General features: G+C 43.2%; 8 protein-coding genes across 20 annotated transcripts; 6 read left to right on the top strand and 2 right to left on the bottom strand.

Annotated features, from left to right (window-relative positions):
* Positions 1–16,731: 16,731 nt before the first annotated feature.
* Positions 16,732–18,371, bottom strand: LOC9645977 (phosphatase IMPL1, chloroplastic). The gene is made up of 10 exons (XM_024680865.1): positions 18,085–18,371; positions 17,958–18,025; positions 17,770–17,903; positions 17,630–17,718; positions 17,506–17,563; positions 17,404–17,456; positions 17,252–17,350; positions 17,089–17,202; positions 16,934–17,035; positions 16,732–16,885 (listed from the first exon to the last, which is right to left on the bottom strand). The coding sequence occupies exons 1-10, from the start codon at positions 18,328–18,330 to the stop codon at positions 16,790–16,792; spliced, it is 1,059 nt and encodes a 352-aa protein (XP_024536633.1). The 5' UTR covers positions 18,331–18,371; the 3' UTR covers positions 16,732–16,789.
* A 56-nt stretch (positions 18,372–18,427) lies between these two features.
* On the top strand, positions 18,428–20,608 carry LOC9645976. 2 transcript variants are annotated; one of them, XM_002975967.2, is made up of 3 exons: positions 18,428–18,721; positions 18,777–20,425; positions 20,527–20,608. In XM_002975967.2, exon 2 carries the CDS (start codon positions 18,823–18,825, stop codon positions 20,398–20,400), a length of 1,578 nt encoding a protein of 525 aa, XP_002976013.2. In that variant the 5' UTR covers positions 18,428–18,721; positions 18,777–18,822; the 3' UTR covers positions 20,401–20,425; positions 20,527–20,608. The 2 variants fall into 2 exon arrangements, with proteins under 2 accessions (XP_002976013.2, XP_024536630.1); XM_024680862.1 differs by lacking the exon at positions 20,527–20,608 and having other exon boundaries at positions 18,777–20,509.
* A 17-nt stretch (positions 20,609–20,625) lies between these two features.
* LOC9645975 (putative dynamin-related protein 4A) lies at positions 20,626–22,762 on the top strand. Its single transcript, XM_002975966.2, has 2 exons — positions 20,626–20,735; positions 20,781–22,762. Exons 1-2 carry the CDS (start codon positions 20,691–20,693, stop codon positions 22,443–22,445), a joined length of 1,710 nt encoding a protein of 569 aa, XP_002976012.2. The 5' UTR covers positions 20,626–20,690; the 3' UTR covers positions 22,446–22,762.
* Positions 22,763–23,246: 484 nt separating this feature from the next.
* LOC9645974 (light-mediated development protein DET1) lies at positions 23,247–28,385 on the top strand. Of its 11 annotated transcripts, none has more exons than XM_024680856.1 (22): positions 23,247–23,359; positions 23,424–23,490; positions 23,581–23,644; positions 23,705–23,834; positions 24,145–24,180; positions 24,245–24,348; positions 24,402–24,491; positions 24,546–24,602; positions 24,660–24,719; positions 24,781–24,828; positions 24,920–25,103; positions 25,234–25,471; positions 25,524–25,948; positions 26,012–26,240; positions 26,298–27,107; positions 27,149–27,226; positions 27,274–27,330; positions 27,393–27,479; positions 27,536–27,727; positions 27,772–27,867; positions 27,932–28,031; positions 28,101–28,385. In XM_024680856.1, exons 12-22 carry the CDS (start codon positions 25,397–25,399, stop codon positions 28,235–28,237), a joined length of 2,286 nt encoding a protein of 761 aa, XP_024536624.1. In that variant the 5' UTR covers positions 23,247–23,359; positions 23,424–23,490; positions 23,581–23,644; positions 23,705–23,834; positions 24,145–24,180; positions 24,245–24,348; positions 24,402–24,491; positions 24,546–24,602; positions 24,660–24,719; positions 24,781–24,828; positions 24,920–25,103; positions 25,234–25,396; the 3' UTR covers positions 28,238–28,385. The 11 variants fall into 11 exon arrangements, with proteins under 11 accessions (XP_024536624.1, XP_024536625.1, XP_024536623.1 ...); XM_024680857.1 differs by having other exon boundaries at positions 23,562–23,633; positions 24,402–24,488; positions 24,549–24,602; XM_024680855.1 differs by having other exon boundaries at positions 23,562–23,633; positions 24,549–24,602.
* An 87-nt stretch (positions 28,386–28,472) lies between these two features.
* Positions 28,473–30,918, top strand: LOC9645973 (uncharacterized protein At4g17910). Of its 2 annotated transcripts, none has more exons than XM_024680863.1 (14): positions 28,473–28,540; positions 28,599–28,662; positions 28,728–28,835; positions 28,890–29,039; positions 29,089–29,178; positions 29,224–29,297; positions 29,366–29,459; positions 29,511–29,637; positions 29,692–29,796; positions 29,843–29,993; positions 30,045–30,096; positions 30,147–30,191; positions 30,257–30,352; positions 30,440–30,918. In XM_024680863.1, the coding sequence occupies exons 1-14, from the start codon at positions 28,503–28,505 to the stop codon at positions 30,590–30,592; spliced, it is 1,347 nt and encodes a 448-aa protein (XP_024536631.1). In that variant the 5' UTR covers positions 28,473–28,502; the 3' UTR covers positions 30,593–30,918. The 2 variants fall into 2 exon arrangements, with proteins under 2 accessions (XP_024536631.1, XP_024536632.1); XM_024680864.1 differs by having other exon boundaries at positions 28,522–28,540; positions 28,717–28,835.
* An 8,342-nt stretch (positions 30,919–39,260) lies between these two features.
* Positions 39,261–40,827, bottom strand: LOC9645972 (probable membrane metalloprotease ARASP2, chloroplastic). The gene has a single exon (XM_024681109.1). It carries the CDS (start codon positions 40,721–40,723, stop codon positions 39,392–39,394), a length of 1,332 nt encoding a protein of 443 aa, XP_024536877.1. The 5' UTR covers positions 40,724–40,827; the 3' UTR covers positions 39,261–39,391.
* A 351-nt stretch (positions 40,828–41,178) lies between these two features.
* Positions 41,179–43,845, top strand: LOC9645971 (pentatricopeptide repeat-containing protein At2g13600). Its single transcript, XM_024681112.1, has 2 exons — positions 41,179–41,280; positions 41,369–43,845. Exon 2 carries the CDS (start codon positions 41,390–41,392, stop codon positions 43,772–43,774), a length of 2,385 nt encoding a protein of 794 aa, XP_024536880.1. The 5' UTR covers positions 41,179–41,280; positions 41,369–41,389; the 3' UTR covers positions 43,775–43,845.
* A 962-nt stretch (positions 43,846–44,807) lies between these two features.
* Positions 44,808–48,109, top strand: LOC112348380 (receptor-like protein kinase BRI1-like 3). Its single transcript, XM_024680758.1, has 2 exons — positions 44,808–44,988; positions 45,936–48,109. Exons 1-2 carry the CDS (start codon positions 44,808–44,810, stop codon positions 48,107–48,109), a joined length of 2,355 nt encoding a protein of 784 aa, XP_024536526.1.
* The last annotated feature ends 9,259 nt before the right edge of the window (positions 48,110–57,368 follow it).

Genomic DNA, 57,368 nt, shown 5'->3' with positions numbered 1-57,368 from the left:
ATGGAGGCTATATAATGATGAAAAAGCCTCATATTTAGGAGATTTCAGAAGGGAATTCTATAATATGGTGGCTAGTGAGGAATTCTAAAAGAGAGTCCTACTAAGATGGCAAATAAGGGATTCAGCACTAATGTTGTTGCAATCAGGTCTTCAAGGCACTTGTGAGGGAGATCTGCAATATGTGGCCAAGTCTAAAATAGTGACTATCAAGACAGTATCAGATCAAGTTAGAGACTGATATGACTAGCAAGGTTCCTCTTGTTGCAAGAAAATTGAAAGTGTGCAATCAGAAGGGAATCCACTTGTTTTCAAGTTTGTGCAGTTGCCCTCAAACTAGGATGCAAATTTAACTTGCATCCTCACAACTTGTGACATAACCCCACTGCGCCTGCAATAAAACTGCATGAGGTAGGTAGGGCAGTGGTGGAGCTAGAGTGCATTCTAAGATCCTGAGAATCTTGGAGCTGGAAAATAAAAGTGGGAAGTAATAAAGAGTATGGGTTAGGCTCCCCTTGGGGATTTTGTGAGTGTGAATTAGAATAAGGATTGTTTAATGCATTTTGAGTGTGGTTTAGATTAGAGTGTGCTTGTGCATATGGATATGGGTTTTTTTCTTTGATTAGCAAGTGTTTTTCCATCAGTGTCCAAAATAACTTGGAGTGAGTGGGAGATCTTGTGTTGGCATTTGTAGTGTGCTGAGAGATTAGGTCACAGGTACATATTTGTTTTGCCTCATGAAGCTCCCACTAGCAAGTAGAGAGCAACTAAGTTGCATCAGCAAGGATAAAAAAAGCATAATTATGCTGACATTTTAAATATTTCATGCCATCTAGCTTGAGTGATAAGTTTGTTCAATGTACCTTCTAGGATGGTATATGCCATCTAAACTGGTACAACAGACATGACATAAAGGGATTAAATCTGCGAGGTGGGGGAGGCTAGCATGCTGGCAAGGACGTGGAGAACCAGCCTAAACAATGTTGTGGAAGATCAAATTCAGGATGGTTGCAGATCTCCAGAATGGGTAAATACATGCGGTAATGCAATCGAGAGGAGATCCAGAAGGATCAGGAGTAGATACCATGTACCACTAACAGGCTGTGAGATCCTCTCCAGAGGACACTCCATGATTTAAGTCCTAGGAATCACTAGTAAATGCCTTTAAACACAAGATTCTCTAGAGGGGATGGGATGGAGGCTTGGCTTCTACCTTCTTCACCTCTTCTCCTTGCCTTTTATACCTGGTTTATAATGTAGCCTTGAGCTTGTGTGAGAGCATCCCATGGGTTGCCAATAGTAACACACTGGCCCTGCAAACACTGCATTTGCTGCTCTTGTTTGTTACACGTTTTCTAACCATGTTCTTTTCTGTTAGGGCTCTTGAGCGGAGTGACACGATGCTGAAGAGAGATGCTGGGAGACAAACTGATATGGAGAAGGATTGGGCATTGGCAGAGGATCTGAAAATGCTCAATATTCATGGATTTAAGCATTGCCATGGAGGTTCTTCATGGAAATATTAAACATTTTTTTAGGGTTTTCTTATTTTGTTACTGACAATGACCGCATTTGAACGTTTTCATGTTTGCTCAATCAGTATATCCTGCCACTCTACACGTGGAGAGTGGCTGGACGGAAAGATCTCTCACAGGCCTGCAAATGCCTGTGAGGGGGAATTTGTGGGAGCTGGTGCATTGGGAGCCTACCAAACAGGCGGCCCAAGAGCAGTGAAGTAGAGGATCTTGGGCGAGAGCTTGGAGGAAGTTGCCCTTGGGGATTCCTGGCCTAGTCTATAGGGATGTGGATGGTACAGGCAATAGCTGCTAGCTTTACTAGCAATATGAAACTAGAAAACATTAAATTAACTGCTATATGAATCGCTCAGATTTCTCGCAATGGCGTCAAAAACATCATCTACCACAGCAGCCATATCATGGTTGATGTTCTTCACGCAATAGCCATGGATGGTTTCTCGGCCCTTCAGAGGCTTTCACCACTTCGGCTGGCTGTTCCTAGAGTCACTATATATGAATGGTTGATCTACTCAGAAGAGCCAGATGGTATTGTGAAGCACACCTAGAGAGCCTTCTTCCAAAACTTGGATATCTTACTTGGTTACACGTAAATTACAAAGCATGTCAAACGTTTGTGACAAACATAAACCTCAGCTGAAATGGTTGACAAGATCAACTTAGTATTGCTAAATTCAATATTTTATAGTTCACTTTATATTTGAAAAGTTGTTTTAACTCTTAAATATACAGCTATGTAACAATTAACATAAAGGTACTATACATGTGAATTTTATTTTTTATAATTTTTATAATTTTTTAATTCATCTGCGATTGTTATTTTGTATTTTATAAAGTAAATAAAATAATTTAATTCAGCAGTTTTAATGATATTTTAAATTTAAAATATTTCTACTAAATTCATCACCAAAACAATATGCAACAATGCTTTGTTTGGTGTTATTCCTATTTATCATTATGTAATGATGAATTGATCACTACATAATCTGAGTTTATAATGTGTATTGAAAGCAGATTTAACACATGAAGTATATAACTATAAACATGTTTGTAAACACAAGATCGATCTCATTGCATAATAAATTATAATATATTAGAAAGTGTTTAGGAAATTTTATGATTTAAATCTAAATGAATAACAACAGTTAGATAGTAGAATATCCCAGAATATTTATGCATATTTTACGCATATTCATTACCCCTAGAAAGCATAATTTTGTTTAGTATAGCTTTGTTGTTGTTTGTTATGTTAGAAAGTGAATTAATAAAAAGATAAATAATTATAAGTGATTTTAAAATATATATATATATATGATAAAAGTATTATTAAAAATATTTTATAACATTCTGAAAATATATAGTACAATTAATGAAGAGATTATATATATAGATAGATAGATAGAACATATTTTATATCTCTTTTCCGACTTCCTTCAATTCTTGAGTTGACTAGCGTGGACTCCTGCTAATATAATTTCTCCAGCCCATCTCCATCCACCCAGGGTGTCTGTACCCGACTAATGCCAGTTGTGTGGAAATTTGTAATGGCTTTTCACTTCAACTTACAAGAGGGTTACAAGTAAGCTGCAGAGCGAGTCCAACGTCTGTGATGTGGCAGGAAAGCTGGTTAATCGTTTGTCACTGAAATTTGCTATCAAACTTCGCTAAACATAGTGATTATGGCAACGAGAAGTGCCATGTAGCCAACCACGATAAACCTGGAAGAACAATATCGTGTCCATGGACAGGTTGACCAGACCAGTGGGTACGTTTGCCTGTACCAAACAGTGAGAGAAGTGTATGAATGCCTTGCTGCTCATGGCCACAAGGAACGGTTTGAGATGCATTAGTTCGTTTCTCTACGATTGAGTCTCACAAGAACAAAAGTTAATAGCGACTTTACGACGGAGCCCCACAAGAAGCCAAAGCTCTGTAAGGACGTCTTCTTTCCGGACAGGATGAGTATGGAAGGATTGGCGTCCAGCCCTCGCCAAACATCCAGGGTGAAGACCAGAGATCTGGCGGACGCCACCGTGCAAGCCAGCCGCGAGTTTTGGAAGCTGGGCAGCAAAGTCGTGGAGGGATTGGCGCAGGCGGTGATGAAAACCGCAGACAAACTCTCAGGCCCGGTTGCCATCGTTGCCGTGGGAGCTGAGGTTGTGAGGTTGGATGTTGCGGGGCTGTTCCAGTTCACGGCGCTGCACAACTTGAATCTAGCAGTAGTGAATATCTTGCCGCTGCTGGCGCTAGACGGAGGCTATCTGTTTGATCGCGCTCAAGGCTGCCCGACAAGACAGAATCGGAGATCATGTCGTCGGGACCTCACACTGGGGATTGTTCTTATGGTCTGGCAGACACCTCGTCCACTTGTGAGTTCTGCTTTCTAACGAAGTCGATATATATATGTATATAAATATATTAATAAGTAGTTTCTTTAAGTAAAGAGATCAACCATGCAGGTACTGGCACAAGTTTGCGCTCTACTCCACAGTCAGTGACGAAAGCTGCTGAAGATCACCTTGCTGCCATGGCTGTTGGGTGACGAACGCTCTCGTAGATGATGTTTACCATGATATAGTAGTTAAGTTTGCTAATCGTCTTTGGACCTCCCCACGAGCTCCTCAGTGAGGATCTCAGCTCCTTGTCCGATGAAATTTTTTCATGGTGGAAAATTTTGAGAACCTTGAGCTGCGCTCTCTTCTCCGTCATGGCACGGCTCACCGGACAACCTCCACGGACACCTTCCCTGTGCCATAAAATTCCCCAAGTTGTTTGTAACAGTCGTCCTTATGATCGTAAAAGAGGTGTACTGGTCCATCCTCCCGAGATGGAAGCCCGCAAGTTGCTCTGTCCACTTTTCTTCTTCTACCACCAAACCATGTTGCAAGACGGCCAAGAAGATCCGCTTGCTCGGCAGCCGGAGGAAAGGATCCACTCGTCTTCTCAACTCCATCACGATCGTCCTCCCCACTTAAAAACAATGGCACTTCTTCCTGCACAGCTATGACAACGTCGAGATTCCCCTGTTCGTTGTGTCGGGAAGGAACTGGTGCTTGATCATGGTTCGCTACTTCTTCCACAGCGGAAGCTGGAGCTTGATCACGCACAGCTATGACAACGTCCAGCTCGTTGATTCTGGAAGAAGCTGCTTCCTCCACAGCTGTTCCCTTCAAGCTCGACTCAGTAACCTCCAGATCTGCCACTTCTTTGATCATTTCTGAGTCACTACTTGTCACGGGCTTTTCATCCTGCTCCTCCCAGTTTTCCAGAGCATTCCCCGTGTTGCCAGCCGAGTCTTCTTTCTCGAGAAGCTTGAAATGGATGTCGAGGGAGCGAGCACACCAATCCATCCATTGCCTCCTACGAGCGAGTGTTTCTTCTAAACCAGCGATAAACTCAGCTCCGAGTACATCACCACCATTCTTGCTAGCGGGCTGAATCTCATGCCCAGGCTTGAATTTCGTGGCATCTGCAAAACAATTGAATGGTTACTGAATCAAATTCAGAATCAAGTTACCTTCTTTGATAGTAGAGGCATGACTAGAAAAGCTGTTACAGTCATGTCTCATTCCTTTGAGATCTCCATCTCTCCAATCTTGCTTGTCCGGCTCGATCCACTCCCACAATGACGCAGGAACATGCTCGAAATCAAGCACCATCTTGGTTTCGCTATTAATCGCACCTGCAGAACAATCGTAGCTAAGCTTTCTATCATGGAAAACTTTAGATCGTCTTACCTTTGTAATAATTCTCGAGCTCAGCGGTGTAGCCGTTGAAGAAGTCAATATGAGACTCCCTTCTCCTTCTCATCTTATCCTCGTCCATGATCGCAGGCTCGTGAACAAGCCAAGAAAAGTCTGATCTCCAAGCCTGGATCGAGTTTTCCTTGAGCTGCGCGTCGTAGTAGTCGATGTGATAAGCGTGGTACTTCACTCTCTTGCGGAGTCGAGACACTTCCATAGCAGATTCCCAGTCAAGATGGTCTCTCTTTTGGCGGCGTGGAAGGCCGAGGATTTGGCTGCGAGGAACTTGGTCACTCTCCACCATCTCGACTTCCAGAGGCTGAGATTTCCTCTCCTTTGCATCTGAAAGAACCACCATCCTATTGTCACTATCAAGATTCTTGGGAGTCCTGACAAGTTGATCCCCCTCAATCTGGTCACCTGTAAACGAATGACGTGTGAGTTCTACATATCCCTGCAGAGAGTGATCATACCTTCGATAAAGATGATGCATTCTTCACTTGTCTTCTCAACTTCCTCCACAGCTGTTGCCTTCAAGCTAATCTCAGCAACGCCCAGATCTGCCAATGAGTCTCTGTGTGAACTTGTCACAAGCGTTTCTTCTTCTTCATGATCCGACTCATCCTGCTCCTCGCACTTTTCCAGGGCATTATTTGTGTTGCCAGAGTCTCCTTCCTCAAGAAGCTTGAAATGGATGTTGAGGGAGCGAGCGCACCGATCAATCCATTGCCTCCGACGAGCGAGTTTTTCTTCTAAACCGGCGACAAACTCAGCTCCCAGCACGTCATCACCAATCTTGCTGGCGGCCTGAATCTCGTGGCCATGCTTAAATCTCATGGCATCTGCAAAACAATTGAATGGTTACTGAGTCAAATTCAAAATCACATTACCTTGTTCGATAGTAGAAGCCTGACCAAGAAAGCTTTTACTTCCCTTGAGATCTCCATCGCTCCCATCTTGATTATCCGCCTTGCACTCCCACAATGACGCAGGAACATGTTTGAAATCAAGCTCCATACAAGCCAAAGACATGTGCTCCACCATCTTGGTTTCTCTGTTAATCGCACCTGCAAAAACATTCGTAGATAAGCTTTTTATCATCGAAGAATTTAGATCCTCGAACCTTTGTCCCTCATTTTCTGGAGATCTCTGTCACTCCAGTCTTGAATATTTGCCTTGATCCATTCAGAAGGAGCGTGCTTGCACTCAAGCTTCATGCAGTTAGTCGCACCTGCAAAACAATCGTAGATAAGCTTTCTGTCATCGAAGAATTTTGGATACTCAAACCTTTGTTGTTGTCGAGTATATCGCTGTAGGAGTCAATATCCCTTCTCCTTCTCATTTCATCTTCATCCGCGATCTCATGCTCGTGAACAGACGCGTGGTACATCGCTCTCTTGTGGACTTCGATAGCCCGTTCAAATCCCCGCGGTGGAAGGCCGACGATTTGGCTGCAAGGAACTTGGCCACTCTCCACCATCTCGACTTCCAGAGGCTGAGAGTTCCTCTCCTCTGCATCGTCCCTGTATGAAAGGCCCACCATACTATCGAGATTCCTGGGAGTCCTGACAAGTTGATCCCCCTCGATCTGTTCACCTGTAAACGAATGACATTAGTTTCTAATGACCCCTTGCATTGATCATACCTTCGATAAAGATGATGCATTCAGCTCCACTTGTCTTCCCACTTCCATTATGATCCTTCTTCAAGCTCAACTCAGTAACGTCTAGATCTGTCACGAGCTTTTCTTCTTCTTCATGATCCGACTCATCCTGCTTCTCGCACTTTTCCAGAGCACTATTTGTGTTGCCAGAGTCTCCTTCCTCAAGAAGCTTGAAATGGATGTTGAGGGAGCGAGCGCACCGATCAATCCATTGCCTCCGACGAGCGAGTGTTTCTTCTAAACCAGCGATAAACTCAGCTCCGAGTACGTCACCACCAATCTTGCTAGCGGCCTGAACCTCATGGCCATGCTTGACTCTCATGGCATCTGCAAAACAATTGAATGTTTACTGAATCAAACTCATTCAACTCAGAATAAAATGACCTTGTTCGAAAGTAGAAGCCTGACCAAAGAAGCTGTTTACATCCACCTCGCGCTCAACCTCGGCAACACCAGATACATGTCCGATCCTCTCGTCCTCCTCGCGCACAAGCAAGATGACGGCTCCCTGGTCTGTGCCCGTGTTTACGGGCATAATCGCACGGGATTTGCGGCCGTGGCTCCACAAAAGACCCCACCACAGTGCCATACCCAAGACAAGTAGTCCGATGATCAAAATCGTTGTCTCCACGCTTACCATAGCGGCGCCCACCATTCTTACTTCCATCAGCCCTTATTTTTTAGTTAGCCCTATTTCGTTTAACATTTTTTATGTGATATTTTTAGATCCTTTCTTGATATTAGGTCATCTGGTTCACAAAAAGGTGGCGGCAAGTTGAAACTAACTAATGGTTGGAAAGAGCGGGCGACCCTAGCATCTTCAATGTGGCAAGTGCCTTTTTGAAGCATGCTTTGAGACTGGCAGAGGGTGGGAGTTTTAATCCACATGGAGTAGCAAGATTGAACCATGTGTCTATTCTTTTTCTTCTCACTGCTCTTGAGCTTGTCTGGCTCGCCAATTAGGGGCCTTCTTGCAGTTGGATTGCTACCGACCAGCTCACAATAGCAAGGGAGTTGCCATGCACAGATTCTTTCCTATTTTGAACTTCTTTGCCATGGCTTCTTCTTTCTTTCTATTCCCACGTAAAACCAAGAACCCTAACCCTTAGGTAGAAGAATATGCTTAAGGAGTACCATAGAATACTTTTAGAATATTCCTATAGTTTCTCATGTTAGTTAGGTTAACTACAATAAACCTGGAAGGTGCTCTAATAAATTTGTTTGCGCCATCCAGCAACAAGACAAGCTTCATCAGAGGCTTAATCTGATCACCTAAATCACCATGAGTCTGGCATCATCAAGGTCAGTTGCTACATTGTGCATTTGTTTAGCTGCTATTCACCATTTATTTTCTAGCTTGGACATTAGGAGTATGTCAAAGGAGGAGATTGCTGGTCCCTCTCACAATCTCTTTAGCATTGATGAAGTTCCCAGTGCTAAGAAGCAGAAATGGCATGTGTTTAGCATCATGAATCTTCTCTTGTTTCCACCCAGCCTGTACCGATCAGGATGTTCTACTGATCAATCAGCCATTTTTCACCTTTGTTTCGAACTCCCCTTTGGCTGACAAGGTGAGACAAGGTTTCACTTCTTATTTTGACGCTTGCTTTCTTGTTTGCTCATGATTTCAGGTGATGGACATGATCATGAATCCACAAACATTAACACATGCTATCACCAAGATGCTGGTATTACACAGAATAAGTTTATTCTTAAGTTTTGTGGCAGTGTTTCCAAATTCAGGAGAAATGAGATGGCACTCAAGTTGTGGCACCAAACCTTTTTGACTGGATGCTGGCATCTAACCAGACCTTCTCCAGACTTTACCGAGATGCTGAAGAGGAAGTAGAAGGCGTCCATGAAGAGGAAGACGTGGAAGAGGAAGAGGAGCCGTTCAACCTACTGTCTGGTAAAGTGAACCAAGACTTGGACATCGCAGGCTTGTTTGTGGATCAAGTTGATATGGTATTCCAATATCTTCATTTGCAAACGTCATACAATACATTTCAGCAGTCTGCAGAAGAAGCTCAAAGACGAACAAGCAGAAAATGAAGCGCAAGAACAATTATATGAAGAAGCAGAAAATGAAGAAGGCATTGAATCTGATGCCTATTCCAGTACCCCGGAACTCTCTAGGAATGACTTCTCCATAAATGTATGGATCACGAAGCTCGTTGTGGAAGGGACTTTGCTTGCTTTGGGTTTTGGTATTTCTCTTTAGCCTTTAAGTGAGGAGTATGCATGTAGGGAAGATCTGAGCAACATCAGCAAAGATTGTGTAGAACCCATTCACGTCATGCAGTGGTCTGGTGACCACTGGAAATATGGGGTGCTTGACGTTTTTGGCTCTGTTTTTGTGGAAAACGGGACAACCTCTGACGCTGCCATGGTTTGCAACTGAACAAGATCACTCTGGTGAGCGTCATTGATGCTTGCACGTGGATGCAATCCATCTCCCTGGGCCAGATCGTCCACGAGATGGTCGCTGGCAGGGATTGGAGTCAGACAATGCCGTGGCGAATGCACTCGTCAACCTGTATGGAAAGTGTGTGAAGTTCCGAGCTGTGGGGCATGCTCTGGAAGAGATCGCAACGAGAGACAAGATCTCTTGAATGACTTTGCTAGCAGTGTATGCACACACGGCCATGGCAGGAGAATGGACTATGAAGGCCTCAAGCTCGACAGCTTCACCTTCGTCAACCTCCTTGAGTGGTAGCGGCCTTCTCCACCAAGGACGAAGCCCGGGCTAGCTCGAAAGCTCTAGCCCTCATCAAGGAGATCAACGGCCGTGGGATAGAGTTCGACCCGGTGCTCCAGACCACATTGGTGGACATGTATGGCAAGTGCAACAATCCAGACCGAGCCTTCGATTGGTGCGAGACATGACAGTGTGGAACGCGCTCTACGTTCCTCGTGACGAAGGCAAGGAGACGCTGGACCTGTTCGCAAGGATGAACTTGCAAGGTGTGTTAACGTTCCTCTCGATTCTGGTGAAGTGGTGTTGATTTTTTTGTTAATTCCGGCTATAAACCTGTTTATAGCTTACACTAGATAACTTAAAATGAGGAAAACTTTCTTCCCATCAGGCTGAGCCAGTGACAACCACTTTGGCGATGTTGTCAACGCGTTCCTTTCATTCTGCCAGTGCAGTATTATCGTCCAATTAGCCACCCGGGACTCAACTATGATCTTCAGAAGTGCCTCATAGAACCTCCTGTGATCCAGTTGTGCCGCACCACCGCTGGCCGAGATGTCTTTGCTGACATACAACACAGATATTATAATATTTCGATATACCTGATTGTTGGGTGACCATGTAGTACCCTTGGTCGGGATAACAAACGTTTCTGTCGGAACTACACTTCCTCTGCACCCATTCTGGAACTTCTCCCCGAGCTTGATCTTGGAAAAGAGCGATTTGAAGCGTTCCCGATTTCGTCCCAAAGCCCCCCATCTCCTACGCTCGAGTACAGGGAAAGCTACGCAACTTTAAAAACTGGTGAATAGAAGAGGCATGGATCATCTCCGTGTACAACTTAAGGGTTTATTTATCATATATATTCTTAGAATCATTATTTTCGTTGAATAAAGTAAGGAAAATTTTAAATAAATGTACCAAATTATCATAAAGAGGAATAAAAAGAACTAGCAATAGTAACAAAGAATCTTCACAATTTTTATAATTTATGTAAAAATTAAGATTCCTAGGCAACTTCTGCAACTTTTTAATTGGAGCAATTTAATATCCATTTATATAAAACCAAATGGTGCCACCTAAGCAAAACCATTTGGCCACTAAATGCAAAGCAGGACTCCCAGGCTGACAAAAAAGATATTATTGACCCAACCCTGATGTCCAAAAATGATTAAATTCAAAATGGCACTAGTTTTTTAAAAGTGTCCTAAACGCTATTCAGACCGAATGGTCACCTATTGGGCAACACTGAAAAGCATCATTTAATACCAAATGGTGTTTTTGGGTTGTAATTGGGAGCAAGCAATTTGAAAACCATTTATAGGCACAATCACTAAGTTATTGTTTTTGTGATGGAATGCACAAAGTCATAGAAGGCCATATTTAGTGTTAATTTGGCATTAGCCATTGCCACATTTTTATCATTCAAGCGTGTTGTAAGTGATTACATTGTTTATAAATCTTAAAAAGCTGAATTTGCTTGTGGTGATCTCCATATTTTTGCAGAAGAGAGCTTTATAAATCTTAGTCTTATTATTTCATGGCCAACTTTGGAGAGACTTGAGTACTCAAGCTTGAATAACTCATTTAATGAAATTACATGATCTAGTTAGAATTTAATAACATGTCCTCCAAAAGTATAATGACAATGAGGATGCGGATTTAGAATGTTCATATGGTAAATGTTCTTCTGAATAAGGGATTTCTAGAAAATAGACTCCACAAACATCATGATCATGCAAAATGAGCAACATTTCATGTTTAAGGAATTCTTATTAATGATGATTAATAATATACATCTTTAAACCCTTTACTATATATTTAAAGTATATGTTCTAAATATACTGCTGTAAAACTGACAAACACACCGCAGTCATTTTGTTCCAAGTCACAGTACACCTTCCCTATAAGATCACGTGTTGACGATTGTGTTGCCAAGGATCACATCAAGGAGCCCTCGTGGGTCGATGCGATCACCTCCAAGCTCATGACTCAGGGGACAGAGGATGCTCGGTGCCACCACAGTCTTCATCCCTTGAATCTTCCTGAGTGCCACCTCCTGGAATCCGACCACAACATGTACCTCTGATCCAGAGACGACACACTGTGTTGGTCAACTGCTCGACAGGATCCTCCAAGAGGGCCGCGTGAAATCCAGCATTGACAATGGCCTCACAGATAGTCTCTACCTGGGAATCTACTAGTGTTTAATAGAGTGTATGATGAGATGGTTGTCACTCCAGTCTCTCTCGCAGCAGTGCTCGCCCTCTCACTTCTAAAGAATAAAGAAAGAACTTACATCAACCAACCTAGGCCACTGCTACCCTGGGAGTCTTTTGAGAGCCTTTTAGCAGTGCATTCCATGCCAGTTACCTTGGAGGAGACGTTCTAGGGATCGTCCCTGCCGTTCGTCCCTGCCATTCGTGCATGGCAATGTTGAATTACAGCATTGACATGGTAATCGTCAATGGATTGCCGTTGCCTGATCCAGTGGCAGTGCTCCTGCCCGCAAGCTGTCCATCCCCTCCCTCGCCACCCTTGCTCAGACCTGGTCATTAAAAAGGCATTGAAGCAGCTCTATGCGATAAACTGGTACAAGATTGATCGATGAGAAAACAGCCAACATTGTTGAGGAGACTTTGAGTTCCGGTAGGGTACCACCGATCACACCATTCTCAAAGATATGTGGTTGTCGGCCCATCTCATATGACATCAACAGGTGATTGCTTACAACAAAAGATGGTCAGTCAAAATCATTTTTCACAAAGCTTACTTCTGTGCTAGAAAGCACTCCATCTGCTTGATAATTGCTCCGAAACAGAACCATCATTAGTATTGATATAGCATTTAAAAAAAGAAAGAAGGAAAAACAAAAGCTTTAAGCTTGTCTCAATTAATCCACCTCCCTATCTATTCCTATATTATAAGCACTCATGGTGTCCAGGAACAAGGAACATTGCAAATTGTCCTTGAAGGGCAAAGTTTTTTGTAATGTATTGCTTTAGTGTTTGGGATTATGATTTTATTTCTTGATTCTCTTGTTCTTTAGATTTAGATTTCTTGTATGTGTTGCCATGTATCTATTAAATTTGCTTTTCCTTTAACCTTCTTTACATTATCCTTCTTTCACTATGCTATGCATTGTTGATCAAGGAGTGTATCATTGCAGGTTGCATATATTACTTTGTTGTCTTCATTTGGCATTAATGAGCTTTTGGTGCTGTGAGACATGAAGTTAAAAGATGATTTTTTATATTTATTATTTATTTATTTTATTATCTAAAAGAAAATTAAAGTAAATTAGGTTAATAGTATGACATAAAATGCTAATAAAATGATTATTATCAGAAATAGATAGAAAAGGAAATGATTATCCTTCTAAAAATGAGAATCTATTTGTTATTCAGTTTGATAGATTTCAAGTTCAATTAACTTTTCAATGAATGGAAGGTAATCCACCTTTATGTTCATGAGGATATAATTCAAACTTATTAGTTAAAGGAGAATGGTTAAGTTTAGAATTAAGAAATATATATAATTCATACCAAGAAGTTATGTTAAATTCACGTCTACTAGTTGTAGAATTACAACATGTATATACCAGTTTGAATATATTATTATTATTCTAAGACAGTATAATAGAGATTTAGCTTGTAATTATGAAACATTTTTCAAAAGGACAAAAATCTATATATACTCTAGCTACTATGAATCTTCTTTTAAATTTTTTTATATTTTATTTCTTATCAAAAGAAAAAAATTAAGATAATTAGAATATTAAAATTATAGTTAATTTTTATTAGAATATATAAAAGAGAATAAACTTTTTGTAAACGACAGAATATATTGTCGTATTTAAAGCTTCATTTAAATTTGTAATTATGAATACTTATACCAAAATTATGAAAATAGTTTATGTTTTGATTATGTGGAATTTTCTTATAACATTCATTGACTGCTTTATTCAAACTGATAATGTAAGCTAATTTCTGAAGTTTTTCTTTGTTAATTCCTTCTTAACCGTTTAGTGCTATGGATTACTATATCATTGTCCAGATGTTCAATTGCTTGGAGATAGTGTTTTACAAGCAAATTGTCCAAATGATGTGGAACTAGATTTAGAATACTATTTAACAAATGTAAATGGAAACATTCAAGCTATTACTGTGGGATCACATGATAATGGTTATTTTACACATTCATGTCAAGGTACAACACTTGAAGGATCCATTTTAAAAACACAATGTGCTTCAGTAACTTCTTATCTTCATTACACAACTATTGACTTGAACTTATGGATTTCTTATCAAAATAACAAGTTAGTGTTTTGTAATCAAAATAGAGATCAGTAAAAATTCAACTTTATCTTATTTTCCTGAGGAGTAAAAAGTATTTATATTAATAAACACAACTGATTGCATGCTCCTTTTATCACACTTTTATGACACCCATGTTGTTCCGATGCACACCACAAAAATGTACTATATATCTTCAGTGGCCATTCAAAATCCTCTTTATCTTGAGGATCACTTTCTTAAGTTCTTGTTGTTTCAATGAAGATCTATGTCACTTCCAGAATAATTGGCTAATGCATTGCTTCATTTTCAAAGACGAGAATAGAAAACATTGCCCAAGATGCTAAAAGAACCAAAACTCTTGTCATAAAGCCACCTTTTATTAAACGATGTTGCTGCAATCCAAACAACTATGATTATCAAATAAAACAAACTTTAGAAATTATTCTTTCCGCCAGCTTCAAACTTGAATGCTTATTTTATGCCTTCGCATCAAATGGCGTTCATAGCAATGCTACTGCTGCTCCTCCTTTCACAAGTTCATCAAACCATATGTTAAGGAACACAAGTTTAAAGAGTTCTTTGTTTGCCATTCAATCAGTTATGCTGCGGTGCCTTTTTTAACAGCTACAAGGACCATAGATACTTTCCCGATACTGACATACTCGAAGCCGACTTCTCTGGCACAGCACGACACTGCTCGCTCACAAATATGTAAGGAAACACTTATAACTTTGCTCGAAAATGTGATTGTTCTTTGTTTGCCATTCAAGGATCCCAAATACCATCTTAATACCGACGTACTCGAAGCCAACTGCTCTGGAGAGTATTCAGCACGGACACTGCTCGATAACACATTCACAAATCTTAATGGCAGCCTGGCTTATGGCAGAGAAGGTGGTTTTTGGGCCACTTGCAGCGACATTGCTCTTGTTGGTTCGAATCTGGAGGCTACCTGAGGCGCAGATGGTAACTGGCCAGCATAGAACAAGCATTGACCTCAACTCGCACATAAGCAACGACCATGGAAACTTCGTCATTTGCAGTCGCTACGGCCTCTAGTGAATTGAGAGAAGCACCAAAATCAGAAAGAATAAAATCAAAAAGGATTTATACATTTCAAGCTTAAAGATAACGATCTGCTGCTAAAGTTTGACGAGTTTACTCTTGTAAGTCGTCCATATGGTCCTTGAATCCAATAACTAAAAACAAGCTTAAGCCACTGTCCAGAGAGATGGAAAAAGAAAACTGACGAGTACCTTTTTAGCTTTTGCCAAGATAGCTCCAGAGCATGACATTTCGTGAGATTTTACTAGCAATGCAGCATTCCAGCATGCTCTAGAGATCTTTCGTCAAGCAAAACCATTCTTACCTACTACTGCCAGAGTTTTCTATGACTTGGTGTTTTGTTGAAAGTGGCTATATACCACAACAGCCAATCAAAAAGACCAAACATTGAAGTCTAAAGCGCACTACTCAAGCCACGATTAAGCTTTCACTGGTGAGTTTGGGATCTAGTTTTCTTTTGAGTGGCTTTCGGAGCAGGAAACACGGCTGACTTGTTTCAAGCCGTGCATCTGCCATTAAGTCGAGAGATTAACTGTCTGGTTATTGCATGTTTTTAGTTATCTTACATACTTCCGTACTTTCCAGATCGAAACTCACTGTTTTTAAGTGTATTTACATCTCCAATACCTAGTTTCACTCTACTAAGTCCCTGGGAGTCATCTTGTTGAACATACTCCACACATATGTGAGTGCTATATGTGGATATCAGAATATGCAGTGTCTAAACCCCTATTTATATACCAAAATAGATTTGCTAACAACAATGATAGAAATAAAAACCTAAAGCTATAGCACAAGCATTAGTCAACTATAGAACTAATAAATTAACTACCACTCAATATGTGATTGTAAAATACTCAAACCAATCTCAATTTTGAACCAAAATAAAGGATTTTAAGAACTATTTCAATTCACAAAACACCATTGTAACAAATGATATATCCCATTTTTAAATTTGTCTATTAGTCGTCTTCTAATACCATCATTAACTTGGGACTCACTACTATCAACAACATTTATTATTGCATCTTCCCTTTAGTTAACCTTTAAAGCCTATGTTAACTCATATTTATGACTATCATCTTTATCTAGCATTGCACATGGGAAATCAAACTTAAATCATTTATTTTTATATTTTCTTTATCCCCTCCTTAAAGAAAAAAAGTAGAAAGAATTGGGATAAAGAAGAGAAACCAAGAAAAATTAAGGAAGAAACATTGTGAAAAAAGAAAATATGGATAAATAAGCATTGAAAGAAGAATTTTTAAGGCAAAAATGAGAAAATAAAAAGAAATAAATATGCTCAAAACTTGAATAATAAAGGACCTTTTATTATAAGAGACTCTTTCCCAAGTAAAAAGGTTAGATAACAAGGATTATCCTAGTGATTGTATTTCTTAACGTTTCTTACTATATAAAATGATTTTAACTTAGTTTCTTAAAGGACCAAATTTCCAAATATTGCATGGTGGTAAACATAAACCTCAAATCAGATTGGTTTTTCAAGATGATAATTTGAAAATCAGAAGTTAAATAAGCCATGATTTCTAAATAAATCTGATAATTTGCAGCGATTATATCTTTTATTAGAAACCGGGTTTAGAATGACAGTCTCTGGCTGGGAAACAATCATCCTCTCAAGCTAGTTCTCCTGTCAGATGGCAAGAAATCTACTGTAGTGTATGGTGATTAAGAGTTTTAAACAGAAAAAATAACATAAGAAATTGACAATGTCTATAATCAATTTTTGAATGTCTTTGATCATTTATTAGAAAGAAAGGGAATACAACGTTTCAGTTGCAACTGTAACCCTCTGGTTTGTACCACTGTGAAAAATCTAAGCCTTGGTTGACCAAAGTTTTTGTTGCAGGAGATATTCTGTCCAATAGCTGCAACCAAAAATTAATCAATAAACTAGAATATTTGCAACTACTCACTTTGGGATGTATTACACCATTTGAAACTAACACTGAGCGATCAAAAACCGAAAACTCCCCACCATCCATTTTAGTTACTTTCCCTCCTGCTTCCTCAACCATCTACAAACAATAAAGTTAAGCTATGGAGTTAATGCAAGTCTAGAACAACTCACCAGGACCCCAGCTGCCATATCCCAAGGTTTCAGTCGGTATTCCCAATACGCTTCTACAATGCCGAGGGAAACATGGCACATATCAACTGCGGCAGCTCCCAGGCGACGAACACCCTGTGTACAGTATTAGTAAGACCAAAAAGAAAATTAGAAAAAGCATTACCCTGCTAACATCCGTGAAATCTTTGAAAAGCGAGATGTTTGTAGCCCATGCTTCGTCATGGTCGTATCCAAACCCGGTAACTAATAGCGACCTTTCCACCTGGTTCGAGAAGCTCTTGTAAGACACAAGAAAGGTGTCGCAGACACACTCACTTGATCAGTGTTACTGACGGATATAGGATTGCCTTCGCAAAAGGCTCCTCCCCCTGTAAGTTTAGTGTGACTTCAGCAAATGAAATGATATCGCAGCTTTGCCTGAAGATGAGGTGAAAGTGCGTGTGACCCAGCAGAACGGTCCTCCCGCGAATTCCACCTACAGTCGGTCCAAATCACGCGAGTAAACATGGGAGAAACAAAGAAAGTCGTAAGTGTTACATACCACTGTTGCAGCTGCTGGTCTTCCTTTGTAAAGGACTGCAACCGAAACAGCAAAACTGGGATATCCGTGAGCAAAATTCGTCGTTCCATCTACAGAAATTCAAGCTTTCAAGGAAAATCGAAGCGAACCATCCAACTTACCAAGAGGATCGACACACCAGAGGTAATCAGAGGATGAGTTTCCAATCACACCACCCTCTTCACCCAATATCAAGTGGTCAGGAAACCTTCGCTGGATTTCTTGAAGCACAGCAAGCTCGCATTTTTTGTCCGTGCTGGAACGAGCGTCAATCAAGGAAGAGAGAAAGAAAGAAATCGAGTCGACATACTCGGTCACGAGATCCGTTGCTCCTTTGTAATCGATTCTGCGCGGCTTGTCCAATGCATCGAGCACAACCTGGCCTCAAAAAGACAATCCATGGCTGAGAATGAGGACAATTCCCTACCGATCGACACCTGAGAGCCAAGCTTCGCTGCCGCCTCGGCACCGGCTAGAAGCTCCTCGAACGGCAGGGACCCCGATCTGGCAGCTCCAATGCGCGAATTCAAGACGCCAGTGCTGCGGCTGGCAGTGATGGCGCTGCAATGGCGCCGCGTTCCAGATCTCCCGGCGCCGCTCCTCTGCGCTGGGAGGCGCGAGGAGTGCTGCCTCGCGAAGCATTCGCCAATGGCGCTAGCCCTAAATCGCAGAGGAGTGGCCATTGGACGATAGTAAAGAGCTCCTTCCCGCTGTCAAGAGAACACGCGTTATTTGCGCTAATGGAGCAATTAGGTAGAGGGAGTGTTCAAACAATATTCCCAGGGTTTTGAGGTTTTCATTCGTCTAGATCTGGCCGGAGCAGCGAAGAGATCTCCCTAGATCTATGGGAATCGTCCGGCATTGAGTGAATCGTCGATCGCGAGCGGCTGAGGAGCTGATCTATCCGCCCGGCGATTCCTTCCAGGTTTTTGTCTGATCGTGTTTACGCTACATTTCGCGAGAGAGCGCTCGCTCGACATGTTAGCGCGAATCGAAGGCATCAATTCTTCTGCTCGATGAGAAAACTTCCCGGGATTTCAAATCGGCTTGCGCGGCATAGCACTGATTCTCCAGGTTTGTGAGCTACTTCTAGAATTTCCCTCTCCTGACTAACTAGTGCCATGGCCAGACCGTAAGGAAACTCTTACCGTGTGAGAGGAAAATCAACGATAGCAATGAAGCACATCCACGTTTTTTCTCTGGAGATGATCCAGAGGATTGCCAGTAGCACCATTTCCATGGCGGCGGTGGTCACTTTAGCGCTGCTCCTCACGCTTCTCGCCATTGGGTATCAACCTCCGGATCCAGTGTTCCAGGCCTCGAAGGTGATGGACCAAGTTGTCTCCACGCTGAGAAACGCTACGTTTGAGAAGGAGGACACGGTTGTCGTCACGGGCGAAGACATTCTAGCTCCAGTTCCTTCTCAAGCACCGGCAGAAATCCTTGGGCCAGCGCTGGAGAAGAACTTGAGCGTCAGCGTTGGAGTTTGTGATCCCGGGACGACGTTTATCAATTGCTCCGACCCAGATGTTTTGGTCGCCATCGAGTTGGCTAACGAGAAGAAGTTCCCCGACATGGGAGTGTTCCAGTATGGAGTTCCTGTTCGAGGCTCGAAGGATTCGACGTGCGACATAGCCTGGAGGTTCAAACCCAGGCATGAGAAGTCTTTGCGGATGTATAGGGATTACAGGGAGTACAAGCTGCTCGTCAACACATCGTGCGACTACGTTGTCGAGAAGATTGGCGGATGGCACTCGGGAAAAAATGCTTTCTTCCAGAGGGATTTCGTCAATGACTCGATATATAACAGGTCATTCAACACATTCTGGAGCGGCAAGTATTTATACTACTCTCGGGGTGGCGACTACTGCAAGAGCATGAACCAGTATATGTGGAGCTTTTTGTGTGCTCTAGGCGAGGCTCGGTATCTCAACAGGACACTCGTGGTGGATCTAGAGATGTGCCTCGAGGGCAGCTACAGTCCCGATCTCAAGCCGCAGGAAGGAAAAGATTTTCGGCTTTACTTCGACTACGAGCACTTGCAGAAGAAAGCTGCTGTAGTCGAGCAGAAGCAGTTCCTAAAAAGGTGGCTGAACTGGAACAAGAAGCATCCGCAGCACCCCCTGAGCTACAGGGTGGTGGAGGATTTTAACGTCACTCCGATGCACTTACGCAGCTTTGAGAACACTATACTCTGGAGAAAATTCGAGCAGCCCGAGCCAAACAACTACTGGTATCGAGTTTGTGAAGGGGAGCCAGAGAAAGTTATCCACAGGCCGTGGGATCTCCTGTGGAAATCCAAGCGGCTGATGAACATGGTCAACTCAATCTGCGGGGAAATGGAATGGGACTTCGATGCTGTTCACGTTGTCAGAGGAAAAAAAGCCGAGGACAAGGAGCGGTGGCCGAACTTGGACAGGGATACAATGCCGGAGGCGATAATGGAGAAGCTAGAAAAGGAAGTAGAGGAGGGCCGGACTTTGTATATAGCCACCAACGAGAGGCTCGAAGGTTACTTCGATAAGCTGCGGGCCAAGTACCGAGTACACTTACTCAGCGATTTTAAGAGCCTCTGGGGTCCGCACAGCCTTTGGTACAACCAAACAATGCCTCTCACAAGGAACAAGCGAGTGGAGTTCGATGGCTACATGAGAGCGGAGGTGGACTCGGAGGTTTTTCTACGTGCAAAGAAGCGCATTGAGACGTTTGGGCATTTGACGAGCGACTGCAAAGATGGTGTCAACACTTGTTAGGCTCCGCTACTAAGACTACTGCGAGGTACATACTTCCCTTCTGTATTTGCGAGTGTGCTTGCAGCGTGTCTTCACGTTCTTCTGTAATGCATGTCATTTCAAGCAGTCACATCTTGTTTATGCTAGAAAATCGGTTCGGCGGTTTTAATTCTGGACGGATGTATCTATTAATATCTTGACATCCTTCGAGGATCACTGATATTGTTTTGAGGAGGATAAAGAGTTCGGAGATTCGGTGATAGTCAACGTTCACTTCTGCTGAGGTTCTGTCTCGACTTTCTTTGTTACCGATGAGGCGACTTGGAAGTGCAGTGAGCTCTGCGTTGTCAAACTGGGTAAGTGATATATCCAAGTTTTCGTTTTCGAAGTTTGTATTGCAGGAAAGCATCTCGTCGCCAATCGATCCCGACAGAATGGCTATCATGGAAAGGTATAGAAGCAGGCGGACACCAGAGGAATGCGCATTGCAGACACCGTTCAACGAGAATGTTCGTTCTTTGCTGGATGCTGTCGACACGCTGAGGCAGCTGTCCGTCGCGGAGGAAGGTATCAAGCTTCCAACTATAGTTGTTGTCGGGGACCAGTCGAGTGGCAAAAGCAGCGTCCTGGAGTCACTCGCTCAGGTGGACTTACCCCGCGGCCAAGGCGTCGTGACACGAGTGCCTCTAGTCCTGCGGCTTCAAAATACCTCCGTCACTGATCAGTCTCACCAGGTAGTTATTCAGTACGGTGGCAAGAAGCGGGTTATCGAGGAAGCTGAGATCTCTGCGGCAGTTGTGGAAGCTACTATCGAGCTTGCCGGAGACAAGCACATTGTCAACAAGCCGATATCGCTGCACATAACCAAGCCGGGTGCTCCTGACTTGACAATGATCGATCTTCCTGGCATTACTAGAGTTCCCGTCCATGGCCAACCCGAGGACATCGAGGAGCAGATAAAGAAGATCATACAGGAATACATTTCTCCGAAGGAAACAATTATCCTCAACGTCATCTGCTCGACGGTGGATTTCCCAACTTGCGAATCGATTCTCATGTCAAGGCAGGTTGACAGGGAGGGTGAAAGGACTATGGCCGTCGTCACCAAAGTGGATATGTCGCCGAAGGATTTGAAGGAGAAGGTGATGGCGGACGTGGTCGGCATCGGCTTGGGATACATATGTGTCCGAAACAGGATAGGTGATGAAACTCATGAGGAAGGCAGAGACAGGGAAGCCGAGCTCTTTCGAACTGATCCCCATCTCAGAGACTTACCCGAGAGCATGCTGGGCATCCGTCAACTTGCGAAGCGGTTGACAGAGTTTCAAGCCGATAGCTTGCGGAAGAACTTACCGAAACTCGTGGGGAACATCCGGAGTGCACTGACCGCCGTGAGGAGAGACCTGGATGCTCTCCCTCAGCGCGTAGCAGACTCCGAGTCGGCGCTGCCTCTGGCCATGGACTGCTACCAGAGCATCCGGAGGTCACTCGAGAGGCTTCTCGCTGGTGATTCTCTACCCGAGTTTCCCGACGACAAGCAGATGAACTACGCTGCTCGGCTCCACGAGTATTTCGTCAAGCTCTCCAGCCAGATCCGTTCTAATGGAGACGAAGGCTCTTCAAGCTCCGGGTCACAGAGAAAGCTGGAGGAGCTCCTTCACGAGGCCAAAGGCGTGACGCTGCCAAACATTCTCCAGTCATCGGTGCTCAAGCAAATGGTGGCCTACAACGTGAAGGAGTTCCATGAGCCGAGCATTGCCACGGTTGACGAGGTTCACAACTACGCAGCCCAGGTGGTGATGCCAGTGATCAGCAAGAAAACCGAGGGGTACCCGAAGCACTGCTCAAGAAGAACATGCAAGGCGTGCTCGAAAAATCCCAGTCGGCGTGCAAGGAGTTCGTCCAGGACAAGCTCGAGAAGGAGACCACCATCACCTTCACTCTCAATCCAAAGTACATGGAGCTGGTCGAGAAGAAGCAGCTCTTGGCGGTATCGGAGATGGATTCTTGCGAGTTGTCCAAGAACAGGATGTACTCCAAATCCTCCAGCTCCAGCTCCACGATGAGGGAGATGAAGAACAGCTTGGATTCGTACATGGAGGTGATCAAGAACAGGCTTTGCGACGAGGTTCCAATGCATCTGCGGTACTCGCTGGACAAGTCGCTGATCGGGGAGTTTGAGACGGTGGTGATGAAGAGCTTTGCGTCGCGGGACAAGTTGATGGAGCTCATGGCCGAGGACACGCAGCTCCAGTACAAGCGAGAGAGGCTCCAGAAGAAGCTGGAAGTTCTCGAGGTGTCGAATCGCACAATCCTAGCAGCGACCACGATCTGATTCGATCGCCACAGAGAAAGGAAACACGAATCTATGTGCTTTACTAAAGGGTTTTAAAACGTAAGGGTTTAAAGAAGAAGGTCTAGGGTAAGCGTCTTGCGCCTTCGATCTCTAGGCGCTGCCGCGATGGACTCCGCTTGATCACCAGCACGTGTCTGCAAGCGTAGCGATCAAAGCGAGCGCATCGATCGAAGGAATCGCAGGAGAATTCGGGCAGAGCTTGGGGTAAGCGGCATTGTCTTGCTTGGCGTGTAATCGTAGCCGTGATTCCCAGCACTTCTAGACATCTAGGTCCTTAAGTGATTCTCAGTGTGACCGAGTTCTTCGTTTCTAGATCAAACGATCGTCAGCTTCTCGTTATCGACGAAAACACTCATGTTTTCCTTGTTTGAGGTGTTCTTGTGCTTCATTTCGCGGTGGATCGGCCTATCATGTTTCGTCTTTGCTCTCTTCAGGAAAGCCGGGGCAAATCAAAAGGCAAGAAGCTCTTGTTTTTATGCTCTCGCTAACGTTTCGCTCACAGGTACCTTTGACTTTCTCTAGTGGCATGCCTTTCCAATAGCGAAGGTTGTTTCCACAGGGGTAGCGTTTTAAATCTTCTTAGAGCCGCCGTCATCTCGGTCTTTACCTTGGAGCGCTATGCCGGTCTTAAACAAATCTGTCTTTTTCAACTTCTTGCTCAAGAGGTTTGCTTTTGTTTTGATCTCAGGTGGCAGCGATTCTCGGGGCATTGGAGACCATGGAATCGCATTCTAGCAAATGAAACAGCCAAGCTTGTAAGACATCTGTTTTTTTATGACAGTTTGTTTCTCTCTTTTGGCTTACTTAACCGATAATGTTCCGAAAGCACTTCTTTTTCTGTCCAGTGCGCGCGATGACGTTCGAGTGCAGGGCCACCAATTCACTGGCCTTTGCAACAGTGAGACTTCTGTAGTCACTCGTTTTTGTTTTTTTTTTCGTGGAGCTAACGTTTGTTGTGCTTGTGAACAGTGCCAGTCAGGAGCGCTTGGTGGTAATGGTACCATGTCACCTTATCTATTCAAGGGCGCTCAAGCTTTTGGTGGTTTGGTGGGCGCTACACGTCTCGATTAAAGGCGAGAGCGGTGGTCATATATTCCAGGTGGATATCTTTTTCACTTAGCCCGTAGAGTCTACTGCTGGTCGGTGTACAGGATGGTCGGACTCCATTGGATTGGATTGGATCGGTTGGGTGTGGCTTTTGGCAGAGAGTGTCAAATGAGTTTCTCATGGATGGTAGCTGAACACGTAGATGGTTATGAATCTTTTGTTCAACGTGTGGCTGTCCAGTGGCTTAGATTCTGTTGCTTGTTTTCTCGGCAAAGAGAGTAGTCCCTTTTACGGCGAGAGATTGTAACGTGCTTTTATGAGCTTTTTCTTTCCATTTCTCATCGTCTTCCTACCTTTTGCAGGGCCGATTGAGACCGCCATCTGTTACTAAGCAAGCAGTAAGCCGCTCCTCCCTGTTGAGACGCAAAGCGGGGAGGAGAGGCTAATTGTGTTTTCTCGCAGAGACGCGGACGTTGTTCCATCGGTTGCGGAGTTATGTACAAGGGCCAGTCCCCATGACAGCTGCAGGCAAGCTGCAGGCAAGCTGCAGGCACGTATATTTCTTGGTTTGTAAGCTTGCGGTTTTTTGCGAAACGTGCTTTCTGTGCTGTGGGGGCAGGATGGTCAAGGGTGTAAATGCAATGTCTCCGTCGCTGTCCACGGGAGTACCAAATGCATATTCCAGCTTTGTGTAAAGCTAGCTTTCGTGGTGAGATTTCACAGCTTCTGGTTGGTTTTCTTCTCATCTTTGCCCGTAATGTAGCAGCACGCAGACTGTTCCTTCTGTATTCCAGGAAAAGACAAAGACAAGCTGGTTTGGGTAAGTTGTGCCTTCGTTCGTTGAAAGCTGGCATTTGTGATCACTGAAAATTCGCAGCGCTTGATACGTAACATCTGATATGATACAACTTGGCGAAGATAAGTCAAAAAACGAACGGTGGGTTTCCTCGTCTATGTTTAGAAAGAAAGCGGTGGCTTAACCTTTCCGTCACATACAGATGGATGGCTCATTGCAGCCAGTGAACTTGAGACGACATCTTTGCAAGGTGATCTTAGGAAAACAAAAAAAATTCGTACACTCCTCTTTCCTTTTTTTCGGTCCACGCGGCTTTTATTTACGGGGTTTTTGTGCTGTAGATTGCTTTGTAGATCTAAAAGGCAGGAGTGAGGAGGAAAAGAGCTCTTTTCCGGTAGCCTTCTATCCCCTCCGCCCAAAAGATGCCATTCTAGAGGCTATCAATTCAAGGGTCTACATCCACCACAGAGAAGAGAGAGAGGACTGGAAGAAAGAGAGATATCAAGGCCAGCAGCGTGGAATCAGGTGGGCAACAGCATTCTCCTCTTTTCGCCTCCACCGTATTCTCATGTGCCTGTGATCCGTGCCTCTTCTCCGGTTGTGCCGTGGTTCCTGGGTTTTCTGCATTGCTGATTGTTTTTCCGTCTTGTGGCAGGAAAGCATTGCTATCGCTATGAGTAGCTTGTTATGAACGGCGAGTTGAGGCTCCAGCGGCGAGATCTTCTCTTTTATGGGTATGGCAGCCGCTCTTCATTTTCCCTCCCGCCTCGTTCTTCTCAGCAGAAGTCCTTGTAAAGAGGCTTCTCTTTCCGGCTCGAATGGTGAAACGGAGTGAGAATATCACTCACAGGCTGTTCAATCGACAACTAAGTTGCAAACCTTCTGGCTCTCAGGTATGATGCAAGGAAACAGGGATACTGTATTTCCTTCTATTCTTCTTCGCAGTTGCACACGGTGAGGACTTTGTACGAGAATATTGTACCAAGTCATACTGTCTACGATGTGGAGTGTCCCGATCATACATTCCGCAAATTCACCAACGACGGCCAGTACTTGATAGCTTTCACTCGAAGCTTCCAGCACCTGGTGGTTTATCGTTTCAACTGGTTGAATTTTTGCGTCAAAGGTGAAGCTGAAGATGCCGAGCTCCCTCCGAAAGCAGCAAAGTTCGAGAGCTTCTTCACGGAGCTTTATTGTGTTGCTTTGGCCACGGGAACTGAGACTATTTGTAAGGATTTTTTCTTGACGACGGAGAATGGAGTCTATGGACTGTTCGCAACATCTACGGGCCCTGACGCTGATGCAGCTTCGGTTCAAGGAGCCGTTCCAGGCGTGCCATCGATTGAGAAAATAAGAATTCTGGCTGTGAGGTGAGCTTGCAAATGGAAACGTAAACGATGCAATTAATAACTTTTGTGTTGGTTTCTTTCCAGATTAGCGGATGGTATTATCACGGATGATCGTATCTATCATGACGATTTCATCCACTTATCTCACAACATGGGGGTGTTCATGTATGAGGATCTTTTGGCGATTCTTTCGGTTCGATTCCAATGCGTTCACATCCTGCAGATAAGAGATTCTGGCACTTTTGTAGATGTGCGAAGTGTTGGCGACTTTTGCCAGGAAGATGACGAGCTTCTCGTCAGTTCTCAAACTCAAGTAAGTTAGCTAGGAGTCATCTGCTTTGTAAATCTTAAAACAAACAATGTGTTGCAGAAAGAAGCATGGTATCAGAGCACACAAGCTGTCCTACATAAAGAGAACGAGACTACGGAGTCGAGAACCAGCTTGGAGAAGGATTCCAAGATCCTTCGCGACGACAGGAACTCAAGGAACTATAATGATCATGACTCCAGCCACATTCCCGTCGGATCCGATTTCGAGTGCTATTTCAGAGGGCTGCTTGGTGCCTCTTCTTCTGGGGCTGGCACATCTTCTCAAGGCGTCACCGAGTTGCCAATGACTTATACAGCTTATACACCTTTGATATTATCCTATGACATGACGGGTGCTCGTCACGGCGACCAGAACCAGCAGAGCAGCGTCAACAATGCAAACGCGCAGAGACGGACGGATTTCGTCCTGAGTAGCAGGACACCACACCAGCAAGATTTTGAAGCTAGAAGTGAGCTTGGTCATGTTGACGACTCATCTGGATTAACTTTGGGAACAACGGGAGAAGCTGGCCAAAATGTGACTCCTGTCTCCTCGAGTGGAAGCAGGCACGTAAGTGGAGGTAGAAATATTTGGGAGCCGGCGTATGCTCACTCACGGGATCATCATAGCAGCAGCATTGAAGCTACGACTACAAATGTTTCCACGCCTGTCACCAGCAGCAGGAATGACGTCGTTCACAGTTTGCCGAGAGCTTTTCCTAGAAGTCTAAGTGAAAGTAACGCAAGGTCTGGTCGAGAGCAATCCAATTCATCATCCGAAACAGGACCGCCGGTGCTGGGCGGTATTAAACAGCGGCTCCTTTCTTTTATATTCCGAAGTATTCTTGAGCATGACGACGATCATGTCCAGGTATTTTTGCTTGCTGAGATTTGGCTGAGTTTGAGTTGAAGGTGACTTTGCAGCGAGCGCAACGCTTGAAACGTTTTTACTACCACTTTCAGCATTACACGGAGCTGGTGATGTGGAAGGTAAAACACTGGCTGCCATTATTTCCATTTTTTATCCCGTTTAGCAGGTGCAATTCTTGGACCGCTACCATTTGCTGATTAAGTTTGGCAGTGCGGATGGAGTGGTCCGTATCTTTTGCTCGTGTCATTAGCAGGAATGTGATGTGTTAGCTTGTTTCTTGTGCAGATTTCTCGGAGCTGTGATGTTTCTCAGCAGCTTGCATTTTTCGTGGTATACAACTTTGAGACTACGGAGATTTTGGAGTTCCAACAGGTAGCTTGGATCGAGAGACCATTTTGTGCTGTTGATCTGAGGTCTTTTTCTTGCAGAACTCTTCCCTAGAATTGCTCCAGCTGTTTGAGAACTTCGCGGATCACTTTCGCTCCGCACAACGCTACCCCGTGTACATGAACTACGTGACATCGTTTTCAAACAACGTGTTTGTGCGAGAGCAAAGCCGTGAGCAAAAAGTAGCCTGCATCAATACCAAAGCCAGCAACAAAGCGAACAGCTTCGCACCCGTAAGCTACGTCTTTTTCTGTAAACCACTGCCTTTTTCTCTCAGATTGCTAGGCGTACACTTGCATCGTTGCCAGTAAACTCTCAGTCCCAAAGCCCTTCTGTGTATTTCGACCATTCACTCTTCCATTTTGATGAGAAGGTAAAGGCTATTTTTCTTTTTTCGTGCTGCTTCTCCACTACACTCACACAGCCTTCATGGACAGCTTATCTCTGCTACTGATCGACACAAGCCTTCCATGGAGCATCCTATCAAGTTCCTATCTCGAAGGAGACCACACATTTTGAAGTTCAAGATCAATCCAGGTACGCTATTTGCTCCAAGCAACGCAAGAAGTGAGTCATTCTAACACTCGCAATAAAAAAAAATTGCAGGTCCAGAGAATGGTGCCAACGAGACTCGGATCAAGCGAGTTGCTGCGTTCGTGTTCCATCCAATTTTTCCGTTTGCTATATCGATTCAGCAATCCTTCCTCCAAGCGTCGGTTGTTAACTTCCACTTCAGGAAATGACCCTCGCTCTTGACTGTAAACATTCTCTAGCGTATAGTTCTCAGCTCTGGATTTTTCTGTTTTCTATGAGATCGTGATTTTTGGCTTTCACAAATATAACGTGTTAGCAATGCATCAAATCAAATAGTAATTTACTAGCGTTGTAATAGTTTTTTTGCTATAATTCACTGCTTGATTTCGATTTAAGCGAAGTCAATCTAAGTCAAGCGTCTTAAAATTAGGTTATAATTCGGCGATGTGAGAGCGTGAATTCGTGGATTCGACGATGGGGCAGCTCAATCCAAACAAGCATTTGAAAGAAGAGTAAGCGCGCCTCGGTTTCCCTCGCCTTTGATCATTCCAAGCGTGATATCTTCCTCAGGTTTGTGAGCAACTTGCAAGGCTCTTCCAAGATCGAGATTGCGGCACTCTCGGCGCTCATACCGGTACCTACATCTTTGTTTCTTCTGTTTCCTTGTGAGATGAAGCTCTGGTGGAAGAATGATTGCAGGCCCTTGTTATTCTCCGGAGCTTTGCAATCTTGCCACAAAAGGGTTTTTGGACATGCCTCGCTTTGGATTTTACTTTCATTGTTCTTCCTACCGTCTTGAGCCTCACGGTAAGATCCGTGGTTTTAGTGATCGTTTTCTCACGAGATCTTCTTTCTTAACAGGTGTTTGCGGACAAAGTTTATGGAATCGCGCTTCTCGTTTCCATTCTCTTGGGAATGAGTAGTTTCCTGCCATTTCTGGAGCGAGAAAAGCTAAAGTCCTCTTCTATTCCATTCAAAAGGCCGTTCCTGACATACTATAGATTTATTATGGTACGTGTTTTGGCTCGTTTGTCCGCAACTTATGCTCCTAAACTTGCAGATACTGGTTACTTGCGTTACAATCCTAGCTGTGGACTTCACTGCTTTTCCTCGCAGATATGCCAAGACCGAGACTTATGGCACTGGCTTGGTGAGTCGATGGATCTTCGTTTGATGGATAGTGAAAGTTTCCCAGATGGATCTAGGCGTTGGATCGTTTGTTGCTGCGAATGCTATAGTCTCCAGACAAGCAAGAAGTCGAGATCTTCTGTACGTAACCTTTCTCGTTGTAGATGTCATGTAAAAGCCTCCTTTTCTTTCTTTGTTTCCTGTTTCAGAAGGACTAGAACCGTGGACATTCTTAAAAGCGTGAGTCCATTGCTGGCTCTGGGTTTTGCGAGACTTATAGCGACGAAAGGAGCAGATTATCAGGTTTTTCTTTGTGACTCAATTGCAAATGGTGAAACTTATTGGTTTGTTCAGGTTCACGTAGGGGAATATGGCGTCCACTGGAACTTTTTCTTCACTTTGGCGGCTGTTTCTCTTCTTACTTCAGTAATTCGCATGCCTGTTTCGTATTGTGGATATCTTGGGCTTGGCATACTGTCAGGTTGGTCGCTCGTTTTGGTGGAATGTGTCGTTTGTTTTGACACTCTTATGTCAGTGCATCAGTTCACCCTTCGCTGCGGTTTAAAAGATTACATTCTTTCCCCGCACAGGAGTTCCGGACTTGTTGATTTGAACAAAGAAGGCATTTTCAGCATCTTTGGTAAAGAACTCGCTTTCTGGAACTCTTCTGATGCTGCTGATATCAGGATACTGGAGCTTGTACCTCCTGTCTGTCCATCTTGGACAACACATATTTTTCAATCCGGGAGGCTTCTTGAAATGGATAGCTTCGTCCTCAAATGAAAACAGCCGCTGGCTAAGCATAGCGGAGCTTTGGCTTCTTGATGGGGCTCTGTGGTGAAGTCTATCTTTGCTAATACCTCGCTATTAACTCTTGTTTTTGTGCAGGCTTTTGGTTGTGGTGCTTGACTCAATCGTAGAGAACGTTTCACGCCGCACGGTATACTCCGTGATTTGCTAATGCATCTCAAAATCCTTCTTTGTGGCCAGTGTAACATGGCGTACGTGATGTTTGTCCTCGCCCAAAACTTAGAGGTATCTTACCATTTCACCAATATATTTTTGCACCATATAGGCTCTAACGCATACATTGTTGACAGGTTATGGCCATCTTTGCCTCGGCGGAAGCGTTTCTCTCATCAAAACTCGTCCTTGTAGAGGCCGTCGACGACAATATGTTATTGACATTCTTAGTGGTGAGCAGCAAGCAATACTTTCATACCTCTCTCTCTCTCTCTCTCTCTCTCTCTCTCTCTCTCTCTCTCTCTCACTGTTCCTTACAGGCAAACGTACTCACTGGTCTGGTGAACCTGTCCATGGACACGATATTTGTTCTTCCAGGCCTTTCGGTTGTCATCGTGGTTGGCTACATGGCACTTCTTGTTGCCATAGTCGCTATGTTCAAAGTCTACAAAATTCGAGCGAAGTTTTGGTAGTACCAGCAAATTTCAAACGATTATCCGGTGGAGCAAGCAGGTTTCCTGCCGCACCACAGACTTTTGACACGCTCTGCAGCTTACATGTAACCAAGTAAAGACATCCAGGTTTCGGAAGAAGGCTCTCCAGGCGTGCTTCACAGCGCCATCCGGCTCTTCCGAGCAGATCAACCATTTGCGTGAAGAACATCAACCACGACATGGCCGCTCTGGTTTGTGATGCCATTGCGAGAGATCTGAGTGATTCATATAGCAGTTAAATTAATGTTTTCTAGTTAACAGCGATCGCTTGTACCATCCAACAGAGTAGAACAGTCGAACTCGTCCCCATAGCCTCCTCTGCTCTTGGGCCGCCTGTCTGGCAGGCGCCCAACTCGCATGAATTCCCTTCGCGGGTATCTGCGGCCCTCTGCGCCCAGCCACTCTCCACGCACTGGAAGAGCTCCAGAACAACTGTAGATCATAACGAATCTCATGGGGTTGATCCCCACGCACCCAGAAGCCACTGCCATAAAACTCTCCAAGCCCATGTTTAAAGGCATTTACCATGATTCTTGAGACTTAGATCATGGAATGTCCTCTAGAGAGAATCTCATGGCAACACAGTGGCCCTGAGCTTGTGTAAAGAACCAATATCCACAGAACAAATACAAACACACTCTTGGGCATCTTTTCCCTTGACATTGGCTAGAGATGCTACCAATAGTGCCTTTTCTTATGGCACTCTCCTTCTCTTTTACAATGTCAGTCCAACTTTGCTTCTTGGGCTTTATAGAAGATTCACTCTATCTTAAATCACCAGCCATCTTTTTATAAGAAGATGTCACAACAATATGAGGTTAGAGATCAACAAAGAAAACTTACACTCCAATTCTCTCCCCACATGCAAGAATCATTACACAATCCCTTTGATACCAAGAAGGCATATTGAACAAACTCATCACTCAAGCCATAATAGTCACTCCAAGGTACTTGGGACACTAATGGAAACATTTGTTGTTCAAAGAAAAAAACCAATATCTATAGAATAGACATAAGCACACTCCAATCCAAACCACACTCAAAATGCTCAGAATGTGCCACTCCAGGAAATAAGATGTTACTCCCATTACTTCCCACTTATTCTCTAACTCTGAGAAGATCTAGGAATCCCTTACATGTGTTATAGCTCCACCACCTCTAATTTATATCACTGCCCTATCTGCTTCTTTGATCACGAGTTTGTGTATGTACTAGAGAAAGGGAAGTGCCATTTAATCCATATGGCAGATGGTAGTATCAAGAGATTTAAGGAATCTTTGGGATTGCAATAGGAGAATCATGAGCGAGGCAATTTGGGGAGCTTGGATAAGTTCAGAAAGATTACTAATGAAACAAAGAAGTTTGAAACAATAATCCAAAATTCTAGGAGATGGCAGGCATCATAAACATTGCGAAAATCTTATCTATGAAGGATAAAAGGATGAGAATGTAGCTGGAACTCACCTTTATGACAACCACAACCCTTTAGTCATAAGAATAAGTTTATATCTTCTTTAGAAAGAAAAAAGTGTTATTTGAGAAGAATACCTTTGTAGCTTGTGAACAGCTGCAATCTAGTGGTGTTCATAACCTTGAAAGAAGTTATAATGGTGTGTTTAGAGAGAATTCTAACCTTGTCCTATTTTGGTGAGGTTGTAAAGAGGGAAGCTTGGAGTTGTTTGCGATTGGTTGTGAAAGCACAATGATCTTCAGTGTTTAGAAGTTATGAGAGAGTTCTCTAAGTTAGGGTAGCCATAAGCAAGTCCTAGTGCAAGGAAGAGCTCGTTACTTTCTTGGGGAAACTGAGTTAGAGAATCTTGGTGTGTATTGAAAACAGCTGCAAACCAGTCCAAGCACGTTTGGGAATAGAGAAGCCACAGTTGAGAAGTTAAAAGTAGGAAAGATTCACTGAAAAATTTGTGCATGGCCTTTCTTTGGTGTTATGAGTTGGTGGGCATAAATTTGACTGCAGGAAGGCCCCTAATTGGCAAGCTGGATGAGCTCAAGAGCAGCAAAAGTGAGAGGAAGGAGAATAGCCTAAGTTGGACATGTGAATCAATTTTGTTGCACCAACTTGCTAGGTTGTACATGCTGTATAGACATAGCAATCTCTACTAATCGCAAAGCATGCTTCGAAAAGACATTGGCTAAATTGAAGATGATATGCAGCCACTTTTTTGCCAACCAAAATGACCTAGTATCAGAAAAGTATTTACAAATATCACATAAAAAATGCTAAACGAAATAGGGCTAACTAAAAAATAATAGGGCTGATGGAATTAAGAATGGTGGGCGCCGCTATGGTGAGCGTGGAGACAACGATTTTGATCATCGGACTGCTTGTCTTGGGTATGGCGCTGTGGTGGGGTCTTTTGTGGAGGCACGGCCGCAAATCCCGTGCGATTATGCCCCTAAACACGGGCACAGACAAGGGAGCCGTCATCTTGCTTGTGCGCGAGGAAGACGAGAGGATCGGACATGTTGCCGAGGTTGAGCGCGAGGTGGATGTAAACAGCTTCTTTGGTCAGGCTTCTACTTTCGAACAAGGTCATTTGATTCTGAGTTGAGTGAGTTTGATTCAGTAAACATTCAATTGTTTTGCAGATGCCATGAGAGTCAAGCATGGCCATGAGGTTCAGGCCGCTAGCAAGATTGGTGGTGACGTACTCGGAGCTGAGTTTATTGCTGGTTTAGAAGAAACACTTGCTCGTCGGAGGCAATGGATTGATCGGTGCGCTTGCTCCCTCAACATCCATTTCAAGCTTCTTGAGGAAGGAGACTCTGGCAACACTCTGGAAAAGTGCGAGGAGCAGGATGAGTCGGATCAAGAAGAAGAAGAAACGCTCGTGACAAGTTCACACAGAGACTCATTGGCAGATCTGGACGTTGCTGAGGTTAGCTTGAAGGCAACAGCCGTGGAGGAAGTTGAGAAGTCAAGTGAAGAATGCATCATCTTTATCGAAGGTATGATCACTCTCTGCAGGGATATGTTAGAACTCACATGTCATTCGTTTACAGGTGACCAGATTGAGGGGGATCAACTTGTCAGGACTCCCAGGAATCTTGATAGTGACGATAGGATGGTTGTTCTTTCAGATGCAAAGGAGAGGAAATCTCAGCCTCCGGAAGTCGAGATGGTGGAGAGTGACCAAGCTCCTCGCAGCCAAACCCTCGGCCTTCCACGCCGCCAAAAGAGAGACCATCTTGACTGGGAATCTGCTATGGAAGTGTCTCGACTCCGCAAGAGAGTGAAGTACCACGCTTATCACATCGACTACTACGACGCGCAGCTCAAGGAAAACTCGATCCAGGCTTGGAGATCAGACTTTTCTTGGCTTGTTCACGAGCCTGCGATCATGAACGAGGATAAGATGAGAAGGAGAAGGGAGTCTCATATTGACTTCTTCAACGGCTACACCGCTGAGCTCGAGAATTATTACAAAGGTACGACGATCTAAACTTTTCCATGATAGAAAGCTTAGCTACGATTGTTCTGCAGGTGCGATTAATAGCGAAACCAAGATGGTGCTTGATTTCGAGCATGTTCCTGCGTCATTATGGGAGTGGATCGAGCCGGACAAGCAAGATTGGAGAGATGGAGATCTCAAAGGAATGAGACATGGCTGTAACAGCTTTTCTGGTCACGCCTCTACTATCAAAGAAGGTAACGTGATTCTGAATTTGATTCAGTAACCATTCAATTGTTTTGCAGATGCCACGAGATTCAAGCCTGGGCATGAGATTCAGCCCGCTAGCAAGAATGGTGGTGACGTACTCGGAGCTGAGTTTATCGCTGGTTTAGAAGAAACACTCGCTCGTAGGAGGCAATGGATGGATTGGTGTGCTCGCTCCCTCGACATCCATTTCAAGCTTCTCGAGAAAGAAGACTCGGCTGGCAACACGGGGAATGCTCTGGAAAGGCAGGAGGAAAAGCCCGTGAGAAGTGGTGACTCAGAAATGATCAAAGTGGCAGATCTGGAGGTTACTGAGTCGAGCTTGAAGGTAGCAGCTGTGGAGGAAGCAGCTTCTTCCAGAATCAACGAGCTGGACGTTGTCATAGCTGTGGGTGACCAAGCTCCAGCTTCCGCTGTGGAAGAAGTAGCGAACCATGATCAAGCGCCAGCTCCTTCCCGACAAAACGGACAGGGGAATCTCGACGTTGTCATAGCTGTGCAGGAAGAAGTGCCATTGTTTTTAAGTGGGGAGGAGGATCGTGATGGAGTTGAGAAAACGAGTGGAGCCTTTCCTCGGGCTGCCGAGCACGCGGATCTTCTTGGCCGTCTTGCAACATGGTTTGGTGGTAGAAGAAGAAAAGTGGACAGAGCAACTTGCGGGCTTCCATCTCGGGAGGATGGACCAGTACAGCTCTTTTACGATCATAAGGACGACAGTTACAAACAACTTGGGGAATTTTATGGCACAGGGAAGGTGTGTGTGGAGATCGTTCGGTGAGCGTTGCCATGACGGAGAAGAGAGCGCAGCTCAAGGTTCTCAAAAGTTTCCACCACGAAAAAATTTCATCTCGACGAGGAGCCGAGATCCTCACTGAGGAGCTCGCGGGGAGGTCCAACGACGATTAGCAAACTTAGCTACTATATCATGACAAACATCATCTACGAGAGCGTTCGTCACGCAACAGCCATAGATGGTTTCTGCAGCAAGGTGATCTTCACCTGGTCACTGACTGTGGAGTAGAGCGCAAACTTGTGCCAGTACCTGAATGGTTGATCTCTTTACTTTAAGAAACTACTTATTAATATATATATTAACTTCGTTAGAAAGAGGAACTCACATGTGCCAGACCATAAGAACAATCCCCAGTGCGAGATCCCGACGACATGATCTCCGGTTCTATCTTGTCGGGCGGCCTCGAGCGCGATCAAACAGGTAGCCTCCATCCAGCGGGAAGATATTCATCACTGCTAGATTCAACTTGTAACAGCGTTAACAGCCCGGCAACATTCGACCTTGCAACCAAAGCTCCCACCGCAACGATGGCAACCAGGCCCGAGACTTTGTTCGCGGTTTTCATCACCATCTGCGCCAATCCCTCCACGACTTTGCTGCCCATCTTCCAAAACTCGCGGCTGGCTTGCACGGTGGCGTCCGCCGGTGGATGTTTGGCAAGAGCTGGACGCCAATCCTTCCATACTCATCCTGTCCAGTTCCAGAGCTTTGGCTTCTTGATGGGGCTCCGTGGTAAAGTCTATTAACTTTTGTTCTTGTGAAAGTGCTCGACTCAATCGTAGAAAAATGGGTCACGTTGCACGAACTAATGCATCCCAAAATCGTTCCTTGTGGCCATGAGCAGCAAGGCATTCATACACTTCTCTCACTGTTTGCTACAGTCAAACATACCCACTGGTCTGATCAAGCTGCCCATGAACACGATATTTGTTCTTCCAGGTTTATCGTGTTGGCTACATGGCACTTCTCATTGCCATAATCGCTATGTTCAAAGCCTACAAAATTCAAGCGAAGTTTGATAGAAAATTTCATTGACAAACGATTAACCAGCTTTCCTGCCACATAGCCATTACAAGACTGGCATTAGTCTGGCACAGACTGAGAGGCCAAGGCTGGAGAACTTATTGTAGCAGGAGTCCACTCCATTCGTGTTCTGGTTTGGTCGACATGGTTTATACCACTCATCAATATCAATGAAAAGCGATATAAAATAGCTTTTATATATACTATTTCTTCATTAACTCTATAATTTGAAGTTTCTAAAAAATAGTTTTAATATTTTTTTAATTTTCCCTAAAATTCATTTTATGTATTAATTAATTCACTTTTAGGTAATGGATATACCTAAAATATGCTTAAATATTCTGGGATATTCTGCCATTATTCATTTAGATTAATCTTGTATTTATAATATATATATAATTTATAAATATGTTTTGTGAGTGCTCGCGATATAGGAATAGGTATATTAATTGGGGTTTAGACCCTTGTTTATATACAAGAATGGATGGACCAAACTCTGTCATAAATGGACAGTCCATATGCTATAGTATTATATATAGTATATTACCTAGCTAAAGTAATATGTATATATATATATATATATATATATATATATATATATATATATATATATATATATATATATATATATATATATATAATATAGACACACATGTATTTACAAATTTTACACCATCCTCCCTTCCAAAAGATGAAAAGGTGATGATAATAAATTAGGTGGAATATCTAGAGCTTCTGTTAGGCAATTATAAATTCCACAAGAATCTAAAGCTCCTATAAAACCACCAATAAAGTTGTTGATAGCCATAACTGAAATAAAACCTAAAGCCATGGAATAAGCATTAACTGATTATGGAATCTTGATGAATCAATTGCAACTTTATATATAACTCCCAAATGCTCAAACTAACCATGCAACCATAACTTTAAATTAGGGAAGTTAGACTCACTTTGTTTGTCTTCCATATCTCCTTATCCCTTCTTCGAAAGAAAAAAAGTTTTGAAGCACTAATTCTATTTGGACTTGCTGTGCTTATCTTTACTTTGCCTTCTATGTATAACTTTACTCCATTATTGCATCCGTTTGGCCTCATTACGTCGGGGCCAAATGTTCCATTTGGACTTGCTATGCTCATCCTCACTCCATAATCCATGTTATTTATCCTTACTCCACTATTACATTCATTCATCCTCACTCTATCGTCGGGGTTGGACTCTCATCCATCCCCTTTACCCCCTCCTCCAAAAAAATAAAAGTTTAAAGTGTTAGGGCAAAAAGGGGAAAACAAGAAAAATTAAAGAAAAACAATTATGAAAGAAGAAAAAGTGGATAAAGAAGCATTTGAAGAGGAATTTGCAACAATTAACAATGCAGAAATGGGGAAATCAAAAGAACATGTGTTTAAAACTTGGAAAATAAAAGACTTCTTATCATAAAATATTTTGGCCATCACAATATAAGCAAAAGATTCACATTGCTCAAACTTTTCAACACATAACTTAACACTTAAGATGGGAAAATCAATAACAATATCCACACTCTCAAGGGAATATATAAATTCCTAAATAGTAACAGTAAAACAAAGGCTCTCAATTGCACTCACAAGTGGGGGCATGCATTCAACCCAAAACTTTGGCCAAAGTAACTCAACTCTTGGAACAAGGGAATACTCAACACCAGAACTAATCAAAGACTTTGCCAATGAAACAAAAGCAAGATTCTCAACTTCATAGACACATTCAACATCTAGATTAGTATGAGGAGGATAGAAAACACTCAACTTAACACTAGACTGAGAATGTGAATCATGAGAGTCACAAATGATTGACATGCCAAGAGAAGCAAATATTGTAGATGAGGAAGAAATATTAGGAACATGAGAAAGTGGCCCAAGCCGAAAAATAAGAAAATGTTGGGAAAGAGCAAAAAAAAGAGAGAAAGGATCAAATGGTAAATTGAAATATTGACACGTACCCCACAAAATCTCCACTTCATCTCCAAAGTTATCTCTATAATAATCAAGCTCATCATACACTCTAGAATCCATTCGAGCTCATATACATGGTTTTCCCATAAACTTGATCTTCGAACATTCTCCAAGAATTGGATTACATCATCCATAGCTTGCCAATCAATATCACAATCACACTCCACATCAACAAAAGATAGTAGAATACCAAGAATAGAACAAGCCATGTAATTACATTCCACAAAAGCTAAAGACAGCAACACACCAAGGATAGGTATAACACTAATATGATCACACCCACAGCACCAAAAGTTCGATCTAATGGAGCAGCATTAGCAACCTCAAGTGATATACTCCTTGATCAATGACAGCATGGCATAGTAAAAGAAAAGAATGCAATAAAGATTAGAAGAAAGAGCAGATCTAAACAATAACTAAAATTCTAAATCTTGCGAAAAACTAATAGAAATTTAGATCTAGAAGAGAATGAAGAAATAAGAATAAAAAAGCACAATCCCAAATATTAAAATAAAGCACTGCTAAAAAACTTTGCCCTTCAGGGGCAAATTGCAATGCCCTTTAACTCTACCAATGTGAGAGCTCGAGATATAAGAATAAGTATATTAATTAGGGTTTAAACCCTTGTTTATATATAAAAATAGATGGATTAAATTCAATCCTAAATAGATAGTTCATATGCTATACTATTATAATTAGTGTATTACCTAGCTAGGGTAATATATATATATATATATATATATATATATATATATATATATATATATATATATATATATATATATATATATATATATATCTATATATATCTATCTTTCAATGTCTCACATTCACTGACTATACATATAGAGATACACAGATATAGACATAGCTTATAATTATAAACTTTATTTGATCAATTGGATTAATAAGTAAGAATAACACTTATTATTAAGCAAACCAAGAATTTCTACATGCAACACATAGCAATTTATTTAGATTTAGAGGCATTTTTATAGGTGATGAGATTAATAGAAATCTTTTAAATTTAAAAATATCACTTAAACTGTTGAATTAAAAAATTACATATTGTGAGGGTTCCAAGCACCCACAATATCTAACTGATAAAAATTAAATTATGTACCAAAAATAATTAAATAATTTATTTAATATATTAAAATAATTTAATTTTTATTTATTTTAGGTAAAATGTATTATATATGTTAATTCTTACAGCATTTTAGAACATGGGTGGACTCACTTGAACTACTACGACTGCACTGGCCTTATATATATATATCAACTTTGTTGGGAAGTGTACTCACAAGCCTTGGACGAAGCCGAGGTTGAGCGTGTCACGGACCATAAGAACAATCCCCAGCGCGAGTATAAGCAAGATCCCTGACGACATGATCCCCTGTTCTATCTTGTCGGGCAGCTTCTTCCCACCCCTCAGCGCCTCAAGCGCGATCAAAGCCAGATAGCCTCCGTCCAGCGCCGGGAGCGGCAAGATATTCACCACTGCCAGATTCAAGTTGAGCAGCGCTGCGAACTGGAACAGCCCCGCAACGTCCGATCTCGCAACCTCGGCCCCCACCGCAACAATGGCCACCGGGCCTGAGACTTTGTCCGCGGTTTGAGCAAAGTTCACCACCACCTGCGCCAATCCCTCCACGACTTTGCTGCCCAGCTTCCAAAACTCGCGGCTAGCTTGCACGGTGGCGTCCGCCAGATCTCGGGCCTTCACCCGGAAGGTCTGGATGTTTGGCGAGAGCTGGACGCCGATCCTTCCATACCCATCCTTGCTCCTGTCCGGGAAGATGTCCACGGTCACTGCCTCTCCTCTGCGCTGGAGCAGCATCTGGATCTTCTTTCCCGGCCGCTGCTTGATCACGTCCACGATCTGCATTACCGAGCGCTCGTCACTGCGGACTTCCTGGCCGTCGAGCGCGAGGATCACGTCGGCTGGCCGGACCCCGGCTCTAGCTGCGGCCGAGCTCGCGTAAACCTCCGGGACGACGACCCCCGGCAGGATCTTTTGCTGGAGGAGCCCCACCGTGAGCGTCTGGGTGAAGAGGAGCGTGTAGGCGAAGACGATGTTTGCGAAAACGCCCGCGGACATGACGAGAACTCTGTCCAGGATGGGCCTGTTCTTGAGCAAGTCGGGATCCTCGGGCGAGAACTCGCTGTCTGGATTGTCGTCCGGGAAGCCCACGTAGCCGCCCAGCGGAATCGCCCGGACCGAGTACTCCACCTCTTTTCTCTGGAAGGTGGCCAGCTTCGGCCCAAATCCAATAGAGAACTGGCTAACATGGATGTTTTGGAGCCTGGCCGCGAGGAAATGCCCGGCCTCGTGAACGAGGATGATCACTGTGAGAACTCCCACCGCCTGGAGGACCGATTCCGGGCCTTCTAGTCCCCCTAGCGCCGAGAAGGCTGGAGGAATTGCCAAGAGCTTCTTCCCAATTCTCCCATGCCGGGACGAAGAGGAATTGATAATTAGCTGTCGCCGCTGCGAATCCCTGCGATCCTCTGTGGGATTGAGCCTCGCGACTAGAATCCTGGTGATCGTCCGGGTCTTTCTCGTGAGAATCGTTCTGGATTGCTGCCTGTGCGGGTGAAGGAAACTGCCTGTTCCATCTAGCAGCGCCATCGCCAGCTCCAGCGCTCCGAGAACCGAGCAGCGCTTACCTAGAAATGCGCGAGTGGATCCATCCTCTTTCTCTCGCAGTGAAGAACCCTAGAACGATGCTGGCACAAGGGGGAATATGCGCGTGGAAGAACCACAGCCTCACAAGAGGGATATTATTCACGCGAAAATTCGAAAAAATGCGGGAATTTGTAGGTTAGGGTTTTAGCCCGCAAGAGAGCGATGGCGCTGGAGGTCCCCTCCATCGCCGTCGCCTCCAGTAGCAGGAGCTCTCAATCCTTCGACAAGGCAGCGTTCGCGGCACAGATCCGGCAATGCGCTGCATCGCGATCGCTCCCCGACGCACGGCGCCTGCATTCCGCGATCGCCGAGGCCGGCGGCGACGATCGCGAAACCTTCCTGGGGAATCTCATCGTCCAGATGTATGGCAAGTGTGGGAGCTTGGAGGACGCGGCGATGGCGTTTGAGCGGCTGGAGAGGAGGAATGTGTTCTCGTGGAGTATTTTCATCCAAGCGCACGTCCACAATGGCGAGAACGATCGAGCTCTTCAGATCTTGAGGTACATGGATTTGAGTGGCGTCAAGCCCGACACAGTGACTTTCATCAGCGTTCTTAGTGCTTGTACCAATGCTCGTTCCTTGTCGCAGGGCAAGGGAGCGCACGAGAGAATGCAAGCTACGGGGCTGTGCTGCGGGGAATTCGTGGGTAATTCTCTCCTCAACATGTATGGGAAGTGTGGGGGTGTGGAGGAGGCCAGAGAGTTTTTCGAGAGCATGACGCACAGGAACGTTATCTCGTGGTCGACCATGGTTGCAGCATATGCCCAGAGAGGAGATCACGACCAAGCGCTGGTTTTGTTCCAGAAGATGGAGGAAGAAGGCGTGGAGCCAAACGAGGTAACTTTTCTCAGCGTTTTGGATGCGTGTGCTAACGCAGAGGCTGTAGAGCAAGGCGAGATGATCCACCGGCTGGTGGCGAGGAAGAAGCTGGACGTCGGCCTCATCGTTGGAACTGCGCTGGTGGGGATGTACGGCAAGTGTAGCCGGCTGATCGAAGCGAGACAGGTGTTTGACGGGATTGTGGAGAAAGACGTGGTGACTTGGAGCACCATGATCTCGGCCTATGCCCAACTTGGTCATGTCCGAGAAGCGATCCAACTCTTCGGGTATATGAACTTGGACGGTGTAAGGCCCAACGAGATCATCCTCATGAGCATTCTCGGGGCGTGCTCTAGCGCCGGTGCTCTAGCGGAAGGCAAGATGACACATGAACTCGTTGTCATCTGTGGATTTGGAGCAGACGTCTCCACTGGGAACACACTTATCAAGATGTACGGGAAGTGTGGAGACTTGGCATCTGCGAAGGCCGTGTTTGGAGGGATGGAGAGAAGGGACTTGATCTCCTGGTCTGCGATGCTGGCGGTCATTGCCGAGCACGGGCACTGCAAAGACGCTTTTGTTCACTTTCGGAGGATGGATCTAGAGGGTGTGAAGCCGGACTACGTGACTTTCGTCAGCTTGCTGGACGCCTGCTCTCTCTTGGGTGCCTTGGTCGAGGGGCACGTAATCCACACACGGATAAGAGCCGAAGGTTTTCAGTCGGTGATGTATATCGAGAATTCCCTCATCGATATGTATGGGAAGTGCGGGAGTTTACAGGCTGCCAGAGAGATCTTCGACCGTATGAGTCACAGAAACGTGATTACCTGGACTACGATGATCACGGCGTGCGTCCAGCACGAGCAAGGGAAAGAAGCTCTTGAGTTATTTGAGGAGATGGAGAAGGCGGGTGTGGCTCCGAATGCAGTGACTTTGGTAGCCGCTTTAGATGCGTGCTGCATCTCTGGGGCTTTGGACGCGGGAAGGGAAATCCATGCAAGGATATCTGCGAGTGGGATCGAAACAGACAGGATATTGACATCGCTCGTCGACATGTACGGGAAGTGTGGGAGTTTAGAGGATGCGAGGACGGTTTTTGAGAAGATCAAGGGACGAAGGTGTGTTCCTGCCTGGAACGCGATTATCCGGGCTCATGCAGAGAACGGCCACGGTCAAGTCCTTCAACACTATCGCCGCATGAACCTGGAAGGACTAACGCCAGACGACATCACTTTCACGACAGTTCTTACTTCCTGGTCAGACTTCGGCAATCTCAACGAAGTGAAAGAAGTCCACCATCAACTTCGAGCCGGCGGCTACGAGTCCGATCTCATACTCGCGACAGCGCTCGTCCACATTTACGGGAAGCTCAAGAGTCTCGAAGATGCCAGGTTTTTGTTCGACCGAACGGCAAACAAAGACGTGGTTATCTGGAACGCAATGCTGGGTGCCTACGCGAGCCAGGGCCTCGGGAAGGACGCGCTGGAGCTCTACTCAGAGATGGATCAAGCACCAAACGACACCACCTTTATAAGCGTCCTGGAGGCGTGCGCCAGCACTGGCTCCATCCACAAGGGCCGCGCAGTCTACTCACGTATCACAGAAGCTGGATTCGACTCCAACGTCCAAGTCGCTACCTCACTGGTGTACATGTTTGGGAAGTGTGGGAAGCCAGAAGAAGCGAGGCTTGTCTTCGACAAGATGCGCGAGAAGACGGTGGTTTCATGGACGGCCATGGTCGCAGCCTACGCGCAGCAGGGCCACGGAGCGCAGGCACTGGAGCTGTTTCAAGAGATGGATCTGGAAGGAGTCCAGCCCGATCAAGTGGCCTTCTTGAGCATCATCCATTCGTGCAGCCACTCGGGCCTGGTGGAGGAGGGGCGGATTTACTTCCTCAAGATGGTGGAGGACCAAAGCTTTACGCCAGGGGTGGAGCACTTTGTGGGGATGCTCGACTTGCTTGGGAGATCTGGGAAGCTCAACGAGGCTGAGGAGCTGATGGAGTTCATGCCAGTGGAGCCGGGTGTTGTCGGCTGGAACACGCTGCTGTCGGCCTGTAAGACGCACAACGACACAGAACGAGCTGGTCGGGTTGCTGGTGGCATGCTTGTGCTCGGGCCGGGCCATGCGGGACCGTATGTATCATTCTCCAACATTCTTTCTGGTAAAGGTTAGTTTAAAGGAAATGGAAAAGTGGTGTAATTGCAAATTTCAAGAAATTTCAAGAGGAGAAACGCTACAAGAGCCAAGTTCCAGATTCAAAGACAAAGTGAAACATCCATTATTATTGTTGGATCTAGCATAGTGAAGGACAAGTTCGTCGCATGCTTCTGCCGTACCACCTCTGTCGTTAGCCGAAGGCACGGCACGGGGTCTGCGCAGTCGTTGGTCTTCGGTCTTGGGTCAGTTTAGACATTGGACCATCAATTTCGAAATATTTTGACCTTGCATCTTGGTTATCTGCGGTGCTAGCAATCTAGAATGTATGAGACATAAATAGCCGTAAGAAAAGAAAAGGCTTGTTACATTTGTTCTTATGCTTGCTATCATGAATTTGTGCAGGAATCAGCCATGTTCAGAGCAACGATTTTATCATACTCTTAAAAGGCAACAGGACCAAGCACTCTCTGATTGGAATGTATCAAACAGCCACAACTTTTGCCAATGGTTCCTCACAACAGTGTAATTTCCCTACCTCAATGGCACAGTTTCTCCTGCTCTGAGAAAGCTCAAAAACCTCCATGCTGCAGAAGTGCAAGCAGTCTAAAAATGTCTACCTTCAGCGGAATCTGAGGCATCTCAGGCTCTCTCAGGCTCTCTCACAACAACTTCCAAGGCATCTTTGATTCATTTCTCACCTGCACTGAACTTGTCAACAATTTTTACTGGAAGAGTTTCACCTCAGGTTGTGCATTTCAAACACCTCACCTGGAAAACAATCTTTCAGGAGGTAAGCGTATTTGTTAAATGAATATGGTTTGTTAAACCCTTAACTCGAGATTCTTGCTGCTCTATCCAAGTGCACAAAACTGCAGCATTTGGATTTCAGCCAACGAGCTACAGGACAGTCAGATCACACAATTGGGACCATTGCGATCTCTCAGATTCCTAGGTGGTGTTCCTTCAAACTGGAGTTTTTCGACCAGCATCAAAAGGATTGACATCTCACTAATGGTCCCATTCCTACAAATTGGAGCAAGAGCCTCAGATGGCTGACCTCTCTCACAATAACTTTGAAGGAACAATCCCAAATTTCTGCCCCAAGGGATCTGCTGCAGAACTTGAGTACGTATGTGACCTTCAGAAGGATGCCAATGCAAGCAATAATAATGATATAGGTGGATTGTTTCCTACTTTTAGCTTTTATTTGGCTGCTATGGTGGCATTTTGTACGACTCTTTGTGCCTTATTGGGACATCACTCATAAATTTCTTGGTTACATGCCCACCTTTTGCAAACTGGAAATGTGGTGACATTTGCTAAACTTCAATCCTAATATTTAATTAAATTTTTAGATATCACATTGTGCATAACTCTTATATCAATTATCACTTAAATTTGGTGTCCATGGATAAAACATATAAGGTGTATTAATGGATTAATGCTAACATTGATTGTGAGAAAAACTTAAGGAAAATAACTCACTTCCTTTTCCTCATAATCCATATTAATTACTTCATTATGGCATTGCCAGTAAATTGTTTGAGTTGAAGGGATCACAATATGATGCTCCAAGCATTTTCTAACACTGGAAGCTGGAAGATACTAAAAGGATCTTCCACGCAATGCCCTAGTGAGACTGGTGATGGTGGACATATACAATGTAGCCACCCACGTGCAGTACGGCAGATTCTAGGGGAGATGCCTGAGTGGAATATTGTGTCATGGACAGCTATGATTCACAGGTATGTAATGTCCACCTGTGTTGGAATGATTCCATCTTGTGGAACACTATGATCCAATTGTGTGCATGGCCAATGGGAGACTGTACTAGAGCTCTCCCATTTGAGTCTGTACAAATGGGAGACAGACTGATGCATTGTACACGTGGTGGCATGTAGCGAGTGGATCTGTGATACTATGTCATACTCTAGATTGACTTTGAATGGGCCCTTTGAGTCATTTCTTTTTTGTTTTCTTCACTAGACTCGTTTTTGACACGGCAATTGTTATATTTGATTTCTTGTGAATACTTTGAATATGCAGTAAGGATTGACTTCCTTCTGCTCTTTCTTTTTGACTCACATATGGTGTAAGTGTTGTTTATAAGTCCGTGAAATATTAGAAAACACTGAAGTCATGTTTGCGTTGGTTTGTTTTCTCTGTTTTCTTACAGTTGTAGCGAATACAAAAGACACTGGCACATTGTGGCGCTTCCAAAATGCTGTTGTTGATCATTCCAAAACTCTGAAGTCTTGGAATGGGAACCAAAGCACTCCTTGCAAGTGGGATGGTGTAACTTGTTCTGAGAAAGGTCGGGTGATTGAGCTTAGCCTCCAATCCTTAGAACTATCCAGTGCTCTTCTTGCGACCACAATCCAGGAGTTGGGATGTCTTCAGGAATTGCATTTATATCAGAGTCTTTTCACAGATACATTGGAAGGGATATCTTTGCAATCTTGCTCTTTAAGAGTGCTCAATATCTCCAGAAATCAGCTCACTGGAAGTTTTCCAACTGAGCTTCTTGGCAATTGTCCACACTTGACTCGGCTTGATCTCTCGCATAACCAGCTCAATGGCACAATTTCATCAGAGCTGAATTGCAAGAGTTTTGAGTATCTGGATCTTTCAAGCAATCAATTCACAGGAAGAATACCATCACAATTGATCAAAACTTGCACCAATTTGCAAAATATTTCACTTTCTGATAACAAGTTCTCTGGCGCATTTTCCCTTTATGATTCCAACAAAGTTCATACGCTCAACCTGGCAGGAAATAGATTCTCCACATTTCAAATCCACTCAGATGAGGCATGCAAGAATCTAATTGAGCTGGATATTTCCTCCAACAACATCTCTGGAAAACTTTTCCATGGACAAGCTAAGTGTTCTTCACTCAGACTGCTTAAACTCTTTTCCAACTCATTCTCAGGGACATTCATAGAACTCCTAGGCAGTCCAAGCTTAAGCAAGAACTTCTTACCATCTCTTGAGCTTCTGGATGCAAGCTATAATCGTATTTCTGGTGAAGTTTTGGGAATCCATTACAGACTTCTCTTTCTGAATCTCAGCTCCAATAATCTCAACAACACTCAAAACAATGTGTGCTCTTTATCATCTCCTTCCAGACTCAAAAGCCTACTATTGCCAAACAATAAGCTTGTTGGTGGAATTCTTTACTCAGTACTGAGTTGCACTAGTCTGGAGATGCTGGATTTGAGTTTCAATACATTGAGTGGAAACATACCAGTGACACTCTGCAACAAGCTTCCACGCCTCCGCCACCTTCTTGCATGGGTGAACAAACTTCAAGACACCATTCCATCCAGTCTTGCAATGTGCTCCAACTTGACCACAATAATCTTAAGTTACAACATGCTCGAAGGAGTCATTCCTCCAGAGCTCTCACGGCTTCAGAATTTGAATTGGCTATCTCTCAGCAGCAACAGGCTTATCGGAAGCATTCCCTTGTCTTTCGAGGAGCTGAATCAAATCCAAACTCTGCAACTTAGCAATAACTCTTTACAAGGTGATATACCTTTGGGCTTGTCCAAGAACAAGAATCTGCTTATGGTGGACTTGAGTAACAACTATTTCTCTGGGAGAGTTCCTGCTCGTATTGGCCGAAACGCAACGGGAGAGCTAGTGTTTGGGAAGAATTTTGTTACTGATACCGATTTGGGGAACTGCAAATTGTTGGAGGTTCGACAATCTCATTGCAAGATGGATACTATGTTGGAGATGCAAGGAATTCTTTTAGAAGATTTGAAGAAGCGTTTAAACACTCTGGTTCATCCAGAGTGCTCCTGGACAATATTGCTATATGGTAGTCATTTCAAGATGGAGGTTTCCAGCGCCATGGTGCTGGATTTGTCACACAACAATCTAAGCGGCCAGATCCTGGCAAGCATTGGTGACATGCGCAGTCTACTCAAGATGGATCTTTCTCATAACTTCCTATCAGGCCCAATTCCAGAGTCCATGGGAAATCTTGATAACATCCAGATCTTGGATATTTCTGAGAACTCATTGAGCGGAACGATTCCAGGCTCTCTTACTTTGCTGAACACTCTCTACAGCCTGAATGTTTCCTACAACAATCTATCAGGCTTGATTCCTCAGGGAGGCCAGCTTACAACTTTTCAAAGCAGCAGCTATGAAGGCAATCCAGGATTGTATGGCTTTCCTCTTACTTATAATCACACGTCTTCAAGGAATTTCACCACAGCAGAGGAGAAGACCCAAGAGGTTGATGGAAGGGACGAGGAACTTCTAGCTGGAGCTTTGCTATTTGTCATATCTTTTGTAGTCGCTACATTCATAGTGACATTCAAACTAAAATTTAAATAATGCATGAGTTCTTTTTCTCTACTTGTGATTGTTTGTCACGGCTGTAAGTTTTGGTGGAAAGACTCAATAGTTACTTCATTGCATTTGGGTGGTTGTATACATGAGTATGTGGCAACTCTCGGTGGTTTGAGGATGGGTGATGTGGACTTTGTTTGGTTTCTGTCACCTAGCTTGAGTGTTTTCATGAAGGCTTACTCAAGGTAGAGCCTTGGTCAGTACGTTTGTCAGCATCTAGCTTGACTGTTTCAAGAAGACTCACTCAAGGTAGAGCCTTGGTCAGTACGTCTGCCAGCATCATGTTAGTAGGTCACAATTCCAAGAGAATTTTGCCTTTTTGGATCAGCTCCTATATGAAGTGGAAATGCAATTTTATGTGCTTTGATCTTGAGTGGAATCATGAGTTCCTCATAAGAGCAATAGCAGACTGATTATCACACTAGAGCTATATGGGAGGCAGATCTTCAAGAAGCTTACTCAACCCCTTTGCTATTGTTGCTGCTACTACATATTCTGATTTTATTAAAGACATAGCTGTGATAGCATGCTTCTTCAAGCACCAACTGCAAAATGTTCTTGCAATGGATTCTCCAAGTACTTTGCCATGCAGCTTACAAGGTAGGCTAAATCTGGCCTTGTAGAAATCACGGGATAGATCATGCTGCCGACCATCAACACAAGATATATCACTTTTCTCCTGCTCGGATGTTTGGATGTGGAAGCCTTGGAAAGCTTAAGGCTTGCTTGCATGGGAGTGGCCACAAGATTAAAAGTACCTTTGAAGTGCATCTAAGATGTGTTTTTCCTGAGAGAGCTCAAGAATCCATTGTCTCTAGTTCCTTCATATTTGGATTCCAAGGTAGTAGTGCAACTCACCAAGATTTGACATCTCAAATTTCCCAGAGAGATGAGTCTTAATTTGGATATCATCCACATAAAGCACTAGGAAGATAAATCCTTGGCCTTTAAAGTAGATATATAGGTTATCATTTACTGAGTTATGTATGAATCCTAGAGAAATAAAAAAAACTATTAGTCTTGTTATATTGCTCATACTTAAGTTTTGATTTGGATTTTTTGGAAGGTCATCCGGCCTAAATACTGCCTTCTTCAATGATATCACCCACCCGCTGCAGCCTCTAGAGATATCTCCAGATGCATGGTCAGTTGGTTCACCAGGGTGGGGACAGGTGTCGGGAGCACCTAGAAGAAAAGCCAGTGATCTCGGCTTTGGGGGTTTTGGTTGGTGTGAGTTGAGTGTTGTCCATATGTTAGGTGGGTAGTCACGAATCACTCTCGAGTGAAATTCAATGATGCTTAACACTAAGTATCCCAAAACTTTGGGATACTCTATATTTGAACCCTTATGGATCATTTTGTGAGACACAAATCCCTAAGCCCCAAAATGAAGCCAAAAAAGTGCTATATAAGAATGGTCAAAGCCAAAGCTAAATGAGAGGAACATATTTGGTTTAAAGGCTTCTATTCAAAAAGTTAAGAGCAAAAGTGGAACTCCCAACGAAATGTTTAAGGAATGAGTATGAAACAATTAATAAGTGAGTCTCTAGAAAAGGGACATAAGAGGACTAATACATGATATAAAGAAGTATCGGGACCAAATCTGAGATGGACTTGAGATGGAGTCCGAGATGGAACTGAGATGGAATCCGAGATGGAGTCTGAGAAAAAGTCCGAGATGGACCCGAGATGGAGTCCAAGATGGAGTCTGAGATGGACTCGAGATGGAGTCTGAGATGGAGACTAAGACTAGATTTGAGACTGAGACCGAGACTATGTCGAAGATCAAGTTTAAGTCCAAGTCTGAGTCCAAGGGTGAAAGCTTAAAGCAATCGTCTTCAAGACATTAGGGGGTTTGGTGAACTCCAAAAGTATAGTAGGGGGAAGAACTTTAATGGAATTAGTTTGGCTAAGAAAAGTTAGTATGACCAAGGAAGGCTATACCCACGTAGTGGGTGATAATATAATCAATAAGGAGTCTAAAGCTAGAGTGAATATAAATAAACAAATGAGATAACTTGGTGAAGTGTTTAAGAGCTAACTCTAATTCTCTTAGGAGATCAAATGGTCAATGCTCCCAATCCAAGTGTGGGTGGCACTACCTACTTAGATACCTGGTGTGGCTCATTGAAACTTTATTTTAGCTATATGGCTAGAACACCAAAGGCAAAAGCTGGGGAGAGTACCCATGAAATTCACATTGGGCTGTGGTGTTTCAAAATGTCATCCCAAAATCCAAGATTATGGAAAAGAAGAGGAGCAATCTTTTCATTTAGTGACCAATGATATGGTCATATGGCAAGAAAGTCCTAAAAAATAATGGGACTTAGTGGTTAAGTCTTCAAGCCCTGACCCAGTAGCAATGTTGGCAAGCATGGCTGTGGATGAAAAAGGACTTAATGGGGATTGAAGAAGGGATATTGGGGAAGGGTATTCCCTATGTTTTTGGGAATCCCAAGGATGGTAAAGTGTAGTCATAGGATGACCACTTATGGATGAATGGCCTAGTCTTTAGGAGGTGAGACTATGGTATGCATGATCTTGAACTACCCACAAGACAAAGGTGAATGGATATAGCTTTAGCATAATAGGCTGATATGCTAGTGGTACCTTTAGGTGTTTATTGTAGAATTGGACACATGGAACATTTGGACCAAGTGCAAAAGCTGAGTGGTATAGATGCCATTCATAGGGCTAATATGTCCTCAAGTCAAAATTAAGACTTAGGGAGGTTGTAAGTGAGATTTCTCCAAATGGTCAAAGGTGTGGTTAAGTGACTAAAGTAGAATGGAAACTTTAGTCCTTTATACGTCTCTCAAGTCATTTTCTTTGGTTGCTTATAATTTGCCACGCTTCTCTGCAAGTTCACACCCTCATAAATGAAAACTGAAAACCCCATTCTCTTGATACCCTACCCTTAGATTGAGCCTAGTTGGAGGCAAATTGAACTTATTAGTTATTAATATTAACATAGGGTGTAATTCCCCTATCCAACCAATAGAGTTGGACTCGAGACCACTTTGATACCAACTATAAGCTTCTTAATTTAGACTTCTCAAGAGGTCATCTACCTTAGTACTATTTAAATCCAAAGATGCTTAACCCCAAATATCCCAAGACTCTATAAGTAATCAAAGAGAACAATTTGAGAGATGATCCATAAGGGTTCAAATATAAACGGAAATGGCTCATGAATAAAAATGCACCCTCTTTTCCAATAAATTTAAGGGTTTTGTAATATTTAGGGTTAAGTGTCTTTGAGTTTGAATAGTATTGGGCTACATGACTTCCTAGGAAGTCTAAATTCAAGAGTTTACATACTATTAACAGATTAGAAAAAAGAATGCACTCTTATTTTCCTTTATATTTAAACATTTATGGATAATCTCTTGAGTTGTTCTCTTTAATTATTTATATATACATCCAAAAAACTACTAAGAAGCTATGTAAGAACTAAAATTTTGGCATTTTTTTCATTCTCTACAAGCTTAGCTAGTAAATTGGTAAATAATCTCCTTTATATCTGCCCATAATAAGAGTGAAAGGTTTTACCTTTTGTTCATTGATTAAGTGTGCTTGTTCCAACTTCCTCTAGACTTTCATATATCTTATAATTACATCTATGTGATGTTGGGTTTTTAGCTCTTCATTCCTTTACACACGCCATGATATCATTATAACTGCTAACTGTTGGGACCTTTTGTGTAGTGCATGTGATTATGGGATGAGATTTGGATATATTATCATCGTAAATCTTTGGAACCTTGGGGGATAAATAAGGATAAAATAGCCATTAATAGCTCTTTTATCAAATAATTACCCCTTTGTAAGGAATTAACTCCCTAAGGTGTCGTAGGCTAAAGGAAACCATGACCAGAATGATAAAGAGTTCATCAGATGAGATGCAGTTTGAGATCGAGTCCGAAACTGATTCCAAGACTAAGTTCGAGATTGAGTTTGAGACCGACTCTGAGATTGAGTTCAAGTTCGAGACTGAGTCTGAGACCAAGTCTAAGATTAAGTCTGAGACCGAGTTCGAGGTCAAGTCTGAGATTGAATTCAAGATTAAGTCCAAGACCGAGTCCTTGGTTGAGTCCAAGATTAAGTCTATCACCAAGTCCGAATACTAATACAAGTCATGGGGTGAAAGCCTAAAGCAATCGTCCCATAAGAGGAGAGGGGGGGGGGGGGGGGGAGACTGTAACAAGAGGTTCTAAAAGTATAGTAAGGATGGTGACGTTTAAGGATTAGTTTTGAACGAACTCTTTAGTGGTGCTTCCAAATTGACTTGAGGTTAAGATTGGATTAGGGTGGGAGTGAGCATAGACTTAGGTGGTGCTAGAAAGGCTATCTAAGGAAGTGCTCAAAAGCAGCTCCTACTCTTGAAAGAAAAACCAATTGTAGTATTTTTGGCTTATGTGGAGTGGTGCCCTATTTGAGTACTATATGGTTTATTGGTCCTTGCCCCTTCCTAGGGGCTTAAGCTTTCCCTTCAGGATGGAAGTGGGGGAGTAGGGGTACCTATATTAGGCCGTTAGGCCATAGTGTTTCCCCCTAGAATCCCGAAGCAAGTGATGCACCCAAAATTTGAGATTTAGAGGGTCTTATAATTAAGTTTTGTTATACCATAAGATGTTAGAAACTTGGAGGCTTAGTATGATTAGCTACTTGTGCTTGTGGGGAGTGTAACTGAATCTTAAATCCAATATAACCCGAGGAGGGGGATTAAGAGAGAATTTGGAATTTGTGAATGGATGGCTAACATTCCATTGCTCATACAATGAGTAACTGAAATCAAATAGGTCCAAGTAAGAGTTAGTACAATAAACAAAAATCTTGGCAAGGGAACTTAACTAAGGCCAAGGTAGTGGTGGTCGGATAAATGAGATAAGTTGGCAAATAGGAAAGGAAAAATTTATGACTCATAATCTGTGTAACTTATATTACTCTAAATGCTACTTTGCATCTAAGGGATGAGTTGAATAGGTTGACATAGATAGGAACCATTTAAGAGTATGTGAATGTGTTTATGGCGAAGAGGATCTTTGTCACAAACACAAGTCCTTGAAATGGTAGCCGAGGCTACCTTTAATAAATACTAGAACAAACCCAAGGAGTTGGGGGTGTACTTAGAGGATGAGTCAGTATTTTCATTTTATAGATAGATAATCTTAAGGGGCAAAGGTAGCTCATAGGGAATAAAAAATAATCAAGTGTCAAAGTAGCATTTGCAAAGATACTCCTTATGAGTAGGATATGAATATAAAAAGTTGTATTCTAGTGAACTGACATCTCAAAAATAGCTGTGAGGCTAGGACTTTACGAGTCATCAAATTAGCAAAGTCCAAAAAATTGGATGATTTGAATGGAGTTAAGGAATAGTTCTAAAGAACTAGTGAAAACATTTAGATTGAGGTGTGTTGCACTCTATGAAGGACAGGGAAGATCATAAAATCCAAGTATGAGAACAGTGGGTATTTCATTGATGGCAGAATATGTTATATTAAAGTTGTGGGAAAGGTGTTCCTAGAATAAAGCAATGTTGGCATAAAGTTGCGTGTGAACATCATGGTGCAGTGCTAATTGATAGTTGGCATAAGAAACAACTATTTTGGTCTTGGCAAAGACCTAAATATAAGTGAAAAGTGTTGTAAGAGTAGGCTCATAGAGTTGATGGTGTTGAGACACCAAATGTGCTAAGGTGTGATGCCTTAAGATCAAGTTAGTGGATTTATGAGAAAGGAATCCTAATGGAAATAGGAATGGCATAGCCTAAGTTGGAAGGCATGTAGTTAAAATGTGGTAACTCAAATAATGATGGAGGTGTGGAAGCATCAATAATGAGTTGTAAGATTTGACAACTATGAGGCAACTAAGCAAAAGGTATAATATGATTGATTGGATTGGTAAAAGTTAACTACCCAAAACTTCTTATTAGAATAAAAAGGCTAGATATATCCCTCGGGGGGATAAATTGCTTATATTGCAATATAATAAGTCAATGTTGAAAAGGGAAATATTCATTGTCAAAGAAGGCCATCATTGGGACACTTAAACACTCTAAAATACTAGAAAATAGTATTTAATATCATGAAGATATTAGATAAGTCCCAAGGGATTAAGTCCCTAGAAAATAATGGATAGAAGGTATTATCCAATGTCCAAGGTTGTAGAGATGGGAGAAGTCCTTTTATTTAAATTGTACAAAACCAAAAGGGATTTTGGCAAGGCTAGTGACATACATATGAAAACCTATAAGTAGCAATGTTAATCTCGGTGTATCAAATTATAATGGGAGCATATCTGAATTGAGGAACCACTCCCTAGGCTATTAGGTAGGTTCATCCTTACAATACTTGCCAAGGTATGTGTAAGCGACTAATTTTTCCATTTTACTTTAGTCACTTAACCACACCTCCGACCACTTGGAGGAGTCTCATTCACCACCTCCATAAGTCCAATTCAGGACTTGGGACTTGCTAGCCCCGAGAATGGCATCTATGCCACTCAACATTTGCACTTGGTCCAAGTGCTCCACATGTCCGATCCCATGACCGACACTCAAAGGTACCACCGACATGGCAGCCTATTATGCTAAGGCCATGCCCAATCACCTTTGCCACACTGGTAGTCCAATACCACTTGCATCACAGTCTTGGCTCTCCAAGACTAGGCAATCCATCCGTGAGTGGTCATCTCAGATCCACTCCTTAGCATCCTTAGGATGCCCACCGACAAGGGGAATAGCCTTCCCCAATATCCCTCTGTCAGTCTCCACTAAGTCCCTTTCTGCCCCTGACCGTGTTTGCCAACACTGCCACTGGATCGAGGCCCACAGGCCCGACCACTAAGTCCCACGGTCCTCTGGGACTTCCTCACCACACGACTGTGTCCTTGGTCACTACCCCAGAGGACTGCTCCTCTTCCTTTCCACAATCTGGGCCTTTGGGACAACATTTCGGAACACCGTGGCCTTACACGAGCCATGTGTTAAAGCTGGAATATTCTATATGAGAATATTCTAAGTATATATACAATAGCCTAGGAATATTCTGGGAGGTTCCAGATGGAATCTTCCGGAGGATTTAGGTGGGTGTTTAGAGGTCATAGGAGGCAGTTATTCAGGAGTGGAACAGGTGCATGGAAATGGTGTAACAGCATGAAGTCCCTTGACATGATCCACATGTGGATTTTGTCACCCACAATTTGAGAGTGTGCCAGGCAATAGAGAGACTGAGCATTCAGTTGGAGCAGACTATGGTGACTCACTGCCCCATCTATAGTCAAGTGTGGTATCGATTAATGAGAGAAATCCTGGACGAACCTGATCTGGGTTGTCGCTGAGCCAACTGATCCCTAGATGTACCCCTGTTTCAATCAATGAAAGTTCTAAAGAGACGAACTTGGTGCTTGGGTGTGTTTGAGTTGAGTGAGTGAGTGAAGTTGGACTATAGATTACTTTGGTCTTGACAAAGACCTAGACACAAGTGAAAAGTGTCATAAAGGTAAGCTTATAGTGTCAATGGTGTGGAAACACCAAATGTGCTAATGTGTGATGCTTTAATGTCAAATTAATGGATTCATAAAAACTTTTTGCCAAATAAATCCCAATGGAAATGAAAATGGCATAGCCTAAGTTAAAAGGCATGCAATTAAAGTGTGGTAACCAAAATAATGATTGAGATATGGAAGTACCAATAATGAGTTGTAGAACTTGACAATTATGAGGCAACTAAGCAAAAGGTGCAACATAATTAATTAGATTGGTAAAAATTAACTACCCAAAACTTCTTATTGGGATAAAAATGTTAGATATATCCCTCGAGAGGATAAATTGTTTATATTGCAATATAGTAAGTTAATGTTGAAAAGTGAAATGCTCATTGTTAAAAAAAGTCATCATTATGATACCTAGACACTCCAAACACTAGAAAGTGGTGTTTAGTATCATGAAGGCATTAGATAATACCCAAGGGACTAAATCTCTAATGAATAATGAATAAAAAATATGATTCAATGTCTAAGGTTGCAGAGATAGGAGAAGTCCCTCTTTCCAAATTGTACAAAGCCAAAAGGGATTTTGGCAAAGTTAATGATGGGCATATGAAGACTCATAAGTAGCAATGTTAATCCCGCTATATAAGATTACAAGGTGAGTATATCCGGATTAAGGAACCACTCTCTAATCTATCGGGTAAGTTCATCCCTAACAATATTTGCCAATATATGGTAAAAAATGCAAAGCTATCTTACTAGTCTGGAAGAGGATAACTAAAGGAAACATGTGAGGCCAAAAACAAATAGTAAAAGAATAATTACAGTAATCAAAGGGTATAACCAAGAATGGTTATGCAAGTTGGGAGTGGAAAATCAAGTGGGTGCTCAAAAGTGTTGTTAATGGCAATTGTGATGCCATGAAAAGTCTAAAATGTGAAATTTTCCATATTAAATTGTATGACAATTAAAAGACTTGCGAAAGGAAAAGCCTTAGCATGCTAAAAGATAGAGTTACTTCAAAATTCCCAAAGATAATTCTAGGTAGATTAGTATCTAAAAAGACAAGTGTAAATGGTTAGAATATGCAAAATTAAAATCACATAACAAAAGCGTGGTCTTAAAACTTGCCATAAGGCGAGGCTATCAAAGTTGGAAAAGTAGTTCTCAAGTGTTCAAAAAGATAGCTTTGAACAAAAGTCAATGGTTGAGGACTTATATGCTTATGCATAAAACCATGTTACACTAGTTGAGCAACTTGCTAAGTGAGATTGGCAAGTCAAAGGAACAAAGACCCTAGTTGAAGGTGTTGACTTCAAAAGAGGTGGCCCATGAGGCCAAGTATGCAAGAGTCCATGCATGATCACAGATTTGTCAAATAAAAGGACTTGGCAGTTTAGAGGAACTAAGTTCCTAAGCTGTGATCAGTAGTGTATATTGAGTATAATTTAGTACACCGGTGTGGGGAGTCACACTAGGCATCCTAAATGATGCCATCTGTGGATGCATATATAGAGGTTGGGTTTGAATCCCAAGCCTTTAGTGTTTAGGTTTGAGTCTTAACTCACTAAAGCGTAGTAATGGTTTGGAATATGAGGACATTCATTTTTCGGTGGTCATAAACTCTCAGTAAGAAGATTGGATTGGGCATACTGCTAAGCAGGGAATGCCCCAAAGTCGTGATACATGATTAAATTGCTTAGGGTGAAAGCTTGGTATATCTAACTTGAACACTTTGGTGCAAGTGGCA

The sequence above is a fragment of the Selaginella moellendorffii genome, unplaced genomic scaffold (genome assembly GCF_000143415.4).
Source record: "Selaginella moellendorffii unplaced genomic scaffold, v1.0 SELMOscaffold_29, whole genome shotgun sequence".
Classification (NCBI taxonomy): domain Eukaryota; kingdom Viridiplantae; phylum Streptophyta; class Lycopodiopsida; order Selaginellales; family Selaginellaceae; genus Selaginella; species Selaginella moellendorffii.
Note: the sequence above shows the minus strand (reverse complement) of the source record. Positions and strands in the feature narration are given on the sequence as shown.

Coding starts and splice junctions, on each gene's coding strand:
- LOC9645976 (XM_002975967.2), top strand. CDS start 18,823: ATGAAGCACATCCACGTTTTTTCTCTGGAGATGATCCAGAGGATTGCC.
- LOC9645975 (XM_002975966.2), top strand. CDS start 20,691: ATGAGGCGACTTGGAAGTGCAGTGAGCTCTGCGTTGTCAAACTGG. Junction 20,736..20,780: donor GCTCTGCGTTGTCAAACTGG/GTAAGTGATATA, acceptor TTTGTATTGCAG/GAAAGCATCTCGTCGCCAAT.
- LOC9645977 (XM_024680865.1), bottom strand. CDS start 18,330: ATGGCCACTCCTCTGCGATTTAGGGCTAGCGCCATTGGCGAATGCTTC. Junction 17,719..17,769: donor CTGGTGTGTCGATCCTCTTG/GTAAGTTGGATG, acceptor GAATTTCTGTAG/ATGGAACGACGAATTTTGCT. Junction 16,886..16,933: donor ATGGTGTAATACATCCCAAA/GTGAGTAGTTGC, acceptor TTTTGGTTGCAG/CTATTGGACAGAATATCTCC.
- LOC112348380 (XM_024680758.1), top strand. CDS start 44,808: ATGGCTGACCTCTCTCACAATAACTTTGAAGGAACAATCCCAAATTTC. Junction 44,989..45,935: donor GGCTGCTATGGTGGCATTTT/GTACGACTCTTT, acceptor GTTTTCTTACAG/TTGTAGCGAATACAAAAGAC.
- LOC9645971 (XM_024681112.1), top strand. CDS start 41,390: ATGCAAGCTACGGGGCTGTGCTGCGGGGAATTCGTGGGTAATTCTCTC.
- LOC9645974 (XM_024680856.1), top strand. CDS start 25,397: ATGGTGAAACGGAGTGAGAATATCACTCACAGGCTGTTCAATCGACAA. Junction 27,331..27,392: donor TTGGCAGTGCGGATGGAGTG/GTCCGTATCTTT, acceptor TTTCTTGTGCAG/ATTTCTCGGAGCTGTGATGT. Junction 27,868..27,931: donor TCTTCCATTTTGATGAGAAG/GTAAAGGCTATT, acceptor CTTCATGGACAG/CTTATCTCTGCTACTGATCG.
- LOC9645972 (XM_024681109.1), bottom strand. CDS start 40,723: ATGGCGCTGCTAGATGGAACAGGCAGTTTCCTTCACCCGCACAGGCAG.
- LOC9645973 (XM_024680863.1), top strand. CDS start 28,503: ATGGGGCAGCTCAATCCAAACAAGCATTTGAAAGAAGA. Junction 28,541..28,598: donor AACAAGCATTTGAAAGAAGA/GTAAGCGCGCCT, acceptor TATCTTCCTCAG/GTTTGTGAGCAACTTGCAAG. Junction 29,179..29,223: donor AGACTTATGGCACTGGCTTG/GTGAGTCGATGG, acceptor AAAGTTTCCCAG/ATGGATCTAGGCGTTGGATC.